The sequence below is a fragment of the Sylvia atricapilla genome, chromosome 4, assembly GCF_009819655.1.
Source record: "Sylvia atricapilla isolate bSylAtr1 chromosome 4, bSylAtr1.pri, whole genome shotgun sequence".
In the NCBI taxonomy this organism is placed as follows: Eukaryota; Metazoa; Chordata; class Aves; order Passeriformes; family Sylviidae; genus Sylvia; species Sylvia atricapilla.
Window position 1 is genome coordinate 5,891,743 of NC_089143.1, and position 69,731 is coordinate 5,961,473.

Consider the following 69,731-nt stretch of genomic DNA (forward strand, 5'->3'; position numbering starts at 1 on the left):
CGGAGGCCTGCGGCTAACACCTTTCCCCAGTCTGAGCCCCTCCCTGTACTCCTTCAGAACTCCTTCAGGAGGCACTTTCTGCATCAGAGGAGCCAGGTACACAGATGCAGCCATGGCTATAAAGTTAGGGATGGAGCGCGTTTGTGTGTCTGCGCGTACATATGCACGTAGGGTGGGTTGGGTGGCTTTTTCTTTTTTTTTTTTTTTTTTTTTTTTCCTCCCTTCTCGCCCTTTTCACCTCAAGTGAATCTTGCCAAATTGGTAATTACTGCAAACGGACAAAGCCTTCAAATATCTGGACACTTCTCAGCCAAACGGTATCAAAACGGAAAACTTCCAAGCGAACTTCCCCGGCCGCTCCAGGACCGCAGCGCGCAGCGCTAATGAAAAGCGAACATGTCAGGGAGGGATTCTTTGATCTCCACCAAGTTTGCTGAAGCAATCATTCAAAGTAAAATTGGATAAACAGCTAAATACGGTCGGTGGCTCCGAAGCATTTCAGAGCGCATTACAAAGCCAAGGTATTCGCAGCATATTACGCGATTTTCCAATGACCTGTTTCATGGGAATTTAAGAAGACACTTATCGTTAATAGAAGGACTATTGCGTTCTTGTTTAGCAGATGTGAAGCGGCGTTTAAAACAGACTGCGGATCCCATCCCACTTGACACGGCAAAGGGAAGTGATAATTGTGCTCTAAAGCAGAAAACACAGACTACGCCTGATTACCGGAGGCTGAAGAGAAACTCGGGAGCGCAGCAATAGCCGAAACGTGTTCAGAAGCGGTTATCATGCGCAAGGGCCGGGCCGCGGACATCCTACCATCCCTTCCGCACACCCAGTCCCCCGCTGTTAAACCCAGCAAAATAAATCCGCCCTCGGATGGAGCTGGCGTTTCCTCACCCCTGCGACCAGCAAGGCTCAGAGACGCAACTTGAGTCTTGCTAAGAGAGTGACCAGGTCTCGACCGGCTGTGCTGTCCCGTCCTCGTCCCTATATCCCTGTCCCCAACCTGCTGCGGGCAGTGTCACCGTGCAGAGTCCCCTGTGCAGGAGCCAGCTGTCCCCTTAGCCCCGCTCCCCTTTTCCCCGCACACCTCCCGGGGCAAGCCCGATGCAACAGTGTTTTTAGGGACACTCGGCGCTCGGTGATCTGAGGATTTATGGATAGCAATTAAAGTTTTATGAATTGCAGCTGAGGCCTGTTATGTGGCTATTTGAATGTGATTAGAATTCAATTAGAAAGTGTTTACCGGCCGGCGGGGGCTCCTGAGTGTAAACAGACAGCTATTCCAGCAATGCGCTAATCCCGCGTCTTGTGACAACAATTAGGGGCTCGCGGGGTTTAGGCGGGTCGGCTCCAACCTCACCTACTTTTTCCCCAAACTGCTGCCCCAGGGGCTCAGCCGAGGCCCTGGGGTCCGCAGCCCTGGGGAGAGCAGGGGGCTCTACCTGCTGGCCTGAGCTGGGGCCCTGAGATTCTGGTCACCGTGCACAAGCATGGCATTTTTTGGTTTGGCCCTTCTCGTTTAAAGCAAAGTACATCTGGAGAAGATTTAAACTAATATCTGTATTTTTTTAAATTTTTTTTAAGTTTTCTTTAAGGAGAGGCTGTCCTGGAAAATGAATATGTAATGATCCCACCCCAAACCTCAGTGGAAAAAGCTGCCTGCAGTGATAGAGTGGATCTGGGGAGGGGGCTGTCGTAAAGAAAGGCAGCCAGAGCAAGAGTCGGATCAAAATTACAATTTGTAATCGTTATAATAAACCAAATGCGGTGATAAAAGAAAGGGAGAGGGGGAGAGAGAGAGAAATCGCTAAGAAAAACCCACCCCTGAAAGCCAGAGCAAGAAAAGAAGTCATTTGAAAGCAAAGACATCCCAAACCAGGCGGAATGATGCAAGGCGTGCGCCCACATCACATCGGCCTCGTTACAATTTTATTTTTCAATAATTCTGTCCGATAAAATTTCATTGTCCATTAAGTAATCCCCGAAATGAGAGCTCTTATGAGCCTATAATGAGCTCTAATTGCTACGACTGGGAGAGCCACGTGGAAGGATTTAGAAGGTATTAAGCAGTTGGGTACAGAGCACAGGCTGTTACCTAGCCATTACTTTCATAATTCAAGGAGAAAATTAGTCCTTTTAAGGGAAAATCCTTTGATTCCCTTCATTCTGCTCGGGGTGACAGAGTATAGCTTTGTCTGCCTTTAGTTCAAGACAGTGTAACAAATGAGAATGTAACGAAATTGCCCCCTTTTGAAAGTGGAGCAGTTCAAAAAGAACATCAGAGCCGCTCCCCTGGTCCGCCGAGCGCAGGACTGGGTGCTGGTCCCTCTTTTCTTCCAGATGTCTCTAACACCTTTATGTAGAAGAGATTCACGGCTTAAATGACAAAAGCAACTCTTTCCCTTCCCTCCCCCAACGCCGGCAGAAGAAAAAGCCGGGAAAGAGCCGGCTTTCAGGCGCGCATCTCCGCGGAGTTCACGGGAGGAGCTGCCTGGCCGAAAGCGCCGCAGCCCGGGACACGTTTCGAGCAGGGGAAAAAAAAAATAAAATAAAAAAAATCCACAAACCAACCAACCAAAAAAACCAAATAAACACCCCAAACCAAACCAACAAACCCGAAACAACACCCGCAGAGCAGCCGTGGTGGCAAACATCACCCCGGGGTGATACGCGGTGGCGCTGGGCAGGCTGCGCCCCGGCTTGGGGCAGTTCCCGCACGGGAAAGTCCCGCTTAAAATAAAGCCGTGCGTGGGTAAGCGAGGGGCCGCGGTAATAATCGCATTTATTCGCTACTCTAACATTGATTTGCTATTAGTTTCCAAAGTGATCGGCAATCCCGACGCTGGCCTTTCTGAAGTGAACGCAATCTAAAGACAGGACTTGCCCCCAGCTCCCATTAAGGAGGTCATTATAAAAGCGTGAACAAGTCTATTAATGTTTTATTGAAAGCGCATCGTTAACTTGTATCCATCCTTTTCTGAAAGTGGCATTGTGATATTGCTGTCTGTGGCACATCTTACCCAATATAGCCCGAGATTTCTCCATTATCTGTAACCAAGCAACACTTTCTGAATACCAAAAATTGAAAAGAACCGCTTAGTCTTCAAGAAAGTCCTCAATAATAGTGGAAAAGAACAAAGATCCAGGAGACAACAAAATGCCACAGGGGTGACTTTTCATGAGCAATTATCTCTCATTAATCAGAAGAACAGCTGCAATATTAATTTTCTCTCTTTCTTCCTCTCTTTTCACAGTCCCCAACATTTGAATAATCATAAATTTTGATTTCATGGAGCAGCAACATTGCCAGCGACTTCCAGACACAAGCTACCTAGGCAGGGCGCACGCTTTGCACATAGTTCTCTTATTTTAAGGCTGCCAAAGAATAAACCGAAGAAAAGAAAAGAGAGGAAAAGTCTGATTGCTTTCCCCCCCTCCCTTTGGCTCGGAGCACGGATTAAACCAGCAGCCCCTTCCCTCCACCCCTGCCGCTTTCACTCATGGAAAGTAACAGGCGAAAGTACGAGTGTCTGCGCCAGCTTCAAGCGTGGGAGTTTCTACAACCTCGCTGTCCATTTAACTTCCAAACATGAAGCCAAGCGTTGTAGATCTGTCCAAAGAGACAATCTTTGGGCGTAACACGCATTGTGAGACATCAAAAGGCCCTGGCGTTATGCGCACTGAGAAGCGTATTCAGCACGAAGGGTGCAATGCCTCTCTTTTCAGGGGCTCAGCCGCGGATTGTTTAACAAGTGACGTCGCCGCGGCAAGAAAACCGCGCTCCTCCGAAGATAAGGATGTAACATTAAATCTCGCTTTTTTTTTTTTTTTCTGGATTTCAAAGAGTCTCATTAAGGGCAGGGGCCGGAGGCGAAGGAACGGGGACCGTGCCCCGGGGATGTGAGCGCTCGGTGCCTCCCGCACAGCTCCTGGGGGAACAGGGCAGAGGCGAGGCCGAGACCCCGGCACTCCCCGAGTTCTGCCCATGTCCGGCTATCCGCCTTTCCCCGCTCGGCCCCGGAGGACAGGGCGGGGAAGCCTCTCTCCGGAGACCGCCTGGCAGCCAGGCAGAGGCCGCTGGGCTCACCCAAGGGTTTGCGGGCTCACCGCGGACTGAGCAGAGCGAAAACAGCTTCTCCCCTTTCCTCGCACATGCCGATCCTCGGTGCCCTTCCCTTCCCGAGAGATTTCCTTTGCCTCCATCCCCGGCCATGAATGACCCCACCTAGACTTGGCACGGCAGCCGCCTGCCCCCTGAGGAAATGGGGCCGTATCCGAGGGGATGAAGGGGCACTCCTGCGCTCAGGAGGGACAGGACAGGACCCCGGCTGCCCTGCCCAGGACTGCCGAGCCTCTCTTGGCCCAGTGCTCTCCTGCACCTCGTGGAGTGGAGGTCGTGGCCGATGGCGGGACACGGAGCTCCAGCTGGAGCAGGAGCGGCCACCTTTCTCTAGGAAGCTATGTCTTCCATCCCCTTCCAGACTTTGGAGAGATGAGGCTACTCCTCGTTGATGCCTTTCCCAAAGTTCACATGGTTAGCAGCAAATTTCTATGAGTCCTTTCAGGGTGACTATGACACCCTGTGTTTGAATCAGTGTTTCCAAAGAGCTCCAGCAGCAGCCTTCATCCACTCTCTCCCTGTCACAACCCAATTCAGTGGCTTTTGCTTTCACTTGCAGGCTTACAGTGACAACTGGCTTTCATGTAAAGAGAAGCCACAGGGCTTATTCTGTTATATATTTTATTTGGAGTGGGAAATCTGTGAGGTCCTTCCTAAGTCAACCAGGTCTGCTCATATATATGCTGATGTAGGCCTTAATTCTCTCCCTCTTCAACCCTCTTCCTAAGAGTGTTAGCACTTTGATGGGTTCCCTTCAGTGTCTGGAAGTGAAAATCTTTTGTCTGCATCTCCTCACCATAGCGCCCTTCTACCAGAAATCATGTGAAGGAGACAAACAAGAAAATACCCACTGAGATCAGAGTCTAGTCTGATATTTCTCTGACTCTGCCATGTTTCTAGTACTCTTCAGGTATGGGGCAGCATCAGGTCAGACACTACAGGCTGTCTGGGTCCTGGTTTCATTACTGGCCATTGTTTACAGCTCTAAGAGCTCTACAGCTAAAATTGCAAACTGTTACACATGATATGTGTGAGACAAAGCTGTGATGGTCCCTCTTTAAAGGGGATAAAGTTAAACCCCTGCAGCAGCCTCAGTGAAGTTTTATGTTGGGAGCTGGAGATGAAACCCCAAGGTCATGTGGATCAGAACAAGGATTCAAAATGCTGCTGTGGATTCCAGAACACACCAATCATGATCTGTTTTAGTTTTACTGTGATGTGCTACAAATCAACACAAGAGTGATATCTGTATTGATACAGGCCCCAACCCAACAAAGAGCATGACTAAACTTCCCACTCCATTTCTCTCCTTGAAATTCAGACCTCATGAATTTTGATCCTTAGGTGTCATGGTTAGGTTGAAGCATTCTGCCTAACGGTGACCAAGTAGCAGTCTTTTGAATTATCTGCCAGAGGAAGTGCCACATTTTCAAAAGCCAGGTTAACAGGAATGGACATTCAGTGCTGCTTGTGATAAAACTGAAGAGGTCATCAAACATATCATCATATTGTAGGAGCTAACTATTTCACAGTCAGAAAACTAAATTTTGAGTTCAATTCACACAACCTAAACAAATAAAATGGTTATAATTTATTTCTTTTTTCCAGTAATCAAAGTATGGATGTGGGATAGTTCAAGAACTGTAGACTATTGAAAGAATTACCTAATGAGAGATGATACCACTCCTCCAAATTCAGAAAGCAGAGAGGAATAAAGCTATGATGGAGTTCCTCAAGAATAAGTCTCAGAAGCTGTTGAATTACCTTATTTAATTTGTTTCCTTGTGACAGCCAATAGGACTTTCACAGGGAAGAGGTGAAGTCAGTGCCTGTGGAGGCTGGAGTGCCATACTGGAAGAAGTGCAATGACAAAGCCAACATAAGCTAGGAGCTTCACGGCTGAACACGACGTTGTGACTGGGGCACCTGGACACATTAATCCACGTTTACACAGCATTGCTGCAGTACAGTCAGGGGACAGGCATGACAGAGCAGAACAGGCAAGGCCATTGCACTGAGGAGACAGAAATACTGTGCACGTGGAGTCTGGAGCATGCCAGCCATACACAGAAAAACCCACACAGACAGTCAAAGCCCATGGCACTGTGCGGGGAGAAACCTCACCAGTGATGGCAGACAGTTCTCCATGTCCATCTCAGAAAAAAAACCAACAAAACAAGCTAGATCAGAGCACATCCAGTGAAGAGCTTTAGAAGTATAGTATCAGAGGAACATGGAACCCCATGAGAAGAGACGACTCATAAAGGAGACATGATTTTTGTTTATACCAGTGAGGTAAATATCCACAAGACAGAAGAGCTATTCCATACAAAGAAGAGTATCACCATAAAAACAGGTGGATATACTCTGGCCATGTAGAAATTTAGCATGGGAAAAAAGCATAAAACCCTTTCTAACTATGAGAGAAATAAGGTTCTGGAACTCCTTGAGGGATTTACCAATGGGAGTATGAAATAGAAGTAGTTTTAAGAGAAAACATGACACATTTCTGACTGTTATGTAACAGCCCCTGATATTGTGGGATTTTATCTGAAGATACATAGAAACTCTGCTTAACATTCATTTTTAAAGAGTACTGACTTAATTTTTAGTTGATGATTATTTCAGGGAATGAAATAATCCATTTTGAAAGAGTACTCAATTTTTAGTTGATGATTTTTTCAGGGAATGTGTTGTCTAAAAAATATGCTGGATTTTTACTCCTAAAAACTAAGGCCCACAGAGCACCCAGAGCAAGTGTGGAAGAGCAGTCTGCTGCATCCTTCCTGTCCTCTACACTATCCATCCCTGCTCATTGCCTGTTAGTGTTCTGCCTCTGCTCCAACAAGAACTGTTGCTTTTCTTTGGGTTTTCTCCATTTTTACATTTGTTGTTACAACGTGTAATAAAAGCCATATGTACCAAAATGGTCAGTCTTTTGATTGTGATACAATCTGTAAACCTCTACAAGAAATAAACCAATCCCCTAATTTCTTCAGTTCCATTTTTACAATATAATCTTAGCTTTGCCTGAGCAGCTGTTATATGAAAAAAAAAATCTAATGCCTGTAGCTGGAAGTAGCCCTTTATCACATTCATCTTTTTACATGTATTTGTATCATCAATTAAAAATACAGGAACAAAACAAAAGGTTTCAGGAAGCAGAATCTGAGTGAAATACAGGTTAGAGCTACCTTACTCTTGCTTTCCTATGAAGAAAGTAACATATTCAAGAAGGACATAATATGAGCATAAAATGAGCATAATTTTGTTCAAAATGAAAGCAAAATGAATATTTTTATTAAAAAAATATAAAAGAAAGTTTTGCATAGTCCGCCTCTTCTTGTTTCTCAGGAATACATTGTCCAAGCTTGTATTTGAAGCTTTGAGTTTGAAAAATCATGGAAACAAAATAATTTCACATGTTTTATGACCTTGTGTAAGTATATTAGTTCAAAGCTTATTTAATGTGCTATAATGTTGGGGCTACATCAAAATATAATGGGAAGAGATTGATAGTCTTGGAAATCATCTTACAAAGTTCAGAGCACTCTTCTAGGAAAAAAAATACATTAAAATTAAAGAAACCTCCCCAAACCAACCAAATAATCTAAAACAGTATGAAGCCACTGAAGAAGGAAGAAGTATTGGAACCTAAACTATGTAACCAGGAGATGTAGGAGATGTAACCATGAAGGTATGAGTAAAAAATTTACTGTGCAAAAAAAAAAAAAAAAAAACTATGATACATTAACCAGATGAAAAAACCATTAGCCAAAAAGGAGTCCAAAGTTTTAAAAGTAGTTCTGAAACAACTGTGTCCACACTAGCAGTCTGTGTTCTCTCTCTTACACTTCAGCTGAGCCAAGGAACAAATATTCCTATTAAAACATGCATGTGTCTAGAATACAAGTAACACTACAGTGCACAAGAGGAGTGGCTGTCTGCACTCTCAGACGTACTAAGACAGACTAGTTACAAGTCACAAGATGGAAAGCTTTGGGTAAAATACTACTCTCAGTTCAGAGCTGTAAGACAGAATAACACTGCAGCTATTCTGAATGGTGCAGTGGGAGTAGAATTTGGCCTGGTGTTTTCAAAGGTTAGTTAAACAAAATATGACCTTTTTCAGGCTGGGGGAACAAAAGAGGTCAGCTCATTCTCCAGAGCTACAAAAGGTCTTTCAAGGATACCAAAGAAATAAAAATAAAAGCCATGATCACACTTCCTAGATGCACACATAGAAACAACACTTGTATGCTAAGATAGTACCCAGTGGAAAAACCCCTGAGAGTGTCCCAGTTAATAAAGAGTCCTGCCAGTAATTCACCCACTGTGGAAAGGTGTACATATTCAAACAATACATTTTGTCCAAGGTGCCAGAGCAAGACAGTTGCAGAACCGAGATTTGACCCAAAATCTCATATTTTCCAGCATCTTGCAGCATTTAGCAGTGCTTCATAAGGCACCTTGAAGGATTGCAAAGAGTCTGCTGAAACTGATTGTACTTTAATCACTCAGTGGGCAGAGGAAGCCTAATGCAGCTTTCCCATTTCTTTGTGGGTAAGAACTTGACACAGGTTATTCTCCTGCCTGCAAGGACATTCTGCTACAGGTTGGCCATTGTGTACAAACAGATCAGTTACCCAAACTTCACTGATTCGATTCTCTGCTCCAGGCTGGAATTGATACTCTAGTGTCTTTGAGGGGAGCAAAACTGTGGTCCAATGTCTTAAAGGAGTGAATCTGATCACAAAGTGCCTTTGAATCAGATGTGCAACTTTTTCCTCTGCTGCTTCTTCACATGCACATCAAGAAACTGTAGCATTTACATAGTGATGGGATAAAGCACAGATTTTCACTGAGCTGCATCAGGTGATGCTTAGGGTGAGACTGCTAGCAGCCAAAGATGAACCTGAAGGAACTGGATCCTGCAAAAAGGCAATTATTTTCCAATGTGTCTCTTGCTATGAAAGGAAAGTAAGTTTATTTTGAGGTTGGAGATTATCCCCTCTCTCATGTTTTACCACAGAAGTTGGAATTGTTATTTGTTCTCTACCTTCCTTGAGGAAATCATGCTCTAGGAATGTAATATGTTCCACTATTCCACAATTTTTCACACTTCAAACAACTCATAACAAGAATATGTATTTTTTCATCATTTAAGGATCATGCCCAGTATTATCAGAGAGTAAAAATGTCTACCTGGAAGCAGAAAGGTTGCTATTTTAAAGATATTCAAAAGGAAATTCAGATTGACATTTTTGAAAGAGACTGGCACTAGAAATCTCTCTTTGCTTCCATGCAATATGAATGAACATGTTAGCATTCCCAAATATTAATGAACTTGAAAGTATTCAGAGGAAATCTCGATTGTTCATGTTTTGATGATTTTAAATGAAAGACATCCTTCCCTGCTCTCTTTAGATCAACATTTGTCACAGTAACTAATGAGGAAGTAATTATAATGTAATTTGTCAGAATAATCCGACAGGCAAAGAATTATTTTCTCAATCCTAAAGGACTACATAGTTCTAGTTTTCCAACAGATTGGGTACATGTGGGTGGCATAGCAGAGGGTATTTGTTGTTAAGCAGGATAAAAACTTTTGCACTTTCTATTCTCAAGCAAAAATGGACAAAGGCATTGTCTAATTCTCGAAATATGATGACATTTCACCTTAATACAGATTAATAAATCTTATTTAAACAATTTCATCATATAAAAGCTACTTCTTTTTACAGTGACTTTGAGATTTATAGTTCGGTTGCAGTAGTTAAGTAGTCACCCACTGTTTCTTTAAGAAAGTGAGTAAACAATTTGGTCATTCAGTCATATTTATCAAGAAGAAAAAAGCTGTCCTCAGAATAAATATAAACTACAAGGAGGTATTGAAGGATGGAAAAACAAAAAAACAAGAAAAAATAAAGACATTAATTTAAAATCTGTGCTGGTATTCAGGGAGGTGTGATTGTTCACTCCAAGAGCAGCTGGGGGAGGCCTGCATTTATCACTGACCATTTTGTTGTGGGGTATGTTTTGGTTCATACATTTCTGAATACAAGTTGACCACAGCTTTACCCAAGCTACAGTATCTGTATCTTTAATATATATAGCAGAGGACTCAGCCTGCATTACTCCTTTATACTTGTTTTCAGCACTTCCAGCAGATACTGTTCTTAAAGGTGACCTTCTGAAGAAAGGATTCATATTGTACATCTACTACTTTAAGAATATCTTTAAAATGTAGAAATTGCTGTTCCATTTGTATGTTTATATGATTTCGTTTACATTTTGCTTTAGTGGACTTTATGCTTTTGGTCTCCCAGCATTGAATAAAACCCCATTAGTATCAATGCTAGATTAATCTTAAATAAAATAAAAAATTTTTTTGTATGTTTCTGTTAATTGATGTGATTATAGGAAAAAAAAAAAACAACACTAAAAGCCAAGCAGCATATTGAATTGGATTCTAATATTGATAGGAAGAGAAGAAACAAGTTGCTGTTTATATTTCATGTCAGTGAGTCCTACAAGAAGAAAACAAAACCCAGTGTAACGCCTTAAAACAGCCAAGAGTTTATTCTGCTTGTAGGTTATGTGAAACACAAGCAGGTCCTTAAGTCAAGCATATCACAAATTCCTTATGGATTAAGAGATTCTGCCTTCAGTAATGTGTAATCATTTGGTCCTTGAAAGACCAGGAGTATCCAACTCCATCCATCCACAGTTTTAACAGACTTGAAACTACATGGACTCTATTCTTCATTTTGTTGTATGTTAAGGGAATTCCGAAAAGGAAGCATCTGCTTTTCCCTTTATATGCAATCTGTGCTTTCTTTTTTATTTATATCTTATAAAGAGCCTCCTTCAAAAATACTATATTTTATATAGAGGCATCTTTTGAACTCCTCTCGTTAACCTCGTGCAATATAGGAAGCTGGACTAAAAGGAAAATAAAATAAATTGCTTGGCAGAAGGAAAAAAGACTAAAAAAAGAAGGACATGATCTGGAGCTATTCAACATACCTTTTTACTCTAAGAGCTCACTTAATCCTGCATCATAAAGTCAGAAACAGAAATATGACTTACCATAATGATTTACTGTAAAGACTTCCCTTTGATTTTTGCACAGAAAGTCTTGTTTAGTTTTTTGGGGGGTTACGGGGATTTTGCAAAATAATCACTTAATCAGCAAGAAATGACATAATGAAATTGGTCAGACAAACAAATACAATGCCATGACTAATAGTAAGTTAATAGTAAGTGTTATTTTTAGCTATGTACTTGTTCCTGACTTTGCATTTCCGTGTTTCTGCAATATTGCAAATATTTTTTAAATTTTTATTTGGTTTTGTTAAAACTCAGGGCATGGTGGTCACTGATGCCCCTAGCAGAAACATGTACATTATCAGATACACTTTATACAGATTTTTCACGAGCAATAGGACATTTAAGCAGGACAGAGGAGCCAACCCAGAGGTAAAGGGCTGCATGCCAAGGGCAGGGACTGATGACCAGATTTCAGAGCAAACCAAGAAAAGCACAGCCTGATGTGAGTGCCCTTGGAGGTTTGCTACAGTTCTGTAGCTTTGTTAAACTCCTTCTGCAGTCTGTATTATTCCTACTCTTCTCTGGCTTCTGTACCATCCCTGCTTACCCCATTCCCTTGCTATCAACACCCACTCTTGTTTTCCTTCTGGCTACCTCTCTTCTCTTAATTAATCAGGGAAAGAGAAACTGTTCCTGCCAGCTTTGCTTTGCTATTGAGTAGTGGTAGGAGTTCAAAGAACAAGGTTACACCCGCACCTGCTGCTTGTTCTTTGATGCCCTGTTGCGTGAAACAATTTCCTTCAGAAGTTCCAACAATCCACTAATTAACAAAGGGAAAGACAGGGAAAAACAAGACAAAGACTGTGGGAGGAATGAGGTGAGTACCAACTGAGAAGATATCAGAGGAAAGCAGGGGAAAGAAGCAATTACAAAGGGGGAACTGGGATAGAAACACACAAAAAAATGAGAGGGACAAACAATAAGGAAAGTTAAAAAAAAAAAAATTAAAAGACGGGTGAACTAGTATAAAGATTTGCCTAAAAAGACATTATTTAAAGTCTCCTTTAGATTACAGTATGCAATTTTTATAGAGCAGCTCTGAGGACAGTGTGTCCCTCTGTCAGAGAGATCTGTACGTGGTATCAGTTCTCCCCTAGTGCAGGAATTCACCGGGGAGGGAGGGCATTCCTACCTGGAACAACAGCACGATGCTCCTCAATTTGAACTTTAAGCCTACCATCTTTATTTAGATATAATGAGAGTTAAGTTGCTCAAAAATGTAATCAATAGGAGCCTGTCATTACTCTCATTGTTCCCAGAGAAAGGACGATGAACTGTGAATGGGAGTCCCACAATGTTGGGTTCAAGTAGACACCAAAACAGGCACAAGCAAACTCTGTGATGTGAAGGCATGGGCTTGGGAGTACATGGCTGGTGGCAGGGCTGGCACATAGCAGGGACACATCTGTTGGGGAAGATGAATCAGGGAAACCTTATAAATATGATTGCTTAGCAAAAGATTCTGAAAATATGAAACCTATAATCGAAATAGAAATGAAAGCTTACTTTGAGTTGTAGGATACTGAGTCTTAGTTACTATATAACCTGAAAACAATGGTCTAGCCAGCTGAAGGAGAATCCCTTTTGATTGAACAATACCTTTCTGCTGGCTCAGGGATCCAAAGGTCAATGTAGCAAAACAGAAGTCTAAAGAGTAGTTTTTAGAGTTTAAAATATCACACAGTATGGTAATATAGTAGTTCTTATAGGCTCTGTGTAGATTCTATAGGATTTTGTGTCCTGTATTGGTTGGTCACTGTAAATTAGAATATTAATCACAAAAGGAGATATAATGTATTGTAACAAAGACCTCGCTCTCTCTCACCCTTCCTCTTCCCCCTACTCTTGCTCTCTCCTGCTCTCTTCCCCCTGCCCTTTGCTCTCTCGCTCCCTTCTCTCTCAGCTCTCACCCTGCTGTTCTCTCTCCCTCTCTCTTTGGGACTCCCCTCCAGCCCAGGCTGGTGGCTGAAGGCAAGGCCCTTTTACCCACGACCCTTGCAATAAAACCAGGTGTTCTAGAATATACAGGTTGGCAGAATTCCTTGTCCCAGCCATCCGTGGATTCGCCTACACACATCAGCAGTGAAGAAGTGACAACTCACTGATACTTCCTGAAACAAAGGAGAGGCCCGCCTTCCTCAGCATGTGGTAGGACAAGCTGCACAAAATGAGGGGTCTCCTTGCAGCCTTTGAGGGTGGTCCAGTACTGCTGAACCCAGCGCTGAAGGCTTTGAGCACACCAGGTGCTGTGGACACATGCTGAAGCATCACGGGCACCTCAGCCTAGAAACTTAGAACTTCCACATCACACCAGCCACAGCTCTTCATCTGTTACAGGCTGCCACATACTGAATGTCTGGAAACTGTGGACTGTGGAACTGGCACTTGTTAGGCAAGTAATGCACACTAAAGTGATGACCTGATTAAGAGGCTTCGGACTTTTTTTCTCTTTCTCTTATCTCAAATCCATCAAGAGAGCGAAAAAAGCCTGTCATGCCACACGGTGCAGGGATCTTGGACCTCAAACCTTTGCTGGTCCCTGCAACACTGCTCCAAGGGCTTAAGTGTGATATAAGGATGTAAGGGATGTAAGCCCATCCCTTCAATGTCATTTCCAAGGCTTCCAGCATGGTGCTGCTGTGCTGAACAGCATTAACCCAAATTATCCATCTGCTACTGAGAAACTGGTATCTGAAAACAAACTGGCTACCAGATTTGTCTGTAGAGTGAAGTAGAACAAGGAGGCACAGTTTCACTGAAACCACTGGGTTTTCTTTAGCTTTTGCCAGTATTAAATTTAGTTCATTTTCTCAATTTCAGGACTGTTAGACAAACCAATGAGCCATCAATCCTGCTTAATCCAATTTCTGTGTGAGACATGTAAGAAGAGTAACTAGGTAAAAACCCCATAAGATAAGCATACTAGCATGAAAGTACACTATTATTCAAGTGAATTCTGAGTTATTCTGTAGAATTCTGTCATTTAGGAAATGAAACCTGTTACAAGTAGCTCATGATAGAAATATTGTCACACTTGTCTAGTGTGAAAGCACAAAATGCTGCTTTTCTCCTTTGCAGCAAAGACAGTGTCATGGATTCTCTCACACAGGGCAGTAGGCATCATCACATCTTTGTATACACTCTACAACTGAGAAATACACCATGAGGATCTTTATGAGTAATGGGAGTAAGTGGCAATGTAGTCTTTGAGAAAATAAACTGATCGGTATAACAAATCCAGGGGAGAGCCACAAAGATGATGGGAGGGATGGAGCACCTCTCCACCAAAAATAGGTTGGGAGAGTTGAGGTTCATCAGCCTGGATAAGGCTGTGGAGACCTCATAGCAGCCTTCCAGTACCTACAGGGAGCCTACAAAAGGCAGGAGAGGAAGTTTTTACAGGGGCCTGTAGTGATAGGAGAAGGGGAAATGGCCTTAAGTTGAAACATGATAGGTTTAGATTAGGTGTTAGGAAGAAATTCTTTCCTGTGAGGGTGGTGAAGCACTGGAATGTGTTGCCCTGAGAAGTTGTGGATACTCTATCTTTTGAAGTGTTCAAGGGCCGTTTGGATGGGCCTTTGGGTCATCTGGTCTAACGGAAGGTTCCCTGCACATGGCAGGAGAACTGGATGATCTTTAAGGTCTTTTTTTACTCAACCATTCTATGTTATACTGAAACAAGCCAGGAAAAAGAACTGTAGGTTTCAAATGAAAAATTATGTAATGTGAAAAGGAGGCTATTGTAAATAAGATACATGAAGTAAAGCGGAATACAGAACTCCCTTCACACTCATGAAAGTGGACAAGGGGAGTGCTATAGATGTCATTTATCTGGACTTCTGTAAAGCCTGTTAAAGCCCACAGCATGCTTTTCTCTTAACTGGAAAGAGATGGATTTAAGGGGTGGGCTGTGAGATGGATAAGAAAGTGACCAACACTGGTTGCATCCAGAGGGCAGAGGTCAACAGCTCCTGGTTGACATCAGTGGTATGTGATATCAAGGGTCCATATTGGGACCAGCACTGTTTAATATCTTCATCAATGACATAGACAAAGGCATCAAGTGCACCTTCAGTGAATTTGCAGACGACACAGCGGAGAGTTGTGGTCGACACACCTGGGGGACAGGGTGTCATCCAGAGGGACCTGGACAAGTATGAGAAGTGGGCATGTGGGAATCTCCTGAGGTTTAACAAGACCAAGTCAAGGCGCTGCATCTGGGTTGGGACAATTGCCCCTATCAACACAGGCTGGGGATGAGCAGACCCAGAGCAGCCTGGCCAAGAGGGACTTGGGGGTGCTGGTGGGTGAGAGGCTGGACACGACCCAGCCATGGGCACTCCCAGCCCAGACAGCCAAACGTGTCCTGGGCTGCATCCAGAGCACCGTGGGCAGCAGGGCCAGGGAGGGGATCTGCCCCTCTGCTCTGCCCTGCTGAGACCCACCTGGAACTCTGAGGTCCAGCTCTGAGGTCCCCAACACAGGAAGAACACGGACCTCCTGGAATCAGTCCAGAAAAGGGCCACCAAGTTGATTAGAGAGGTGGAGAACCTCTGCTAGGAGGAAATGCTGAGAGGATCTGGGTTGTTCAGCCTGGAGAAGAGAAGGCTTCCAGGTGACCTGAATGTGGCCTTGCAGTACCTGACGAGGCTGACAAGAAAGATGAAGAGGGACTTTCTGCAAGGACATGTATTAGAGACTAGCAAAAAATTATTTAGTGCCAGGGTAAAGACACATTTTTTTGTATTTACTGTGAGGGTGAGACGTTGGAACAGGTTGCCTGGAAAAGCTGTGGATGCTTTTTCCTTGGAAGTGCCCAAGCCAGACTGAATAAGGACTTGAGCAACCTGGTCTAGCGGAAGGCATGTCTGCCCACAGCAGGGCAGGGTGGAACTTGATAGTCTTTAATGTCCTGTCTAAACCACGCCATTCTGTGATAAGCAGATTATTATTTTTTTTTTTCTTTTTTTACACTTTCAGCCCGGACCCTTTGCCATTATATATTAGATACTGCTGCAAGTACATAATCCACCAGTCCACTCTGTCAAATAAAAAGGTCTGCTCCCCCTTTTTAAAATGTCATCTAACTATTGGTATACCCCATGTCACACTGCCTTCCACTGTTGTCCCAACAGCTGATGGCCTACCTGTTGCTAAGGCCATTATGCTCATACTGGTATTTTCCAGTTATGACAAATAACAAAACTGCCAAGTAAGAAGAAGAATCCCTGCCATTTTTAGGGTTTTGTGCTCAGCATTCATCAACGTAGTCCTAAAGGGGCTGTTCCTCTGCAAATTCATTGTTCATCTGCTCTTCAAACAGTGGCCTTGGCATGATGCTTTCCATGGAGGATTCAAGGCAGCAAGGGAAATGCCAGATCCAGGGACTGATAGCACCAAGGGACATGCAGACACCTGGTCTCAGCCTTCATGTGAGCAGGTGAGCCTTGGCCAGAGGCAGTTTCCCCAAATCTCCCTGCACGAAGCCAGAGGGACCAGTGGGCAACACCTCAGCTCACAGCAGCTGCCCAAACCCCCCCTTTCCCCCGTGGACTTCATGGATGCCCAAAAAAAGGGTTAAAACTTTGTGGTCAAGAAGGACAAGGGTATCCTAGGCTGCATGGGGAAAGGCATTGCCAGCAGGTGATCCCCTCCTCTGCTCATTCCTGGTGAGGACACCTCAGGAGCGCTGTGTCCAGCTCTGGGCTCCTCAGAACTAAAGCGGGACTAGTGGAGAGCAACAAAGGTGCGTAAAGGATTGGAGCATCTCTCTTATGAGGAAAGGTTGAGGGAGCTGGGCTTGTTCAACACTGAGAAGGGACCTAATCAGTATCAGAATATGCAGGGAGGATGTCAGAGGACATAGGCAGGTTCTTCTCAGGCAATAGGAAAAGGGACAACGGGCAGAAACTGACCCACAGGAAGTTCCGTGTGAGGAAGAACTTTACTGTGCAGGTGACCACACTCCAGAACAGATTGCCCAGAGAGGCCGCGGAGTCTCCCTCACGGGAGAGATTCAGGAACCGCCTGGGCACAATGGAAACACAACCGCTCTGGGAAGACCCAGCCCGAGCAGGGGTCGGACCGATGGCCGCTGTGGCCGCTCCCGGCGCGACCCGTCCCGTGCCTGTGCCAAGGCCGGCCCCGGGCAGCGCCGCGCCCGCCGGGCCCACAGGGCTCACCCCACACGGCTCACCCCACAGCGCCCACCCCACAGGGCTCACCCCACACGGCTCACCCCACACGGCCCACCCCACAGAGCCACCCCACAGGGCCCACCCCACACGGCTCACCCCACAGGGCCGCCCCCACAGGGCCTCCTCACAGGGCTCACCCCACAGAGCCACCCCACACGGCTCACCCCACAGGGCTCACCCCACAGGGCTCACCCCACAGAGCCACCCCACAGGGCTCACCCCACACGGCTCACCCCACAGCGCTCACCCCACACGGCTCACCCCACAGAGCCCACCCCACAGGGCTCACCCCACAGGGCTCACCCCACACGGCTCACCCCACAGGGCGCCCACCCCACAGGGCGCCCACCCCACAGGGCGCCCACCCCACAGGGCTCACCCCACAGAGCCCACCCCACAGGGCTCACCCCACAGGGCTCACCCCACAGCGCCGGCCCCACAGGGCTCACCCCACAGAGCCACCCCACACGGCTCACCCCACACGGCTCACCCCACAGGGCCTCCTCACAGGGCTCACTCCACAGCGCCCACCCCACACGGCTCACCCCACGGAGCCCACCCCACAGCGCCCGCCCCACAGCGGCCGCCCCACAGGGCCGCCCCCATAGGGCCGCCCCACAGGGCTCACCCCACAGCGCCGCCCCCACACGGCTCACCCCACACGGCTCGCCCCACAGGGCCGCCCCCATAGGGCCGCCCCACAGGGCTCACCCCACAGCGCCCACCCCACACGGCTCACCCCACGGAGCCCACCCCACAGCGCCCGCCCCACAGCGGCCGCCCCACAGGGCCGCCCCCATAGGGCCGCCCCACAGGGCTCACCCCACAGCGCCGCCCCCACACGGCTCACCCCACAGGGCTCACCCCACAGGGCTCACCCCACAGAGCCCACCCCACAGCGGCCGCCCCACAGCGGCCGCCCCACAGGGCCTCCCCACAGGGCCGCCCCCATAGGGCCGCCCCACAGGGCCCACCCCACAGCGCCCACTCCACAGGGCTCACCCCACAGCGCCCACTCCACAGGGCTCACCCCACACGGCTCACCCCACACGGCTCACCCCACACGGCTCACCCCACAGCGCTCACCCCACAGCGCCCACCCCACAGCGCCCACCCCACAGGGCTCACCCCACAGCGCTCACCCCACAGGGCTCACCCCACACGGCTCACCCCACACGGCTCACCCCACAGCGCCCACCCCACACGGCTCACCCCACAGAGCCTCCCCACACGGCTCACCCCACAGCGCCCACCCCACACGGCTCACCCCACACGGCTCACCCCACACGGCTCACCCCACAGGGCGCCCACCCCACAGGGCTCACCCCACAGCGCCCACCCCACAGGGCCACCCCACAGGGCCGCCCCCACAGCGCCCACCCCACACGGCTCACCCCACAGCGCCCACCCCACAGAGCCTCCCCATAAGGCCGACCCCACAGGGCAGCCCCCACAGGGCGCCCACCCCACAGGGCCGCCCCCACAGAGCCCACCCCACAGAACCCGCCCCACAGAACCCGCCCCACAGAGCCTCCCCACAGGTCCCGCCCCACAGGTCCCGCCCCACGGGCCCGCCCCCGGCGCGCGGCTCGGGGCGGGGCGGGGCCGGGCCGGATGTTGTTGTTGTTGTTCCTGCCCCGCCCCTCGCCCCCTCCCCCCGCGGAGGGTGACGGGCGCTTCCCCGCCCGGAGCCGCCGTCTCACCCGCTGCCGCCGCCGCGGCCCCGCTGCCGCCCGGCACGGCACGGCACGGCACGGCACGGCACGGCACGGCACGGCACGGCACGGCACGGCACGGCACGGCACGGCACGGCACGGCCGCCTCCCGTCTGCCTCCCTGGCTGCCTCCCGTCGCGTCGCCCCGGCTCCTCCGGCTCATCGGACGCCCCGGTCCGGTTATGGCGGACTTCGATGAGATCTACGAGGAGGAGGAGGACGAGGAACGGGCGCTGGAGGAGCAGCTCCTGAAGTACTCCCCCGACCCGGTGGTGGTGCGCGGCTCCGGCCATGTCACGGTGTAAGGGCCGCGCCGGGGCCTGCGCGGCCGGGGCGGGCGGTGGAGGAGGCCCGGGCGGCGGGACGGGGGCGGCCGGGAGCGCCGAGCCCGGGGGCACGGCTTGGGGATGGTGTGGGGAGCACCGGGCCGGGACTGCTGCCCTTCCCCTGCGCCCCTGAGGCTGCGAGAGGGCTCTTCTCGGCTCCGCCGGCAGCTGCGAGCCGCCGGGAAACTCGCGGGCGGCTGCGAACCTCTTACTGGGCGCTGAGGAAACAGGACTGGGCTGTGACTGGCAGAGGAATGTGAAGTGTTGGTCCAAAATGATGAGCTGTCAGGAAGTAAGGTGCCTGTGTTCCTGTGTATAACAGGTATGTGCCAGCACATGACCGGCTGGACTGTTGAACAAGGTTGTTTGTGTACCTGTTACCCACTCCCACGGCTGCTGATACAGCTCTGAGGACTTTAACAAAGAAAAGGCAGCAGTTAGGTAGCTACGTTATTGTGATCGGTGTGTTGTTTCACTGCATTTGACATGGAAGCAACTTTGTTTTGTGTGTGTTTGGTATCTGAGTCTAGCAGCGAGTGACCACGAGCTTGTGTAGTACTTGTCAATAATGTAAGAGGTGAGGGTATCATTCCTTCCAGCAGTTCTGTCAGGCTCACCCTATCGAAGTGTAGCAGTTGCCATTTACAATGTATAGTGTCAGGAGCTGAAATACAGACCTGGAGACAAGACGCAGTAGTACAAACTTTGGGATTTTTGTATCCAGTGTTCAGTAGAACTAGGTTTGTAGTACAGGCATAAAAGCTGAAGATGCTGTGGTCTGTTGCTCTGAGTCTTATAAACTCAACAGAGTTTCAGATACCGACCTGAGAAGTCTTTTTGCACTTGGGTACTGCTTTATTCTCTGGCTGGCACAAATACTGATGGCTGGGGAGTGTTTAGCTGTGTGGTTAAAAACAGGAAGTAAGGCATGGATAGACTGAGAGGGATTTGGAAAGTTAGAAGGACATAGAGGATGGGGCTGGAGGCCAGAGAGGCCCTGTGGAAGAATTGAAGCATGTAGTCAGTGTGTTCAGCTTAGGACTGACTGTTTATTGTGAGCAGAAATTCACCAGTGATTCACTGAAAATAAGCCAGTAGTAAGTGTGTTTCTGAAAAACAGAGCAAAACCACAATTAGGTAGTTTTCATATTAGCAAATGAAAAGTACAAATAACTGAAAGAGAGGCAAACACTGGTTTCTTCTCCAATACTTGAAGGGAAGTTGTGCCAGACAAGATGAAGGCCCGTTAATGGAATGTTGGGGAAGCTGGTGAAGCATTGTGACGACTCAGGGACTTGTGGTTGAAGGATGGCTGCCTTGTTAATTGTTCATTAATAGTTACTAGCTCATTATTACTTTAAGATCTTCCTTAAAGTACTTGTTCTTTAGGTTTTGAATGAGGAATGAAATACCAATGTGTGCCTCCAAAATTAGGCAGTTGGTCTTCATCTACTTTAGTTACTGTGCCGGGGGTTAACAGTTAACTCCATAACATCAGCCACTTTTACCTTTGCACAGCCTATAACTCTTTCTGTCATTGATCCAGAAGCTTATTAAAAGTTAGATTCCTGTTAGAACATTCATTTGGTGGATATAAGGAATAGGTCAAGTCATGTGTACGTGATGAATTAGTCTTGCCAGTATAAAAGGCTGTGTGCATTTTGAAGATCTGACAAAAATGATCAGCAGTTAGGCAAATGCTGAATTGATCTGTCCCTGGCTCTGCAGTATGAAGAGTTGCTGACTGCTTCTGCTGTGTGGATGTTTAAACAGAAGCTCTCTTTTCATGGTCTGTTGCCATATCCTTTCTGATCTTACATAGGAGTCATGATGTTGGGTTTGAAATATGTCAATTCCATGACTGTGTATTAATATCAGAAAGGCATTTACCATTATGTGATTTCACCCAACAGAGAATGCAAGTGTGTGAGTCTTTTCTAAGCTGAGTAATTAAAATCAATTAAAGGAAAGCAGTAAATATTATCCAGATAAAACATATGAAGTCTTTGCCATTTGAGGATATGGAGCTTTTGGTTAGCACTAAGTTTTCTCGTTAAACTCACTGTTTGAAACATGTTGCAGGGAATGGTAATTTTTTTTAACGTTGTTTTTTAAATACTCAGTTAAACTGTTTTCATACCAGCGAGTTTTGATAGCTTGGTAAACAGGAGTAACACACCTGATTGTTGCAAGTTTGAGGTTCTCTCTTGTAATGGCAAAAAACTTGAATGCACTGTTAAAATAGCAATCCTTACAACTGAACTGAAAGTCCAAGGTGTTTCATACTTGTTTCTAAAGTCATATAATGGTAGGAGTGGAGGTACATGATGTGTTTGAAATCGTGCAGAGGTTATTTATGATAAGTATCTGAAAGCATCACAGTGTTTTCCAGTGATTGTTTACCTGTTCCTCGACCAGTTGAGACATGTAGCATGTATGTAGCAGGCTGTATTAACTAGTAATACTGGATTTATTCTTGCAGTACTGGAATGATGGAGAGCCATTGGGATGTGCTGATGAATGCTTTTCTGTGCTGTTGTTACAGCACCTTATATCTTAATGCAAGATAACTTTTTGTAGGGGGAAAAAAAGAACTTAAAAAGGATGTATTTACCAAACTAAGTTTCTGTATTATTAAACTGAAACCTGCTAATGTATTTTTCAACCTTGCTCTGTATCAAGGACATATGAGTGAAAACAGGGCTGTGTGAGAACCGTGGAGCATGTTAAAATTTGTGAAATATGTATTTATTTTTTAAGGGTTGGGAGCATGTGGACCTGAAGAGTAGAGTTAAGGGCAGTGAAAAAATGGTTTAGTGTCCCCATAAGAGAGGACAAAGAGGAAGAGGATAGCATGTGTCAGTTTTTTGTGCTAGGATGATCTGAGCTGCATGCTGGAAAAGGTTCTAGATTGTCTGTGTCCTATACTGTAAAGTTTTGTACTTTAAAATTTCCAGCTCTCAGCATTTCTTTCTCCACTGTACACAAGGGCAGGAATTTATCTGTACCTTTCAAGTGGAGTCAGGTTCCAGAAATGCTTGTCCAGGTCCAGGAAGGGTAAAGAAACGTCTCATGCATGAGGCGAGCATGGATCTGTTGAAGACATGATGTGAAGTGGGAAAGGCATAGAGCAAGCAGAGAGGGGTGCATGTCACTGGAGATGCAGTGTTGCACTAAAGAAATCTACTGCTATAGTAGGACAGCTGTCTGAGGAAATGCATCTCCAAAATATTGATTTCCAGTGTTTTATTTTGGGGCTTTTTTTTTTTTGGTCAGAACAGTTACATATTTACATTGAACATGTAGTAGCCTTCTATGGAATTTCTAATACTTTAATTTCCAAATTTCAGCTTGCAGTCAAGAGGGACAATTCTGAGATCACATAACTACTTAAAATGTGTAGTATGCTTTTAATGTATGGAGTCACCCTTTTTTACTGCTTGCACGTGGTGACAACGCTGATGTCTCAAGCTCAAAATTATGCTGGTAGCTGTTTGAATTAGCTTCAGCTTTGGTACCCCACCATGCATTAAACATTACCACAAGCCTTGAGTACAGATTCTCAGTCTCTTTGCTTATACACTTCAGCCAAGTGTAACTGCATTGGTTGGAAGTTTCTGTGCCTCACTCTGCCTCAGTGTTTCTAATTTCAGATAGCTGTAGAGCTTTTCCAGTGGGGGTTGCTTTTGTCAGGCATGACTTTTGTGAGCTTTATGAATATTTCTTTGTGTTTGATGGAGCTGTCAACATTTGAATACTTCACAAATACTGATTTAATAAACTAATTACGTAGTAAAGTGGTGTTACTTTTTAGTTTTGAGACTTGTGATGGCAGCTGTGCATCTCGAGCTTGGAGTCATTCTCCAGGTTTGTCTGCTTCTAAAATGTATGCGAATCCAAGGGTTTTCTTCAGACTTTGGTTTCCACTTCAACTTACTGGCAGTTTTAAGTAGGACATGACACTTAACTGATAGGGCATAACTCTGACTTTTCCATAATTTTTGCCTCAGCACTTAGTTTCATTCAGCAGTTTGAAGAAAAGATGGATGGTCCTCCTGTCATAGAGTATTCAGCAGGATTTTCAGTGGTAGCAATGATAACTTAAGTAAGTTAAGTTTCCTTTGTTCTGTGTGGAAGTAGTAAACTTGCCATATGTGTTTCTCTGTAACAACTCTCATTTTTTTATTTATTTCAGTTTTGAGAGAATTACAGACTTGCAGAACTACTATTCTAGTTATGAATAGTGAAAAATGGTAGATAACTTGGGTGTAAATAAAGTCTCCTCTGAGATCTTATTGCAGCCTTTCAATATACAAAGGAGGCTTATAAGAAAGGTGGAGAAAGGCTTTTTGCCTGGGCCTGTAGTGACAGGACTGTGGGGAATAGTTTAAACAGAAAGAGCATGGGGTTAGTTTGGCTGTAAGGATGAAGGTGATGAGACACTGGAACAGGTTGCCCAGAGAAGGTGTGGATGCACCATCACTGGAAGTGTTCAATGGAACACTTGATTCATTGGAAGTGTTGGTTGGATGCAGCTTTGAGCAACCTGATCTAGTGACAAGGAGATCAGACTAGATGAGTTTTGGTTCCTTCCAACACGAATCATTTTATGTTTCCATGATTCTACTGCCTGTAATCAATGATAGGAAAATTTCCTGCTTACTTTGCCTTAAGAGCCTACAAAAAAGTCACCTAGAGCCTCAAACTGTAGAGCAGTGTGCTGCTGCAAACTTTGGCAAGAGGCATTGCTGTGTATGGATTGCATTGTAAGTCTGGCTCTTCCTGGTGTCCAGTCTTCTACTCTCTGGCATCTGCAGCTATGTGAGTGAAGTATACTTCATTATTGTCTTTGCTTTAGTGTGTTTGTCAGGGAACTTGTGTAATCTTGCTTCATATCTCTTGGCACTGTTTGCCTCAGTAATGTCAGGTGGAAACCAGCCCAAAGTTAGCTACTTGCACCTTATTTTTAGCTGCACTGTCTTTTAACTGTTTTAATCCAATTTGTGACTCATTTCAGTCAGTGCTCTCTGTTGTGGGATTTGGTGATGAACACTCCCCTTACCCATTGCCTTCCTGAAGCTTTGCAGTTTGATCCTATGTCCCCCTCAGCCTTCTCTTTTCCAGCTTCATGCCAGCCTTAGTCTATTGAGGCAGCTGCTTTAATCCCTTTATATTACTATGGCCTTCCTTCTCTCTGCCTTTTTCTACCTCCAAGTCCTTCATGAAATGTGGATGCCAGAGCTGCACCCAGTACTGAAAATGTGGGTATATGAAGGTTTTATAGAGAGGCAAAAATGATGTTAATCACTGTCCCAGTGATGCCCAGTATTTTATTGCTGTTTTGGTTGGCTGCTGCTTGCATATTGAGCTGATGTTTAAGAGAATCTTGAGTGATAAAAGATCTATCCTGTGAGCTGTACCTGTCAAACTTTAGTTAGAGTGTCTCATCAGCATAGTTTAGGATTCCCAAAATTCATTACCTTTCATTTATCTACAAAAGAACTCATCTGCCACTTTTTGTCTGCTGGGTTTTATGAGGTTTCCACTGGAGCTCTACCATGTAACTGCCTATTTGATTACTTGGCATGCAGATCATTCAGTTCAGTAAGGGAAAAAAAAAAACCATCAAACCCCCCCCAAAAAAAACCTCTGGGAAGTACCTAATTTTTCAATAGTGTATTGTGAAAGGAAATGATGTGTTTAAAATTTTCAGCTGTCAAGGCTCGGGTAAGCTTTTCTGTGTACAACTCAGCCATGTGTGATAGGTATTGCTGCTGGTATTTCATGTCTTGAGCAGTTTAGTTTCTGATTTTTGTTTGTAGTATCTGGTAGATTGCTCTGTTATATTCAGATTTTTTTTAATTACAACTTATATTTTACACTGACTGCTGTATAGCAAATTAGTAGCCAGTCACATAGTGTTATTAATGATTTTTTTAATCTGTATGGTCTCTACTAGAAGTTATTGCCCAGCGCAGATGGCAGAAAATATTCAGATTTTCTTTGAGGTTCATCTATTCGTGAACCCAACCAAACAACTGTAACGTAGAAAATATTTTTTAATAAATAAGCTGACACTCTTCTGGTCTTTAGATCTTGTGAGACCAAGTAGATTCAATAACTCTAGCTCATTTCAAAGTGCTTCACAACTTCACATTCATAATTAGCTATTGGTTAAGCCATGTTTTGTAACTTAGCATTTTTCGTTTTGAAACTTACTATGTATTTCTTTTCTGAAAATCAAGCAGGTGTTTATTCCATTTTTATGCCTAGAACAGTTATTTAGCACTGGATGAGCTTTTCCTCAAGATACATCTGTACTGGTGCAGGAGAGAGGTAGTTCAAACTGTGGCCTTAAGTTGCTTCCTCTTTCCCCTTAAGTACTTCACTTACCTCCCTTGACACTATTGCTTGTAGCTTTTGCTGACTTTAGGGAAGAGCCAATAGGATCAAGAGAATTGTAGGAAGAGACTATGGGCAAGATGGTTTTCAATCTGTGTGCTATGGTGTTTTCTGGGGTTTTTTTATTAGCATAATTTTAAAATTACTCTTAATAACAAGTAGCGTTTTGTGGAAATTAATGCTGTTACTGATACAGACCCTGAGAGTATTATGAGATGCTTGTAATTTGTAGCATGCATTAGGGTTATCGTAATTTTGGTACAATCTAAATTTTGTTTTTGCAGGTTTGGACTAAGCAACAAATTTGAAGCAGAATTTCCTTCATCTTTAACTGGAAAGGTGAGTACCTTTGAATAGAAGTTTGGCATTGGAGTTCAGGTTTTATTACAAAAACGAGTATTCCAAGTATAGAGTGCTGTAAAAAATAATAAATTACACTGCTGGAGTACTAGTTTGTTTCTTCTTTTTTCATTTCCCTTGTAGGTTGCACCTGAAGAATTCAAAGCCAGCATCAGTAGAGTTAACAGTTGTCTTAAGAAGAATCTTCCAGTTAATGTTCGATGGCTGCTCTGTGGATGCCTTTGCTGCTGCTGCACTTTAGGTTGTAGTATGTGGCCAGTTATCTGCCTCAGTAAAAGAGTAAGTTGAATTATTAATATAGTTTTTGATAGTTAGAATTGTACTGGTTTTGTTCTCATTTTGGTGTTCTTTTTCTCCTTCACCATTAAAAGCTGTTGCTAGAACTTACTTAAATCACTTTTATTTTGTACATTTTGGTGTCAGTTGTCTGTTGTACTGGTTAAAGTTACAGAAGACACCAATCAGGACTTTGAACTTAAAACTCAATGAGAAGTAGTATAGCTGAATGCCTCCTAGAGCCATCTATTGTAAAGCAATTATTGTTATTGAACCAACTTTCAACATCCTCTTTAATAGTTGCATCTTCTCTGTGATGCACTGTTAGAGATTATCAGAATTTGGCAGTGAATGAGTGGCAGCTTGTTTTTGAGGAGCTTCTGATTATACTGTGGCCCCAAGGAGCCACGTGTTTTTTGTTAGAAAGGCAGTTTTTAAAAAGAATAATTCATTTTTCTTTTTAAATTTTTCTTCCAAGCTGTAGATGAGTAAGATGCTTTTTTAACATGAAGAACTTGAAAGTTCTCAATTTCACTACTTTGCAAGAAGTGTCTGTGCCTCCCCATCATCTCCTCACTGTTTGGTACTGTTCATCTCTCCATTTCATGTCATGCCTTGTATACATTTTCTCTTGTGTTATATCTCTAAATGCTACAACTTTTGTACAATTCAGTACACTGAATGTTGTCTTGATTTTCTTTTATCAAAGTCATAATTTTTTAGAGTTAATAAGTAAAGGCATTCTAAAAAAATATTTATGGGATGAACATTGATTCTAACAAAACTTGTATGCATTTTTGTCTCATCTAAATATCTGTGTTAAAATCTTAGTACTTAGTCTCTTTAAGAGGTTACTAAAGGCTAGCTTTAATTGTATACAAAATAAAGACTAGAAAAACCTCCTGGTAATGTTGGAGTCTGTGGAGAAACTAACCAAAACAAAAATATTGGTGTCATTGTGAATTATATCAAACACTAAGTTTTTTGTCTTCAAGCTGTTGCAAACTAGTAAGTATCCTGTAGCATGATTATATATCCATAGCCCAAAAATCTGCTGGAAGAAATGAGAATCAGGTGATTGCTTCAGATAAGCAGGTGACTGAACTAGTTTGCAGAGAAGGCCTTTACCATTCGAGGCCTGGCACTGCAGGTAACAAACACAAGGGAAGCTTCCATTGCTACTGCCCATGCTGAGCTTCTAAATGAGAATGCTTCTCATTGAGGGTGTTATGAAGCGTGAACCATTTTTCTCACACAGTGTGTGAGGAAACAATAACAGGATGTAACTTGGTCGGGGCTGATGTCACAAGCTCTCATCTTCCGGGTCCTCTGATCAATTTTTTATGCATTGTTAAACAGTGTCAGAAAAAATACAAGGGCTTCTAGCATCTGGGGTTAGAAAACAGTTTGAAGCTGAGGAGAGAGGTTCTGTGTGGGAACCTGGTGAAGCAACAGGTAGAGAAGTTGTGTGGGATAAGGTTAAAAGGTCAAAAGCTCCTTCCAAAAGGATAAATCTGGGAAAAAGAACCCCAGCCACGGATACTTTGTTCAGAGGAGGCTGGAAAGAGGATAGTGGTGTCATTGTTGCATAGAATGCATAAGGAGAGAAGAGTCCTGCAAAGGGTATGGACAGCAGGAGCATGGACACAGACTTGTGACTGAACTTGTGTAACTCATCCTGGTGTGTGGCCCAGACTATCAGTAAGTGTTGCATTTTTCCTGTTAAAGTTGGTACCAGATGACATTTATGGACCTTTGCATCTTTTTCTGCACTTGTATGTCCAGCATTAGTGCAGCTTATGACTCAGCTGCCTAAACAAATTATCTGGTACCACTGTAGATGGCACAATGGCACTAGACACTGATGACAGTTTGATTGTTCTTCCAGAGTAAAAGTAATTTAAATCAATGTGGAGATTTCAGATCAGCGTCACTTGTGACTTGCTGAGTCAGCAGCTGGCCAAATGAACATGTGCTTACGGGGTTGTTTCTCAGACAGAAAACTCAGAACTTAGTGTCTGTTGGGCATCTGGAGAGTATATAAAGAGAATTAATTAACTTGTGTTCTTAAAGATAAAATCAAAGGGAAGAGACTGCTTTCCCAAACTACTAACTCTTAATCTTGGAAATGGCTAGGAAAGAATATTTTTCTTTGGTAGAGGAGTTAAGTGGCAAAGCTGTGGAATATTTTTCAAGGACATGTTGGGAAATTCTGATGTAGGCAAGCAGAAGAATTTTTAGTTATTTTAGTCAGGACTCCTACTTTTACTTACAGAAAAATGGTGAAAATTTATTGCCACTTCAGTTGCTTGTATAGGTATGAGTGGATTTAACTTTGTCTTGGTAGACTCAGAGCAGGAAAATGTAAAATTATATAAATCCCTTAAATCCCTGTTACCTGAAATTACAGGGTTTGAACCCCTGTGACATCTCAGTACTGAATTGCATCCACAAGCTTCTGCATAAAAGAAAAATCTTAGGACTTTCCATCAGTTTATGTCAAAGTGCTGTGACAAGTGCAGGGAACTAACAATATGTACTTTCCTAGAAGTGTAGAAAGTAAGAAAGTGCATTGTCAATTACCTGGAGCTGCTCAGCAAAACCAGCAGTTAAAATGATACCTGGTTCATCTAGGTTCCTGTCTGTTATTTGCTCAGTACATTCCAGTAGAACTGTGACAAGAAACAGCTTCATATTCTCCCCCCTCAAAAAAAATTCACTGATTTGCTGATACATAAGTCTAATGTATTTGATGTGAACTGCTCACATTTGAATTCTTAAACTGCTTGTGTCTGATTTTTATCTGTGTCTTGGAAGAGGGTTGTGCTGACCAAATTATCTTCCATGCTTTGACCTCTTCAGCTGTTCTTTCCCTGGCTGGACTCAGCCTAAGTGTAGTCACAACAGCCAGGATTCTTGAGGAAACAGAGGTCCGTGATCATGTATGCTTGTTTCTTCCCTTGAATTTTTAGATACAAAGAATTATTTCCCACTAGTCCTAATACAAATGATCAATAAATAATAGGTTGCTTCTTTTACATCACCTGCACTTGTCTGAGAAGTGTTACCTAAAGAGCTTTGCTGGCTCAGCCCTGTTCTGAGTGATTCCCAGTGAAAGGACAGTTACTTGGAACTGACTTGTGTTATATCCTTTGCTGCAGTGACACAAAAGACTCCCAAGAATTTACAATTAGAGAGTTTGATTTCTCAAAACACGATGGGGATGTTCCTATTTGTGCAGATCACGTTTTAATTGCACGACAGAAATATACAAGTCTTCATATTTGCCCTTTTCTACTGAAATAGAAAATAAATTTGTTTTGTTGAATTCCAGATACAGTGTGCTAAAAAGTGGGAGGGTTTCTCAAGGATTTTATTGAATGAAACAACAGTTAAAACTATAGAATTGCTTACTTTTAATATGGAAGAAGAATTTTTCTCAGAATAACCAATTAAGAAATGTCTGTTTTAATGAGTCTGAATCAATCTATCCTGGTCTTGAATTGCTGCTGTAATTTGTGGCTTTTCTTCAGAGAAAGATTTTTTTTTTTTTGATGGCTCATGTAAACAAAATGTCAATTGCAGCTTCAGAGTTAGAATAATTTTCTCAATGGTTCTCTGAATTCTGTATTTTTGCATTCATTTCTGCCTTTCATTGACTTTCTAAATTCTAATGTGGGAAAGATATCACAAATGTTAGTACAGTTCTGAAATTACAATTTTTAAAGTTTGTGTATAACGGGAATACATGGTTCTTTTTGTGCAGTGAAAAATAAGGTAATGGCTTGTCTCCTTCCATCAGCAGGTGCTTCAGCTAGGAATTTATTAAGCCACAGATGTCTGTAACTTCAGTTGTTAGTTACAATTTTAATGTATTTCCATGCAGTGAAAGCTTTCCCTTCACTGATTTTTTTTCTTTTCAGGGCTGATTTTAGAGTCTTTGTATAGTGTTGTTTCCTTTCTTCATTTGCACTGAGATATTTGAAAAAAGCCTGCTTCTCTTCAGCAGTTAAAGAAGTGTTTTATTTGATTCAGTATCTTATTGCTTCTCTCCTTTTATGTGGTCTTGATTTGATTTTAATGAATAAAAGCTGCAAGAAAGTTCCAGGAAGTACAGTCCCTCATTTGCAGATCTAGATCATAAATGATCTTAAGCAGTTTTACTCATAGAATGCACCATCTTTTCTGGGACAAATTCCAGGTTGTACAAATGAACATTAAGTCTTTAAATTGTTGTTCTTTAAATAAAAATAATGGCATAGTGAATTATAATTCAAAAAGCACTGCAGGCTGAGGTGCCCATTTGAAGCCACTTTTTCAAATGAATTGGCACTCATTTTCAGTATTAACTAAATGCTGTAGTTCCTGATGGGTAAATAGAATATATAATTTCAACAGAAACAGTAACAATGAAAGCTATGATAGAATTGCAGTACTGCTAGATTTCTTAAAAGCTGGTATTGTACTAGTAAATTGCATGTTTCAAATGCTTCATGGGCAATCACTTAAAATGAATAGAATTAGGTATTTAACAGTGTGATCTGTACTAATACTTTCAAGAGCGATTTGTTTGTTTGTGAATTTACACAAAGCTGATGAATGCTGCTTAAGCTTCATCATTAGTTGTCACTCTCATAGCAGTTCACGTCTTCAGAGTGCTGTATAAACATAGCTAATTACAACATCCAAAGTATAAATTAAATATATGGTGGAGGAGCTGGAAAGAATTTTCTTAGATTCAATAGTCTTGTTTGTCAGTGGATGATACTGATATTAAAATGCATTAGATCAGTTTATGAACCGATTTTATGAATACATTGCATTTATTTTCATAACAGAAGAAAATGTATATTTTTCTCCTATGCCCATCTGCCAGGGACTTTGCACTGGAAATACTCTTAATGGCATAATACTTTTCTGAGGAGTTCCACAAGACAATTACTTAAGATAAAAGGTGCCTTATTTTTGCAGTATTTTTGCCTTATTATTTGACAGTTTAAGTTCAGTTTGGAAAAATCTTTACAATTGTAAAGTATTTATTATGGTTATCCTAACCAGAGCACATATCATGTCTGTGTTGGATCTAGTCAACTTAGTACAACTTTTTTTGAAGTAGAATTTGTATGTATCAAATATGTATTCTTGACCATTGTTTTCAAATTCAAATATATTCAGAAGTCTTTTTTTTTTTTTTTTTTTTTTTTTTTTTTTTTTTTTTTTTTTTTTTTTGGTGTTTTTTTTTTTCCCCCAAGTATTAACTATGAAATGAAACTTTGGAAAAATCAGAAGATTCAGGCCTGGTATATTTTGATTTCGGTATTGTTGACTCTAATTTTGGTCAGAAGAGTCACTATGCTGTCCATATACTCAAGTAGCTAAGCCTGTAGAACAAATAAATGTGAAATCATGATATGTATACCTATGTGGTTATTTTTTTCCTGTGTCTGAAATCGGATTTAATTTCCTTCACAGCAACCTACAAAAGCTTACCAGGTTTTCATGTGCTTTCCTAAAGGGTGTAGCAGTGAGTTGGTGCACAATGGGGTGTGGGGCAGCTTGTTTTACCATGTCTTTTATTTGCTGATTTGCTTGGTTCAGAACAGGGCAATAAGATCATCATGAAGAATACTTAGAGATAAAAGTAGATCACAGAATACTAGTTTGTTTCTTTATTGATAAAATGCAAGCCCTTTAGTACTTCAAAAATATGTATTCTGAAGTTAAATTTGTGATTTTGTTTTTTCTTGTTTTTATATAAATCCTAAAGAAAGTGTATCTCTGGGATGTATAGTGAATATTCTAAATGCTATTTAAAATTTAATTACATTTCCAATTAGAATTATGTCTCTGAACATTTTAATATTAATCAAAACAATCGAGGTAAAATTAGCATTTTGGTGTTATAGCCTCTTTTACGTTGTGATGGCTAAGGTATATAAAGGGATCATACAGTGGTTTGGTGTTGCTTTTTATATTGCTCTTCTTGTCCAGGTTGACATGTTCCTGAAACTACAAGCCTGAGTTGGGTGAAATTTGCATAGAGCTATTTTGAAAGAGCACGCTAAAAATGGTTGTCAGATTTGGAAATCAGTTTAGAAAGGAACATTTTTAGGATTCTGTCTTTAGCAACTTAAAGATAATCCCAAATAAGGAGCATATGCAAACACTGTTGAGGAAAGAATTAGGAGGCAAAATTACCTGAAATTTGTATGATAAAACTAAACTAAGTAGAAAGCACTTGACAGAACAATGGCTTCTTAGGCTGTTACTGTAAAACAGAAAACCAGAATGAAGTTCGGGCAAGCGTGAAGTAGTGACACACTTCTGTGCCTCTCCTTTTGATTTTTCTCAAAGTACCCTAGGTCTGGAAAGTATTCACTTTTCTACTTTATGAAAACAACTCACAGTAAAATGTTATTTTCTGCTGAAGTGTAGCATTCTCAGTAACTCTAGCACTATATATAAAGGAAAGTTATTTAATGAAGAAAACAGTAGTTCAAGAACCATTACTGCTGACAAAACAGTTGTGAGGATGAGGGGGGCAGTTCTACAGGAGAGAAGAGTGAAGGAGTTAATAAATCTTGTACCATACCAGACACACAAAGTTGAAGTCACCAGGTACTTCTAATTTTGTAGCTCATAAAAATATTTTTTGCTGAATTTTGGAATGAATTACCAAGTCTAGAACAATAATAAGTTGCCAGATTTATTTTTTCTAAGTTGGTAAAATAGCTACAGGATCGACCAGTATTTTTCTGATTCAGCCCTCAGCTGTACAAGGGACTGTCTGTTTGAGAGGGATCATTCTTCTCAGCATGCAGACTAGTGAAGTGATGGATTTTACAGTCTTCTGTGGAGTTTGGTCAAGTTGTGCTGCCTTTCAGTCTTTCTGGCCATGGAGCTTCTCTCCCATCTTGGCCACTGCCCTTAGACACTCCTAACAGCAGGAGTCAAAGGATTCCTATGTACTAATAAACTAAACCTGGGAGAGTTCCTAGGAATTGGTGCTTTATAATTTGTACTTTTGGAAAGGCCCCTGGCAGCCTCTGGCTCTGTATTGTGTAACAAATCATAGGCATTATCAGAATGCTTCAAGGCACTATGAGGTTATGAAAACTTACTGATAGAGATGTAAGCTGTTCCCTGCCAGCTGGCTTGAAGTGAATGGGAATGTTTCTGGGCACAGTTTCATTTCTTAGTAGAGATGTAACCAGAGATCCTTTAGCTTCTCAATCTACATTGGCCTTGAACTATTTTCTGTAGCATACTCCTGGTTATTTTGGAAATAAATGACAGGGACCAAAATGAACATATCTCTAACCTTAAAAGAGGAGATGGAGGTGGAATTTTCATTTATGTTCATGTAAAATTTCCCACAAAGAGCAACACCAGATGAGTTATTTGGTGGAGATTTGATCCTGTTTTCATCCCTGTTACGGTCAATTCCATTTTACATGTTGATTTTCTATGGCCTTTTCTGTGAGAATGTCCTTCAGCAGGAGGTTGATGCTTTAGACTGTCTGGATTTGAATAATTTGCTTGGATGGATCAGAGCTTCATGGGTTTTGTTTCCATATAATGACAGAATTAAAGCTAGAATTTAATCCTAGAATGAATGACTTACAAATCTTTATTCAAAAGTTCAAGTAGCAACATTAAGTGTAGTTGTGATGTTTCATGGATCAGTTCAACACCTGTCTGCCTGTGAAATGTGTTTTTCACCACATTTCAAGGTCTTCTTAAGGGAAGTGTGTCATTTTTGCCAAGGTCAAGACTATTTCTGCTCCATCTCCATAGTATGAAATCTTCACAAAATGTTGCCCCTAGTCAGTGTTACCTCTTTATAGAAAGTAGTTAGCAATACTTAGTTGGGGCCTTAGCTCTTGTAGGACAGCTAAAATACCCAGTGGCTAAATCATCAGTTAGCATCTTGAATCTTTTAGATTTTGTATATTGGAGAGGAAACTTACAGAAGACTTTAATCAACTTCTAGGAACTTTCTTTGATAGTTTCTCTTTGCTAAGAGTTTCTACTGCACACCAAAATGCCTTTGGAAAGTACTCATTCAGGATCTGTCAGTTAGCACATTGGTAATAATACAACATCCTCTCCATTTTACTCCTGGATAGTATACATGGAGTGTAGGTTTAATGGCTTTACTGTTCTCTTAAACACTCCAGGAATTTGACAATCAAGGCAACCAGAGTAACTGAGGAAATAATTTTGAGTTTAGATACTAAAAAGTGTTAGTGCAGTAGTGTCAAGTAACACTGAGCATCTCCTTATATCAGCAAATAGTTTGGTGGAAGAGACCTTTCCAGAAAGTAATTGGTGTGATTTGATTCACTAAGCTTTAAATTCATCTCTTTGTGATGTACCAGCCCAGGATTGAGACCTGTACAGATGAGGTTAATTCATGGATCATGTGAGATGATGTCCTCAGGGCTATCTTCAAGAATGCAAAGTTTCCTGAAGTAAACTTGATGTTGTCAGTTCTTCTGCTCCAGATTTCTTTCTATTGTATTTCTCTCTGTGTGATCTGGAGCTTTGATCTGTGCTTTAGGCTGGACTCACTTTCTGCACAAAGTAATCGATATAGTAAGGCAAATGTAGCAATAGCAATCTTGTTGGGCAAGGCAGTTATTTCAAGATCGTATAAAAAAGCACCAGACCTCTGCATTTATTTCCAAATATTCTTCATTCTGTTTAGTATAGATTTCACTTGCTTTCTTGCATGGATGCTGAAGTGACTTCTGGGATAAGCACCCTTACAATGGTCTAAAATAAAATATATCCTAGCTACCAATAAGAGAAATTATACAAAATCTCTGTGTTCACCTATGTAGTAGAACAGAAGACACCTTTTCAAACTACTGTGCACTAAAGCAGATAGTCCAGGATGTCAGGATCTGAAATCAACTCAGTTTTCACCTTTGTGATCTTTTTCCCTTCACAAATGGAGAATTCCTTAGCAAGGTGGGAATCTTACCAATTTGCAGTTTATATTGGTTTACTGGAGGTGTAGTGGTAAAGATGAGGATGTTCTCAGCACAGATGTACGTCATTCAGTTATTGTGCTCTGAGTACAGCTTTGGCACTTTTGTGGTATGGGCCTCAAAATTGCCTTGGGGTATTCTGGCCTGTTGAAAGTGAGCATATGTGACTCAGTGATGTTCTAACTTTCTATTTCATCATTTGTGCTGATAGCCAAATTACTTTGGTATAAATTTTGTAGTCAGAATGAAGAGAAATTCCTGCTTCTGTTATATCTCGGAGTGAGCGGAGATTATACTTCTGACCTCTGGCAGGATCCTTTGACTTTTTTCTGTGGTGTATAATACAAATTCTGGCCGTGTGAGAAGCTAACAAAAGTCTGCCTAGTGTTGTCTCTTTGTATTTTGAAATTTAAGCATAAAGTATATTTGCTCAGGGTGATATTCAAAACCAGTAATACTTGATTGTGGTAAAGTTTTTACAAAGGAATTGGAAAATCTCATGCTATTTATTGGACTAATAGTGCACTACATATACATATGTTTCAGATGAGAAGTCGAAGATCAAATGCAAGTATTGGGAGATTCTTTGGTTTTTCCCAAACAACTGTGGATACAATTGTTAGTGAAGGGTAGTGTTGTTACTCTCCATGTTGTTTCCCCACATAATAAAGACAAAGGGAGGTACTCAAATTAGCACCATTTTGGGAGTCATGTAAGCTCCTTTTGTTTAATATTGTACCAGTCATTCACTGATTTACAGCAGAACTTGAGGGGGCCTTGGCCCATTTTCTGGTGTGGTTTAGTGCAGTGTGCATGTTCCTGGTCATGCACTGCAGAGGGGCCCTCTTGCTGCACAGCTTCCTGTCCAGATCATAATTCCATCTGGAGCTAACTGGATAGACACTGCAAAGATGTAGCAGAAATATCTTGCAGCTAGTAGTACATTCAGTACTATGCTTGTTTCTGCATGAAAGTTCTTATTCAGGCCTTTTTTTAAAAATTTTTTTTTTCTTACATGTTAGAGGGAAAAACTTTATTTTACTGAGTCAGGAGTGATAAGCATTAGTGAAAGTGTATTCTGTGCTGGGTTTTTTGAGAGTTTGATTTTTCAAATGACACTGTTAGACAATATCTTTAAAGAATCAGTTATTTTACAGAAATATTTCATTAAACATTGCATCTAGGCAGTTCAAGAGTTCTATTTCACAAAATTCTGTAGGTAGCATTGAAGACTATCTGCTTTTTTCATGAAATATGTTACAAAGCATACTTTCTTATCATTGGTATGCTGAAAAGTGTACTTAAATTGAAAGTTTTTTTTCTTTGCTCAAATATTAGACTGGGTTTTTTAAGAAAAAAAAAATAAAAGCTGGATAGTATTAAATCTTCCTAATAAGCAAGTCTCTCTTCCACTTAATTTGTGCTTTTGTTGTGGCTAACAAATAATTTGCTGTATGGGTTTTTCTGTACACCATTGATAGAATATACAAGCTTGTCATCCTAGTGTGCTGGAAATGCTACACTCAAATCAAGTGTTCCTTTCTGGTTTTGTATATCCTCACCTGCTCCTCACTGTAAATCATTGAGATGTCAAGAGCAGTGATTAATTAAGCTGCACGTGCAAGTGCTTTTTTTCACCTGTCAAGTAGGAAGAAAACTTACTATAGTGAATTGTGTGATGCTGTTTAATTAATTTCTTTTTATTCCATGCTCTGAGGTTTGCAGAAATATTTTTACAGTCTAGTTTTCATTAGAGTTTCTATATTAATAACATGGTGCGTTTGGGAGCTATGACTATCCCAGATGATACTGTAGGAATGGTGGGTAGTATTTAAGGCTCTTGGAAGATAAAGAATCATGGTCTCGAGTCTGCATGTGTTTTTATCTCATGCTAGTCAAATTGCTTTAAACTGTCCTCTCGTTTGAATAAACCAATTAATAGTACCTATCAATTTCTTATTTATATTTATGTATTGTAATACAGATGTAATTTTATTGGAATTTGAAAAGCTTGGATGTTTTTCACAGTCCTTGGGGCAAACAATGAAATTAAATTGTATAGTGATCTTAATCTATTATTAAAAGGCCCTGGAAAGGAAGATTACAAGGTAGATTCAGGTTTTGAATCGGTTTTGCCATTGGTTTAGCAGCGGGTGGGCAGGCAGATGCCTGCTCAGAGTAGAACCTATTGCCATTTTTCACCATTGATAGAGTAGCCTTTCAGAGTCAATGAGCTCTGTCAATGTGAGCTTGTCAAGGCTACAACTTCATAGACCTGAGAGGCGGTTTGAGAGGTCAGCCCTTTTCAGGTTTGCTGTGATGCAAATGAACTTTAATGCTTAAACAACTATTGGAATTTTTATGTCTGCTCCTTGTTCTTTTTTCTTCACAAAGTCATTGACGAGACATTCAGTGCTTTTTAAATTGGAAGTTGCATTGTGCTAAAGACCTAGTACAGATTTACGGAGGGCTGAAAGCAGTTAGATCATGTTCTTTTCATGGTGCGATTAGAATCAAATCGATTTCCCTACAGCCTTCAGCATTCAGATGGCAATTTTAACAAAGCTTGGGGGCTAGACAAGGGACAAAACGACTGAACTGAATGTTAATTACACTCTGCAGCCTTATTTTCTTTTGATTTGGAGCTGACTGGCAACTAAATTAACAAAAGTGTGACCATAACTGCTGCCCTATTTTCATTTAAAAGGAGAGCAGACTCTAAAAGGCTATCTTTACAAAGAAACAAGTGAGGTCTACTGATTATTGTTAAAGGGCACTGTCTTTAAAAACATAATAATAAGAATAACCCCAAAAATACTCAGTTTCCAATTGATGTGATAAATTAGTCACTGGTATGTCCACCCTTTGATAATTCCTTGGCTTGTGATTTTAAAATAAAACATAATAAAAAATTTGCTGTAATGAATACTGATAGATAGCAATGATCTAATTTTTAATCATGTGACCACAGTACATGCTTAGCTGTGTTTCCCCACAACTGCTTCAGGATTAAACCAGAGGACGTTTGAAAACCAAGATGTTCATATTTGGGGAGAAATGAATAATTTGTTGTCTAATTTTTATTTTACTCAGAAGTTTTTGTTTCTCGTGACCGCCTTTAGTTTGGTTTGTTAGGATTCACTTACAGTATTAGTATTTTGTAGTAATAACAGCAAGATGCTTTCTCATCCTTTCCCCTCACCCCTCTCTGCCTTGTAAGGAAGCTGCAGCTGCACTAAGTTGTATTTGATCCTTGTCATTGCTCTGTCCTTTTGCACCTGCAGCTCTGTTGGTCTCATCTTAACACCTGGCACCATGAATTATCCTCTTTTTATTCACTGCCTGTAGCAAATCCCATTTAAAGCTAAGCAATATATATTCTGGCAGTCAAATGACCATAAATGTCAGTATGTATTTCTCAAATGTAAATATAACTGAATAATTATATTCAAAATGCTGTGAAACTTTGCAGCACAGAATGTCCTTTAATTCTAGCATGCATAATCTTAAAAAGCTGTGCAGAGCAGCTTTCAGGATTCTGTCTAAAATGTCAAGTGTGGATGACACAGGCAGTAAACTTTTCCTTTAGAATCCTAAATACTGGGTTCACTCTCTGTACAGATCACAAACTTAGAAATGCTTATTTGTGGAATTTACTGTAACTTTCTCCATTTGCTTTTTCACTATCTAAAATCTGGATGTAAATGTAGCAAAAATTCCTCATTTGTTTAGAGTATTGTGTATTTGCACTTGACCTACCGCATCGCAAAATAGTTTGCAACATTTGTGAGTTTATATGCTGCCCTTAGAAGCTGTATATTTAGACCACTGATCCTGGGGGAATCCTGCTTTTTGTACTTAGATCACTTTGAAATTTCTGTGATTTTGAAGTTAAAACTGCCATAAGAACTGGAGAGCATACATACCAACAGTTTTCGTTCCAAAGTGGTTGAAGATACTTACTTGGCTATCATAAAGAGTTGTTTCTGTAATAGATACTATTAAATATCAGACAAGTTTTGGTAGTACTACAGACCACCTTGTACTCTGTCTCTGTCCTGCACCTCTCTCCTTTTCACACAAAAGCAGCTGCAAAACAAAGTTTTTCTAAAACCAGTCAAGAGTAAAATTCTTTCTCATTTGTCTTCCAGACACGAAGATCGATTGAGAAGTTATTAGAATGGGAAAACAATAGGTTATACCACAAGGTGAGTGCCGCAGGGAGCAGCTTCGTACTGTTGGAGTTTGAATTGCACAGTATGGAAACAGATGCTTTTGTTGAACGAAAAATATGAAAGGTGAACAAATGGGCTAGTCTGTGTGCTGCAATAAAATACAGCTCATTTTTCTTCTTTTTCTTTCCTCCTTGTCTAGCTGTGCTTGCATTGGAGACTAAGCAAAAGGAAATGTGAAACGAATAACATGATGGAATATGTAAGTTAAAGGGCTGTTTTGTGAGTTTCTCTATTAAATGATCATTTATTTTGCTTCTGATCTTATTCTTTTCATGATTATTAATCAGTAAAGGTGTCAGGAGCTTAATCGCCTGAGTGCAAGGATTTTCTACGGTTCACAGATGCATGGTTTCATGTGCAGGACTGATTTATAAAGTTATGAATGACTTGAAAACAAGGCTTCACTGTGTTCTAAAAAATAATAAATTAATTGCCAAGATAAAATAGCTTGAACATGTGCTGATGGAGTGTGAAATTTTAGATGCTGTATAAAGAATAACCACAACTTTGGTTACGCAGCAAGTCAGATATAGCTATTTTATATAATGCTAATCAAGTCCAAAAGTATGGAAGAAGTCCTTTCAACTAAGCTGTTGGAGCTTAAGAAACCTTTAGCCTTTTTAGATTTTAACTGCCTCTTACCTCAACTATCTTTAAAGTATCTTTATTTCCAGTTGGTGCCACTAAAATATTTTTAAGTCAGTCTTTGGAGTTTTAATCTACTTCAGTCTTTGGCTGAGACTCCATTAACCCTTCATGGAAATATACAGTGAGAAGTTATGTGTAGTTTAAAATGAATGTCCTGTGTGGGATTTCAGTTTGTTTAGCTTGCAGCTTGTTCTTTTTGGTGCTGTTCTTATTTCCATTTTCAATGTATTTTGGAAATACATAGGATAGGATGAAATTAAGCTGCTGAAATGTCAGAAAAATTAGAATTTCCATAATTCTTTTAATGCTTTAGTAAGTAGGCGTAAGAAGGTTAGCTTTTCGAAAATAAAGATAAGCTTTGGAGAAGTATCTACTGCGTTAGTTCTACCTTCTCTGTGATCTTCCATTATGCACCACTTTGTCTGTTCTTTAAAATAACAAAGCTATAATGCATATAAAAAATTTAAATGCGATTCAGCAGTTCAAAATTATATTAAAATGGTCTTTATCTTTTAGTCTTCTCCTTTTCCCTGTCCTTCCACTAGATCTTATCTCTTGGCTGAAATACAAGGTCTTCAAAAAACATTTTTTACAGAATAGCTCTGTTCAGTTTACTGGATAAATACTTTTTTGTAAAACTTATTCTACTGAATTTTTTAGGTTAGATATATGGGTTTGACCAAAAATGAAATAAATCAAATTTCAGAAAGTAGACTTAAGGTTTGCCTAAATGAAGCATTTGTATTTTGCTGAAAATTTTATTTTTCTGAAGGAAACATTGTCAAATCCAATGTTCTGTGGATTCAATTGGAAAAAACATAATGTGAGTTTGTAAATACTATAGCAACATTTATAGGAGAATATTCATTCTATTAAATATAATTTCAAATCAGCTGACCTGCTTACTATAATAATAATAATAATAATAATAATAATAATAATATGCATGGGCATATAGTTTTACCAGGATAAAGGTCTAAGATTTTATTTTCGATTTGTGAAATGTCTGGTATTATCATTTGCTACAGTTGATGAGAAAATTTTTACAAAGCCTCACTATGACATTTTCTCGCTTTCAGCTGAACTGATCTGCTAGTGTCTTTAAAAACTGCCCCTAATATGATTGTGATTTAACTTTAAATAATAAATGGCTGTCCTCAACTTTTCACAAAACAGATGGTTTAAATTAGACTCTTATACCCAAAACTTGGTGCTTCACCAAACTGAGGTTTGACATCCACTGTACTAGATGTTAAATTAAACAAATAGTTAATTTAATTAAGAAGAACAAGATAATCTTACATCTTTGGCATAAACACAGTGCTCCAGCTTTACTTCTTGTCCCCATTTTGAAAAGTTGCTGAATATCAGAAGCCCTGGTATCTCTACAGAATCCAATGGTTGACTCAGTTCAGTGACTGAGTGACCAGTGAATTTTGAGCAGTTTGCATCACTTCTGAAAATAAGTCACTTCTGAATATCTCAAAAAATAAACTTGTATACCTGGTTTCAGTATTTGTTACTCCAAACTTGTTACTTGTCTTAGAAATAAAATTGGAGACTTTTATTTTCTGAGGCTTGGTATGCTTGCAGAGATAGAGGTCTTTATTCTCTAAGCAGCTAAGTTGTATTCTCCTTTACAATCAAAAACATAATTTTTAACATCTTAAAAAGGTGAACTTCCCTTATAAGTAAATAAAATCCTTATTTATATTACCAGATGCATTTATTTGTATATGAATCAGATCATGCTACTTTATGACTGTCTCTGAAGAAAGAATGTACACAAATCAACTTTCTTTTTTTAGTTTCTTATTTAAAGAGGATAAATGCTTGGACTGTGGTCTGCAGTGGACCCTACACTGTCCTTAGCTCAGAAAAATGTAGTTGAAATTTGAATTGAGCCCATAAAAAGAATCACACAAAACCATTAGTCAAGTTCTTGTTAACTACTTGAACATTTGTAAATACAGGAGCTTTGCAAAAGTTGATACACTTTTTTATACAGGTATTGAACTATAAACATGATTTAGAATCCTGTATTAAGTGGCAACAATTCTGAAGTAAGTGAAATTGCAATTGAAAATTAACTTCTCATGCACTGTGCATTCAGGAGGTTTGTTTATTTTTTTTTTAATTAATACATTTATCTCTTTCATGATTTTCCCCAATAAATAAATTACTGTGTAATAATTCTTTAACATACTTAGCTTACTTCAGTTTGTTTGTGTTTCATAGCAGTAGTCAAACTTTTCCAGTTGAATTTGGTAATTTAAGTATTGGTTTTCAACCCCAAAACAATTATAGATGACTTTTCTAATGGTTTCCTACCTGAGACAAATGCCATGATTTTGCTTTTCATCACAACTTGATATACTAAAAAAAACAACCCACAAAACCATGTGAATTGTCATTGTGATAGATAATAAGAGTGCTGCCATTTATAATACGTATTTTATTTTCTTTTTATACAGGTCATCCTTATAGAATTTTTACCAAAGACACCGATTTTTCGACCAGATTAGCGGTTGATTTATTTATAGAGACTTATTCAAGTATGTTGTCTTTCCAATGGTGCCTTGCTTGGTGCTCTCCTAGTAGTGATATAACATTGGTTCTACAAAATCTTGTGGTTGTTTCATTTTGGTTTTGTTTGTTTTGGTTTTTTGTGTTTGTTTGTTTTGGTCTATTTTTGGTTGGTTAGTTGTTTTTTTGTGTTGTTTTTTTTTTTTTAAATAAGAGTATGTTCTAAGTGCATTTGGTCAAACTCTGCAAAGTAATTTCACAGAAATGTTAATTACTACTTAAGTTATTTTTACTTTTGCTACTTCTGTTTATTAATGTATCTTGGTTTTCAAAAGAGTCTTTTGTATGTGTGCGAGCGCGTATGTACATATATATATTACTATAAATACACAGCTGAAAATGAGATACAAGTGAACAGGTATTTTTTTATCCCAATATGATATAATTGATCGACTGTACATTGTGTAAATCCCTTTAGTCATTCATTTACATGCTGAAGTTCCTTCTAAGATATTTGGAGACTTCTGTCAGTGACTAGTCAATTGTAAATACTTTTATTTTTTTTTTTTTGGGATACTGACTAGTCCCTTCCAGCTAAAGAAGGAGACAAAGTTCTTTTTGGAACTGTGTTTTGGAACCCAGATGTGGTTAGTAGAAATCTCTGTGCTTTTCATGAGAAGTTCTGTCAACTGGTTCTGAAAAAAAATTGGCTTTAAAAAATTTAAAAAAGAAAAGGCAGCCAAGTGGAATTATTTTACTCAGACTGGAAGAATCCTGAGAGCATTGCATGCATCTGGTTAGTAGAACTCCAGATCACAAAAGTATATTATTGCATTTTATAATGTAGCTGTTTTAATTAAGTCAATTGCCATGTGCCAGCTTTATTCCTACTGTTTACCAGATCCTGTACACAGGGGTGCAGAAGGACTTGTTTTGCTAAAACTTAATTGCCCAAGAAGACCTTTCATGGTTTTGGGATGGGGGTTTTTTTGTTTATTTTAAAGCCACATAAGCAGAAAAAAGTTATTGAAGAATTCTTGAACGGTGCAGTTCCAGATGCAAATGTCATGCATTAAAAGTAATCAAGGCAGGGTGCACTGGGCAACAGTGTGAGTTTAAATGTGTTACACAGTTATTTATTGCACCCTTTCTTTTGCTTCTTTTGGTTTACAAAGGTTATTTTCTGCACAAGTGTAAGGCTTTTTTAAACTGGATATATGATGTATGCTTGGGTCAGGCCAGTTGTATTTCATTTCTTCTGATTATACTTCAGTTGTACCTATCTTCACACACACCTTTTGAGTTCTTTTTAATTGCAGCTCTCATATTGTAAAATTTGCTTTAGGTATCTAAAATTACTGTACACAAAATTGATGTAAGTTAAGAACATGTTCCTTGTACAGTTGTGTTAGCAAGCAATAATGTGAATATATGAAAAAAACCAGATATACTCTGCTTAATATTTGTATGAATGAAAAATTGATACCACTACAAGAATAGTCTTCTCTTTTTAATCTTTTAAATACAAGTTTTATTTCAAGGTTATGTATTACAGGTACCTTGATGCTGTGAGCTATTTTTCTATGTCTTCAAAATATTTATTCTCTGTAAAATATTCTCTAGTGAGTATTATATTCCTAAATTGTTCATAGTGGGAGTGGTCTAGAAAGTTTTAAATTTTCTTAAATCTAAGCCTTCTGTATCTGTTCCCAGAATTCATCCTTAGCTCAGCTTTCATCTATGGATTCCTACTGGTCACTTTGAAAATAGCTCAGCTATGCTTTTCATACAAACCTATAAGGATGTTTCTTTGACTTGACAGAATATGATTTTTAATTAACAAATCCCAGTTTTGTGCTGGCCTCAGTCATCTGAGTGCCGTCCATGGATTCTCTACAAAGTAACTTTATAATTTTCTAGAAATGAATTTCAACCTCTTCTTCAGTACAAATCTGGGGCTGCTGCACTCCTCTCACCCAGAAGTATTAATTGTAACCTCAGACTAGTTTCAGCCCATGGGAAGACAGAAATCTAGTGTTGATGGCAGCGGAGACTGGGGAGGTTGAAGGTGCAGAGAAGAGGTTGGAATTGTAACGGAAGTGCTAACTGGTGATAAATACTTATGACCAGAAATATATATTGATTTCTTTAAGTCTCTATTTTCAATAAAATAAATATTGGATCATATGAGGCCTAGATTTTATAAAAATTTTCATTTGATTATAGAGATAATTTGTGTCACGGATGCAGTTTTCCACTGATGTGGAAACCTATCTTTCCACTCTAGTGGAGGATATCCTTGTGATAAGTTCATAGCAGCTATTTGCCTTAGTTTACTGCTCAAACTTCCCACAGTGTGTTCTGTCCACATCCACAGCTACCCTGCCAGCAGCACCCAAACCCAGTGACAGTAAAGCTGCTCTGGGTGTGATGTGTGCTGAGACCAGAGCAGTGAATAGAGTGTGGCTTACAGTAAAGCCATTAGTAAAGCTGCTTCATCAAAGGTAGTGATGCTTAAGATCTTGTCTGCTTCTAGGTTCATCAGCAGTCATAGGCTTGGTTAGCAGGTGTTTCTGTGTTTTAGCTGTGACTTTCTCTTTAAGAAATAATACAAAGGTCCAAAGTAGAGCTCTGAGCAATTAAAAAGTTAAATCCCTTTGTAAGGAGGCCAGACTTACTCTCTCAAAAAATATTTTGGATATTTTATTAAAACAATGTCTCTGACTTAAAATATAATCAGAAAACTTGAGATGAGTTTTATCTCAGAAGTGGTACTCTCCTGAAGAAGTAGTATGCTCACCTAGTAAGAACGTTACAAAATATTTTCATACAATCCCTTTCAATTCATTGATTACAATGATGGAAATTGAAGATGGCAGGAGCTTTAATGAACTGTTCAATGCCTGCGGCAGTTGTCAGGTTTTTCTTTTGATGTTGCTTTTGAAATACTAAATCTATTTATTTTGATTGCTAGTGAGAAGACATATATTATTACCTTTTTTGTCACTTGGCAAAGAACAACATTGCACAGTTGGAGCAGACCAGAAGATATAGTAGGACTTCCAGGACACAGCCTACTCTTTGCTAAAATAACTATTACATTGTACTGACTTGTTTAGCTTCCTGCAACTCAGCAATTCCTACAGATAATCTTATCCATTTCAAATTTCCTTGAACAGTCAAGTTAAGTATCAAGTTGATATTAATCATTTAGCAAATGGTGCTAATTATGCCTGTTTCATCTTTAGCCTGCTAAACTAATGGTGAAGGCATCGATGAATCCCTGTGAGAGCTAATTATTATTTTTAGATATAGTCACCTTTAACTGGTGAATAAAGATTTCTTTCTTACTGTAATTTAATAGAAACAAATTCTTTTAAATTTTTAGTCGTACATAGAAGTAAGTTCTGAGAGAGAAGGACTTTCTCTCTGACCCTACGTGAAGAATACTGAAGAGCTCATTTGTTGTTAAGTAGCTGTGACTTGAAGTTTATATTGGGATTGACAAACTTCACCAGAAATAAAAATGTTTATGGAGATAGGAAGTTACAAGAGGTCAGTAAATTTTTTCATAATAAGTCAGTAAGAGTAATTTTAATCAACTATTTATGCAAATCCAAAATTTCTCATGATACTTAAACCCAAGTAGAATAGTTTGTATAAACTTCAGTATGTTGTCTCTCAGATATAGGCTTACTTAAAAGTCAGTTTTAATTTATTTCTTTTTCTAAAAGTCATTATTTAGCCCCAAAGATTGTAGGAAGAGCTTTAAAATGCAATCTGTAACTGCTTAGAAGCCAGGAGCCAAGGAAAAAGAACTTGTCTTTATTCCCTTCCCTCCACCCCCCACCCCAAAGTCTTAATTTTAAATTGGTCCCCTTGTTTTGGAGCCCTAGTTTATTGGTTTTGAGCAGCTGGCAATAATGCAAATTGTCCACCAAAACCCCCATTTGAATTCTGAACAGTTTAAAGAGATCACTTTAATTGAAGAGGTGAAAGACTTGTTAAGCAAAGAAAATCCATGGTTCTTTTAGGTTCTCCCAGCACTGCTGTTGAGTAATTAAAAGAAGGATCATGATGACCCTACATTAGGTCAAAATCCAGATGATTTTGTGTAAAGGAAACACTCAATTAGAGAGGTCTCAGAGCCTCAAATGTCTTGGATTTATAGTAGTGACTTATTAAGAGTAAGTGGCACTGGCTACTTTTGTATCTGTGACTAAAATCATTTATGTTGCTCTTCAGCAACCTTGCTTATGCAAAGAAAGCATTTCAGAAATCTGTATTCATCACTGCTAATTTGCTGTAATTTTATGCTTCTCCCTATAGCCACATTGCATTTCCATGACAAACAGCTAATTGTATGATCATTATAATGCCTTTAATAGCCATATTGTAGGTAGAAATATTAACTTCTCAGGGACTAATAGGAAATATGAACATGGAATTAATGAGCTGAATGCCTGTCTGCATGAAGGCTTACTTTGCAAATGTCACTCTAGAAACTTGATTGTAATATGCATGACCATTATGAATGTTATCAATATAAAGTTATGAGAGCTTCTTTTACCCTGTATTACTGGGCTGCTGAATGTCAAAGTATGCTGGATAAGGATAAACAAAGGGGTTTTCTTCTCATTTGGATGGAGTGATTATTTCTAATGGTGCTACCTTCTTAATTCCTGTGTTTGTTCTTTGTAAAGTTCTCTCTGTAGCTTGATGAATCTGGGGATAATGGTGTGCTAAGAAAACAGTATCATTCTTCTTAAGGAAGCATAATAATTTTAAGGGGAGAAGTACTCTAGAAGTGAAAAGATTTCACTACTGAAAACATGCATTTATTCTTCGTTAAATATCCATTTTAATGTTTTTTTGCAGTTCAATAATTTTTTAACTTTCATCTTTCTGCACATTGATATTTCAGTCACTGTAGGCTGAATCATTGAATAATTGAAAAATTAAAACCCCCTGATTCCTTGCATGAAACTTCATATGTGGACACTTGTGCTGGTGTATGTATGTATCCCTATCACATAACACATGGGTAATATACATCTTTTATAAAACTACATTTTACTGGTTTCATGGAAATTGTCCTTTAAAAAAAAAAGTATTCTGGTTCGTTTAGCTCATTAAATACTTTTCATTAAGATTCTTTTTCTTGGAAAGGGATCATAAATGCTTGGCTCCTGAAAGCAAAATAGACCAGTAGGAAGAATTTAGTGAGGCAAAAGATGAAACATAGGAATTAGGAGAGGCAACACTCAAAAGATTGGATTTGGGGATTAGGTTTAGAGTGTTCTGTGAGTATGACAGAAAATAGTTTTGAACTGAATGAAATGGTATTGAATGATGCAAGTTAAGCAAAAGCTAGCAGTCCATTTCAGTAATTATGTCGGCTGTGTGTTAACTTCTGTTCACTTGTATTTTGGTAAGTGTGTTATTAATTTATTTTGGTTGTGCTCTAGTTGAGAGACAATTCTGCTGCCATGCAGAATAATAATGCAGAAGGTAAGCTTCCTTCTAAACTCGGCGTCTCTTCGTTTAAAATAGCCAGACCAAAATGGAATTGCTGACAGGAGCTGTGCTGAGTGCAGAACAGTCTTTTTCTAAGCTGGAGCCTGTAATGCATGGCTAATTGTCTCCAAAGAAAATTCTTGACCTGTCCAGACAGCTCCTGTCATGTGACAGTATATCTAAGGCCCACAAGTAGGATCCAGTTAGTACAATTTAGGTTCAGGTAAGTAAGACATGTAGCTAATTGTAGTTTTTACGGAGAAGGGAACCATTGACAAATGCTCACTTTTAGAGAACAAGTAGCTTTTTATAATGTTTATTGAAACATGCTTTTTTGTTGTTGTTTGCTCCCCATTTATAGTTTAATAATTGAAAGTTACTTTGCCTCGTGTTGAAAACTAGACTTAGTAGTCAGCTGAAGACTTTTTTTTTGTTACTGTATTTTAGGTTTATGAATACATTTTTAAAGTCATGTTTAGAAATGTTTCAAAAAGTCATATCCTGATGCAATGTAACTGATATTTTTAGTGGCGATATGTTTAAACTGGTTTCATTATGCTGATATAAATATCTAACTCATCCACTCCAAGTGTTTTTCTCTGATCCTTTTATGCTAGCAATAGGCTTCCTAACTTGTTTGGGTATGCAGTGTACCTACTGGTTAATATTGTCAATGAACAGTTTGATTCAGTGAGATAGCAGGGAATGCAAACTAGTTCCTGGTTTGAAAAGTGTGACCCAGATTCTTGTTTTCATAAAGGATGAACTATGGCAATCCAGAATATGAACTCATTCCAAACATAAATTTGAAAGAGAATAGTAAACTACAAAACAGTGCCTAAATGTTGTGTGCTAAATTAGACCTGTCTAACTCATGTTGCTTTAAGAGAATTTGCAGAGAATTGCATCGGACTGTGTGTACTTAGGAAAGACCTGTTAAATGTATGAAGCAGTAAATGGTAAATAAGTCACTGAAAAGATGTTGCCATCAAGAGGGAAAAGTTAAAACCCAGTATTTTGGAGTATGTTAAAAATCTATTTCAAGCAGAAAACGTGTAAGCAATAATTTAACTTAAAACTGGAAATTAAAGAAGCTGCTACTTAATGAGAGACTTGATGTTAATTTTGCCTGTTGGGCATCTCTCCTCTCACAAAGAGTTTAGAAAGTTAGGGTTGCTGTGATTTCCACTATTGTAACATTCCTCTTCAAGTATCCTCAGTCCGGGTGAGAGACTCAAAGCTTAGAAGCCAGTACTCTGTTTACAGGGTGCACAGCTTTGGGAGGAGATAGGAATAAAAGGACTTTTTAAAGGCTGCACAATTGTATATATGCATATTTAAGAATATTTAACCATGTCTGCTAAGTTACTGAGGCTAATCTATTGTTGAATTATAGAATATTATTTAATACATGGACATTGGTTTTTCCTGACCTGACCCAGAATTGGAATGGACTCCAATATAACTTTTTTAAAAGCATTTCTTAAGTTGTATGTATTATAAACTAATAAAATAATTGTTAACCTATCTTCTAAGCCTTAGCGTTTTTCATCTGGGTTTGGGGGAGGGGGTGGTAGGGAGAGGAAGAAAAGGAAAATCTTGAGAAACTGCTGTATTGTGCAATGGTCTCGACTTACTTCCAATTGATACTTTTAGTCTAAGAGGGGGCTGGGGGGGGGGTGTTGAGAGAGAAGAGAAAATGATTTTGGGAAATTTAGGTGACTCTAGGACTGGAGTTACCAAATTACAGACATTGCCTGCCTTAAGTGTTTCAAACTGGTTTTTCCTTAAGTCTACATTTGGAGTTCTTTAAGCTTTTCAAGCCCTAATGATAGTAGGATTTATGAAATGTACTGTCGTTATGGTTGAATGGTGATTTTCAAGCTGTGTCTACAGCTTTTATGTTTTATTCACGTGTGCTCTCAAACAAGGTAGCGTTTCCATCTAGTTGAGGCAGACGCCACCTCTTCAGAAAGGAATCATTCCCATCCATGCAAGTCACATGTTTTCCAGACCATCCAATATGAAATGCTGCTTAACCTGAAGCTCACGAGCAAAACCTAAGCGCGCTCTCCGCTCTCCTGAGGATGGCCTTCGTCAGCCAGCAGCTTTTCCTTGCGTGAAGCATTTTAAGCTTTTTGGTTCTTTTAGTACGGAAGTCTTGACAAGCTCTTTATAATGTGCGGGTGTGCAATGTGTCTAACATGTATGAGAGGGTGTGTTGGACATGCTCATGTCCCAGCGTGCGGATGGGGAGGGGTGCTCCTGCCCGGCGCTCTGAAGCATTCCGGGTGTTGTAACGTGGCCTTGCAAAGGGGTAGATACAATGTTGCTGAGCAGAAAAGCGCACGGTAGATTTATTGTAGCCAATTGTGTACTTTTGAAAAAAAGAGTAACTGTTCAGTGTGAGTTAATTTTGGATTTTTTCAGCATCTCTCTTTTAGGCTTTGTGCCGCATTCTTCTAGACAAATGCGTATTCCATGTGGGCCACTGTTCTGCTAAATGCTCTCAGTTCTCCTTTTGCAATCAAGATTATGTTGCTAAGGAGATTTTGCTTTTATTGGTGCCATTGATTTGTGTTAATACGTTTTGAATACCTCTCGGTATTCTTCCGTAGACAAGGCCAAAAGAAAAACTTCCCCGAGTTTCCCGATTTACATCACAAACGGAGCGGTGGTGTAATGAAGCCGATATAAAGTGGGCAGTTGAAAGGGAACTAAAGAAGGGCACTCAAGTGAGAAATGAAGAAATGTGCCGAGAGCGGGCTGCGGGCCGCCTCCGGCCCAGCTGCGGGAGCGGGCCGGGCCCGGCGCCGGGGCAGGGGGACGGCCGGCCCGAGCCTCCGGCCGCCCGGACCACCCAGTCGCCGCGGCCCGGCCCCGCGGATTGCCCGCCGCTGCCGATCCCGCCTCCGCGGGGCTCCGCCGGGACAGCGAGCTCTGCGGAGCTGCAGGAGCGCGGCCTCGGCCCCCGCAGTGCTGTCCTCACCGCCCGCCTTCCCCCGTGCCTGCGGGCTGGGCGCGGGTCCCCCGTTCCCCGCGGATCTCGGGTGCGGCGCAGAGAAGCAGCGGGATCCCCTTTATCGATGGCGGGCTGAGCTGAGGGTCTGCACTCGGGCGCTCTGGCCTTGTGGTGTCCTTGGTGAGGGGCTGTCCTTTAAAAGGGAACAAACAGGAAAACACCGCCGCCACCCTGAAAAAGCAGCTCCATCAGAAAAACAAAACCCCTGAACTCAGCCCAAGAGTTTAAATTAGTAAGATTAATTTTCAACCACACAAAGCCTTTTAACCTTGTGTTCATAGATGTCTCCGCTGAAGACAAGCCTCAGGAGGACATTAGGTCTCCTGCCCTCACGTACAAGGACAAGGACCTCTATTGCCTGCTCCGGCTCTTCTACATTACACAGATATACTCCTGAATGACAAAGTCCACGTAGTTCATTTAGATGAGAAGATTGTTCAGAGAACATTTACACCCAAAATCGAAAGAGCATTCCCCTATTCCAGGGTTCACCATCAGAGAAATCTGCCTGTAGTGGTCTAAACCCCCCGTCCCCTGTTTGATGCCAGGACAGTAGAGAAGCTCTTCACAAACAAGGTAAAGGAGCAGTGATTTGTACGTGCAAAGCACGGTGGTGATTGCATATATTCAGAGATGAGGATTTCTCTTACACAGTCTCCTGGTGTGATGTGAAGCAGTGTGAACACAGTCTCCTGGTGTGATGTGAAGCAGTGTGAACACTGAGCTATGTGCTGGTGAATGAGCTGGGATGGTAACTGGTTTCAGGCACCTCATTTAAGATTTTGGTCTTCTGCAAGATGGAGGTGACCCAAAGTTGCAGATTCACGACTTCTGATCCTGAGGAGAAAAGTGATATAGAAAGGGTTTCTGTATACAGAAACCCTTGCTCTATCTTTTGTGTCGGGACTAGCAGTATCCTTTATGATATATATTGTTTACTGTGAAGATGTCCCATTGCATTTATGTAGGCTCAGCTTGCTTCTTCTCATTGGTCAAACTAGAAGTCTTTATTGTTAGGGTTAGATCATGTTATATGTAGAATAAACTTTGTCTTGCATTTTTGCTCTCTGCAGTATTAATAAAACTCTGCAGTATTATTTCATCCCCTGCCAGGAGGATGAAAACAGGCTTGCTGAATGGATGGGAGTAGAAAAACTCAGCCTCTTTACTCATTTTTGAGGGGGCCTTTTGAGGACTCCAGGTCTTAAGTGACTTCTTCCTGTTTGTGTGCCTTTGAAGATCTGGATCTTGAGTAATTGTTTAATAAAATGAGACAAATTAATAAGGAGAACTATTCTGTCTGAATAATGCAAAAATCATTTTAGCAGTGAGCCTTACTCAGGGTTTTATGCCATTCTGGTTTAATTTCACAGTTCTAAGTGAAATACTTCATCATGTTTCCAGAGTGTGTGCCTAAATACATCTCTGGTTTGTTTTTTTCATTGCTTTTGCAACACACTCTATGGAAAGGGCCTGTTTTTATATGAGATAATGAGTTTTGAGGTTAATGAGGATAAGGCCCAGAATTCGTACTGTATTGTGTGCCCTTGAGTATACAGTAGAAATAAATTGAGAAGCAGACACTGTTTTAAAATCCTCTTTCACTTAGGCATTTTGTTTAGCATTCAGAACACAGCCACATTACATGATTAGCTGATTTTAATGACTGTCCTCTAATCAGTTAAATGGAAGTATGTGAAAAACTTTAAAAGATTATATTTATGGAGACAGCCTGTTTACGTTGTTACACTTCGGCTAAAAGGATACTTGGCATGTATGATACAGCTAAGAGAAAAATGTGGAAGGCTGAAGAAACCTTGAAGACAATTGGATCCAGCCCATTCTTTCTGTCTCCACAATGCAAGCTCTGATGACTTAGTATTTTAATTAATGTCAACCCTTACCATCAGTGCTCATGGGAACAATCATTAAACCAACACAAAAACATTTTAAATGGCTGGCAACCTACCAGATACTGAGTTAAGCATTCCCATGGTAGAGTGGATGGTTTCTTAGCCAATTCTGCACTGGATTAAATAAGTACTCTAACAGTACTGGCTCAAAAGGCTGTTATTTTCCTACTAAACAGTGCAGTATGGTTTCTAAATTCTGTTATAAAATGGTTTATATTTACTTCCCAACACTAATATCGATGTTATTTATGTGAATGTGGTTGAACTTTACTCTTTGTTGTTACTGCAAAACCTTTTTTGGTTCCCTTGCTGCTAAACCAAAATTATATATGTTTTATTTTCTTTTCTCTCTTATAATGCGCATGATCAGATACAGCCTAAACCAATATCTGGTTTCCAACGTAGCTTAAAAAACTTTCGGCCAAATGAATTTTAAAATTGGACAAATGATGTATTTTTGAAATTGTATTATGTTACTTTTGCGTGGTAGGAACTGGATCATGTCTCTAACGACCTAATAGATACCCCCTTGTCCTCACCGCTGCAATATTTGCTTGTCAAGTATACTAAGTAGCCTGATCTTTCTTATTCCTCGAAGGTCTTTTTCCCTCCTGCCATCCTCTGTGTTTGCTGTTTGCTCAAATTGTTTAAACGTGGAGCTCAATGACAGGCTATTAGCGCTGACTGGAGCCACACATAATGTGGCCACATGTTGTGTAAGCTTCACAACTTGTCTGCTAATTCGCCTCAGGCCTGACCTGAAATACCCTTGCTATTCTAGCTCTTAGCCCTTCCCCAGCACAGACAGACAGACACTCATGCTGACTCGTATGACACATTGGTGAGCTCTTTGATTTGGGGCCAAATCCCGCCTCGCTCTGTGCCAAAGGTTGTGGCGAGGCAGTCGGTGATCCTGCCTGAGGAAGAGCAGAGGACAGAGCCAGCTGTGCTCTAAGGATGGAGATGAGGATAACCCTTCCTCTTCTGCTGCAGCCCATCACGGTGAGAGCCCGCAGTTGAAGCGCCTTGGGCAGACTGCAAGAGGCTCTGCCCTCCTCTGCCCGTGCCTCTGCGAATCCCACTCATGCGTTGCTCGGGAAAATACAAGTTCCATAGAAAGTTCAGAAGCTCTGAGGAAGTTACACGGCAGGGGAAGCCCAGGCTGGCAAGCAGAGAGTGCACTTTCTTCCATTCTTGACATTAGGTTCTCTGATGCCACTGTGATGGGTACAAAAGGGGGGGATATTTTGGTTGAGAGGGGGAAAAAGAGCAGTCCATATTAGAAGATAATGAAATACTGAGGAGCTCAGAGAATGTACTCATTAATAGAGGAGCTTATTGGGCAGTAAGTGAGTGAACCTAGAAGGATCCAAGCCACTGAAAGTGAAAATATTAATGCAGATGTGTAGCGCTGGTATCCAAAAGGGAAATTAGTTGGAGAAATGGATTTTAGAGTATGATACTGATTAGGAAGAGGAGGAGTGCATGGTAGATTAGGCAATAGGATTGATGGGTTGATATGGCTGATTGGAGAATGTAAATATATAGAGGAAGCCTTAAAAAGGCCATGGAAGCCCCAGGAACAGTATATAAATAGTGTTTAAAAAGATTGGAAAGCCAAGAACAGACAAGAAAAGGGGAATATGAAAGTTTTGGGAGTGTGGAATTTAGGAGAACATGGAAAAGAAAAATTTAGTAAAAATTATGAGCAAGGAGCACAGAAAGAAAAAGAAAGTATTTTTTTAAAGAAAAAGAAGACCAGGAGAGAAAAAATTTAGAAGTTAAAAGGGGAAAGTTATGTGAATTAAAGAAATCGAGGGGGAAAAGTGATGTGGTCACAGAGAAGAGTGGGGTGAAAGGAGCAGAAGTGTACACACAATGCGCAGTTTGTGTTCATCTCTTTAGAAATACCTTTAAACCTTCCAAAATATGGACAGCTTTGAAAACTGCAAACCCCAAGATCACCAGTTCTGTTTTGGTGTATCCATCTTCATCCTATAGGATGAAAAAATTGGGAAGATCTTTGCTATTCCCATTTTGTTAATCCACTTTCCCACTCATGATTTTAAGTTCTAGGAGGAACTCTCACCCCGTTTATTCTTCTTTGTGCATTCTGCCACCCTGAAACACTTCCAGTATTCAGTCCCACATGTATTTCAGAGACTGAGACCCACAACATGCTGTTTCCAGATCTTTGTTGAGCTTTTTCTCATTCACAACTTGAATTCCCTGACTCCAGGAGATACGAGTAGCAGGGGAGGCTACATTTTACTCCTAATAAGCTGCTGCAAACATCTTTCCCCATTAAACTGTGATTTTTTTTTTCTTGAAGATGAAGGGTTGTTTTCAGAAGCACTGTAATGATCTAAGGGTTTTTTTTCTTTCCACTTCAATTCAGTTTATGACCCATATTACAAATGTAGGCTGTAAAACCTTCAGTTGTTACCATGTCCAGAAAGTTTCTGGCAAAGTCATCTGTTTCATAAAGGTGAAATTCGCTGTGGACAGATGAATAGTTTTTCTAGCTGAGGCATATAATTAGACCAACAGGATTTTCATGTAAATTCCTCCCCTGGGAATAATGAACAAATATACAGAATTTAGCATGCCATGCCAGACCACGGGCTAAGGACAGATGTTCAAAAGATCTCAAAAAAATTGAAGCCAGGCATATAAAAACAATTTAAAGTTGATGTAAGCAAGTCTGTGACAAAGATTGTCTTTCCTTGAAATGTGTGTACAGAGTGTGCAGTGCTTTAATTTACATAGCAAATAGATGTTCTCATTTATATTATAAAGCTTGAAAGTTTGAATTAGAAAAGTAAGCTTGTTTCCCTTTGTGCTGTACAAATATGTGTGCTAGAGATGGACCTTATTTCAAAGAATGTGCAAGTAGTTAAACAAGAGAGGCAAACAGAGAAGCTGGATACAAGCAAAATACCTTGTTAGTTCCCTTAGAAATAATGGTGCTTCTTCATCATTTCCCCCTACTCATTTCAGCCGTGCCAAAACCAGCCCTGCCTGTCACAACTGCATACCAAGCATCCTCTGTCACCCCCACAGCAAGGATTTAGTTGAGGGGGAGGTGTGTGTTAATCAACAGGATTCTTCTTTGGTGTGGTTTTTATTTTTTTTTTCTTTTTTCCTTTCTGAGGAGCAATTGTCTTTCTCAGGTCTGGTATGAATAAAAAGAAAGAGTCAAATCAGCATAGCTGACACAAAAAAAAAGCCCCTAGAGACAGTTTGGGTTTCTCTCCAAAATACAAGGCATCACCCCTGGAAAGTTTTGCTTCTGTCTAGTAGCATATAGATGTCTTGCTTTTCTCCATTCAGGTTAGTTGCATGTTCAAACTGATTTTCAAAGATTCTCTTTCTTTCGCCCTAGTCAGCAGAGAACTGACTCAGCATCCCAACAACAATGCATTTAGAGCAGGCATTGGTTTTGAAAATGTTGTTTCAACTCTGTGAGAGACCCTGGCAACAAAGATAGGATGAAGAGCTTTGAACAAACCTTTGAATACTGTTTAGAAGGAGGAGAATGGATAGGAAAAGAGAGGGAAAGAGAGTAGGATTCATTTGCTTCTTAGTGATGCTACCATTTTAAGGGGCAGTACTAATTCCTATAATAGATTTCACTCCTGGGCAAAGAATGCTATGGAATAGTCCCCAATGAGTGCCACTTCCCATTGAGATAAAGTCCAGGGTTGTACTGAGGGTTTTTTTACCCCGTGTTTGTTTTGACAAGTAGATTCTTTTGCTTTATCTCTCTTAAACAAGAGAAGTTTTAAGGCTGAAAGATTTGAGCCCTCTGAGAAATCAAAACTTCAGTCTTTGAGATTGTGCTAAGTATATTTACTCAAGATTTATGACAAATCCCACAGAAGTAAGGAGAATGCTTAATACAATTCAAATAAGCTGGAACTTACCATCTAAATAAGGACTAATCTACTGCCTGCCTGTGCTTCTCTAGGAAGGGACACCACCACTCCCAGTGTAAAACAAAAGAGGACTTTAGGGAAATAGAAAGTCTGAAAATCCTCATAGTCTATTCATGGCTTGTCTCCTTTTAAGTGACATTTCAAAAGTTATGCCCGCTCATGGCAAATACACTTTGCGGGTTTTGCATTCTTTTTATGATTTTCAGTCGGTGCTAAGAAAATCCTGTAATACTTTCTCTTGCTCCAGCTATAAACATGGAAGAGTTTTGATCAAAGGAGGCTGTTTTAACAGCTGTGTTTCAAGGCAACATGTGCAACTCCCTCGGCAGCTTCAGCTTGTAAGGTTCGAAGAACACAGAAGTACTTGCAAAGTCTTTGCCTGTTTGAATCGTCAGAAATATCGAATATATTGTCTTTGCTTGATGCTTTCTGGGATCTCAAAGCCATAGTCAGGCAATAAAAAAAGCCCTGCAGCAAGAAGCCTTAATTAGTTCAAAGAAATCACAATGATTGTTTTTGTGATTTTTGTAGTTTTCTGTTGTTTTGGTTTGGTTTTGGTTTTTTAAAGTGATCATAATCTGCCTTATCCAGCTATTGGTCATCAGAAATAAAATTTTATTTTCTTGGATAACTGTGGCCTGGGATTAGTTACAGAAGAAAAGGAGGGACTGTTGCTCTTTTTTCCTAACCAGGGAAGAGGGACTCCCCTCCTGTTACTTTTTCACAGCCAGGGAAATGAACACTTCCATTATGCTGGACAATGTGGATCAGAAGTAGCAGGTGGTGATTGCTACTAATCAGGAAGTTAAGTAATAGCCATACTTGAGCACTTTCTAAAGGATTACTGTTTATGGGGGAAGATTTGTCCCCCTCTCTGGGCACCACTGGAAAGAAAACAAAGTGAGAAAGATGAAAAGGTGCCTATTAGTTACCAATTTTCCATCCTCTCCCCAGCTCCCCACACGCTACACACGCTGCCTGCTGCCCTCCCTTGACTGCCCCAACCTGTTCAAATGATTCCAGCAGACAACCAATAACCCCATAAGAATAGATCCTTCAATTAATCCTGTCCCTGCTCTTCCATTCCTGCTGAAGAAAAGCCAGCCTTTGGCTCAGCATACTGGCTGGTGCCCCTGTGAGCTGTCACTTAGCTGATCAAAAGGGACATTGATTCACCTGGACTAAGCTTATAAATTGAAGTGGTCTTTTTTTAACGGGATATATTGTCAGGGAAGGGAAAGGAAGCCAATATTGCCATTTTTACTCTAGGAATTACTCTTTTATTGTCTGACAATGCCAGTAAGTTTTTTGCCAATAAGTGGCCTGGATTTGCCAGAGGTATAACCCTATGTCACAAACCCTTCACCATAAGTTATCACAGAGTTCATCCTCCCACACAGAAAAATCACAGAATGGTTTGGGTTGTAAGGGATCTTCAAAAATCCATCCCTTCTGCAGGATGGATAGGGACATGTTTCAGGAGATCAGGTTGCTCAAATCCCTGTGAAATGACATTGAACAGTTTCAGTGATGGGGCATCCACAGCTTCCTTTGGCAACATGTTCCAAGGCCTCACCACTCTCATAAAACAAATTCTTCCTTATATTGACCTTCTTTCACACTGGTCCCACTGATCACCAAATCTTGTTGGCCTTGTTATTGAAGACAAATCTTCTGAATCCTCAGATAGCTGAGAGTTTGAGTGGCGTGCCTCTGACATTTTGCTCTAATATCAACAGCTACCTGGCATCCAGATTCAAAAGTAGATCAAATTTGATATACAAATTCAAGCCCCGGTACTGCAGAAGCCATGAGCTTCTTCCATCTCCTTTATTTAGGAGATTTAGCATCTATTTAGCATCTCACAGGTTGCCCTTGGGATCCAGGGGAGGTTAGGAAGCCAAGCATTTTGCTGAGCCAGAACCCAGCAGCCATCCCATTAAGGTCACTGCTTTTCATTCAGGGAGGACAGCCACAGACACAGAGTGATTCAGCACAGCCCCACACCTTGCCAAGGGGAGGCTAATTTACATGTATTTTATATACTTCTTGAATTTGTCCACAAGTCAAAGCCACCTCAACTGTGGTTTGGTGGGTTTTGGTGTTTTCGTGTTGGGCTTTTTTCCCTTGGTTTGAGGCTTGTGGTCTAAAAAACTGTGCTAATTAAGTCTGACATTTTATAAGTTTTAGATCAATACAGGGCATATCATTCTTCTACGCTATTAGCTGTAGATTTTCAGGTCTTCCCTCTGAACTAACGCAATTTATACAAATTAGGTATGACCCCTGGACTTAGTTATACTGCCAGCACGTCCTGGAAGCATAAAAGGATATCCTAAAGATCACTAAGTACAGAGCCCTCTGAATTTGCTATAATTCCTCCAGGACAAAACCTTCTTTTAAATACTGTTTGTTCCAGTCATTTCAGTACCACTGTTTGCTTTCTTATCTGTTGACATGGAGGCTTAGCTTCCTCAGAACATTTTTGTCTGAAAGATCATTATTTTCTTTTCCAAGCATCCCATGAACAGACCAATTGTACTTCATCAATTTTAAATTTTGACTGTCTGCCAACTGCTTTCAAATCTAAAGCCAATCAAAATTTAAGGAGATTCAGAAAACACAGAAAGAGGAGTATATCCACTTCAAAAAGGTTACCCAACTGTTTGTTGTTGTTGTTACATTTTGTCTCGGGCTTTATAATGATGGCTTTCAGCATTTTTGGCTCTGTTTATGTGTCCTTGTTTAAAAGTCAGGGCTGTGCCTGCCCTTCCCGAGGCTGCAGACACACAGTGGGCTGCTGTGCTGTTCATCATTCTCATTCAAGCCTCTGCTGACTCCAGAGTCCAGCCTGACAAATTGCCAAGAAAGATGCCTTCTGCATTCACTTGGAGGGACTTCACTTTCACAGCTGCTGTTTATCATAAATAATGTATCTTGGAAACATCATATAATGCCGGTGGGTTTTTTTTATGGGCATCAAATTTTGCTTGTTTTAACAGACTACAAATAAGCCTCATATAATTACATCTGTTGGCTACAGATAAAATAATTATGAGTAAGACTCTAGTCTAGTGTATGTCAGGGGAAATAATAAATACTGTCAGTACCTCGAATAACTAAGATCCAATGCTACTTAGCTTCTCAGATATGAAATGATCCGTGCTGTAGCACCTCTGGCATCAGTGTGACCACAGAAGGATGAGTTTGCTGAAAGTTTCCACCTAAAAATTGGAAAATTCTACCGATATCATATGAAACTATGTAAAAAAGTTACTGCTGAATCTCAGGTTTTTTACTGACCACGAGGTCTATATCTTCTGAGCCCATCACCTTCAGGAGCAGGCTGGCCACCTTTTGTGGTCATTGGAAAACTTTCTATGAGTAGGAGGCAGGGGCAAATGGCTTCCTGCTTTATGGTCACACCTTGATTTCTGTGTTTTACCATATTGGCATCCTACAGAGAATTTGAAAAACCAGTGCTTCCCTGCAATGACTTGTGGTCATTTTTCATTATCCAAACTAGGACAAAAATGTATCATATGGACAGTTTTTATGTTTTCAAAACTGCTGGTCTTTGTGGTTTTGATTGCTTTGATATATACCAAGCATTTCAGTGTTATTTACCTGAAATTGAAAACTTTAGACAAATACCTTGTTTCGAATGTTTTAAGAGTTACTTTCCTCCTGTCAATGTTAGGAATGGCTGGGAAGATATTTTGTCTGTGACAGATAGACAAAGAGTAAAAAGTTATTTTAACTCATGTAAATCTGACAGACAGGCTTTTGCCACAATCTTCATGTTTAATAAAAGAGTGTGAGAACAGAAGGCTAACATTACTGGAGGTTTACTTCTGAACAGTACAGAAAACGAATGCTGCCATTGCTCCAGTGGTCAAAGGTGACAACACATGCTTATGGAGTTTCTTTTTGGGGGCCTAGGAAATAAAAAGTAACGAAGGCAAACGTGTTTATTCTGTGCCCCATGTATTTGGGTAGTGGCAAGGCCAGAGGAGGGCTAGGAGACAGTCTCAGATGTGGTAAATCAGGTTTTGTATGCAGGAGGCAGGTGTGTATGTTGAAAGAGTGGAATCAAAGTAGAAAATTACTTCTCAGAAATTGGCTTAAGCCATAAGACTGCATCTGTATCCTTGGGGAGGAAAGAAGAACCACAACCCACTGCTCTTCTTCTGCCAAACTTGAAATGAGAAATGTTGCCCAGGGGCCAGTGTCTTGGGGAGAATTTCTATGCTGTGAAACTCAGCCTCAGAGAGAGGAGATTAGCCCAAGCTGTAAGGAAGAGTCTGTGTCTCAGAGATGGCTGAATTACAACCATACTTCTCTTTTTGGTGTTCCCAGGGTGTTGTGTTCAGCTTCTCTCCAGTCAGTCTGCTCAAAGTTGCAAGTCTCATTCAGGTACTCCTAATTCTCCCTTTAAAATGTATTACATTGCTTTCTGCTGGGGCTATAGTGTCTAACCCAGGAATTCAACTCTGGAAAACATAAGCTGAAAGTTACGAGTGACAATGAAGAATATTAGTTTTGTGGTTCAGGCTAAAAGCTGATGTAGATCTGCTGTGACTGTAGACAGTTCATGTTCTTGAGAAATCAGTCTAACTCTTTTCATGTTTTCTTAGTGTTGAAAAGAAAAATTGTGGAAAGGTATAAAATATCTAGGAAAGTGAAGAGCATATGATTTTAGTTATAGGTTATTTTTAAGTATAAAAAATGAAATTTGAATGACTGTAAAGTACCTCCTAAGTAAGTATTCCTGTACTTAAGCTGATAGTTTGTAGGATGCCATTTTGAAGTCCTAAGTTGTAAAGTGCTTAAAAACAGTGATTTATAGAAATCTAAACAACACCCAGAAGGAGAGGGTTTCTTTTCCCCTAGAATTAATGGACTTTGTTTGGTGGTAAAGAAAGCTTTCTTTCTCTTCCAGAAGCTTTGTGTAATGTGAACAGATTCTGTATAGATGAGGCAGAGTGCTGGAGGAACAGAAAGGTTTGGTTTTCTTTGGAAGTCAGTTTTAGCCTTCTTCCAACAGAAAATCACCAGATTGTTTGGGCTCTTGTTTGCTTACTTCAGTGCTAGGTTTCTATATTCTTGTCCTCCTGGGAGATTTCTTGTTCCCTTCCCTATTGCTGTCTCTCAGAACTTTGGTAGCATCCTTAAGTGCCATAACATGGTTTAGACAGAAGAGCAGTGAACCACCAATTGCAGAAAAAAATCATGTATGATTTTGTAGTGGGCAGTGCAGGGTTCTTGTCTAACTGCATTGCCAAGCTAACCAGTAAGACATAAAATATAGCTTTTAATTCTTTAATTCCGGGGCTGTTTTAATCAATATTCAATATATCCATGTTAAATTTGGTATATCCTTGTTTTGCATATTTACCCTCTGAAGGGTGTATTATAAACACGTTAACTGTATGAGAAGCCTTAGCACCATTTTACATTTGTGGGAAGTACAAAATGTAAATTTCCATTTTTAGATTTCGTAATTACACTCGAGAGTACGGCATATCCGATTTGGTGATTTCCTACAAGGCAAACTGTACTCACACATCACCAAAAAGAAAAAAAAAGTGTGAAACCTACACCTACAGCCTTAACTGAAGCAAACCTTAGTTTGCCAGCCTGCATGGACCACCAGTATCATCTAAAGAAGCAAAAAGAAACAAATGTTTAAGTCATTGAGCATCCCACCCACGCTCCTGCCCATTAGTTCCACTCAGCCTGTACTAACACTGCAGTTGTGCACCAGCAGCATGCTCCCACCATCTGGCTAACCCCAGAGACACATGTGGGCAGCTTATCTTCAAAGATGAATGCCAGCTTTTAGCCACAGCACTAACAGCTGGATCAAGCCAGAGGATGGAAAATAGAGCCTTAAGTTCCTCTTCTTCTGTAAAAGACCAAATGACCTGGAGTTGACAGTGTTATTTTAAACGAAGGCTCTTGGTGAGATTTGCCTACACGTTCCCTGTTTCTTTGTAAAATGTGCTATACAGCTGATTAGAGTGAAAGAGTGTCAACTATGCTGTGAATCTGCAGTATATATTAGCAGATTTACATTTTTAACTTGCCTGGTGGAAATGAGGAATACTCTACAGAAATAAAAAATGGGAAAATTATCCATAACAATTCACATAATCTTTAGCATTCTCTTCTTAGGAAGTACTACTGTGAGCTGTTTGAAACTCATTATGGAGTTGGCTCCTTAATCTCTTGCAAATGTACAAGAGTAAAAATATATGAAGAGTAAAAATTTATAAAATTTACAACATTTTATAAAAAAATTAGGACGTAGGGATAGAATATTTTTATTTCCATGTTGCCCATCCAGCAATAAGAAGTGTTCTATTGCTTCCTGCTTACCTGTGGTGAAACTAATGTATACCAGAAAGGATAGAGCTACCTGAGCACCTGAATTCCTACGAGGAATTGGTAAATGTTCTTCCTGGTGTACCCCAGCACGCCACAATTCTCCTCATGAAAGTGTAGGATATATAGATGCTGAATGCATAACCACCAGTTGCAGAGAATAAGGATCATGCAGAATAGTTAGATTTGAAATGAAGGTAAAAATGCTTAAAGGGGAATCCCATTTACCTGCATGTGTATGACTGCAGTATCACATGGTCCTGAATAGCTCACAGTGGTTTTACAACTGCCTGGTCAGCCACCTTACAGAACCCTCCACATGTAAATATATGTGTTCTCTGTGCAAAAATGGTATTTCCAGTGACAAACTTGCAAATGTATCATTATACAGGCAAGCTCAGTCCCTGCAAATAACCAAGAAAAACAAGATGAACGTAGATAACGCTTTGCTAAGTGATTCTTTTCATCTTAATCCCTTCCCTTTTTTCAAAGCTCCATTTTTAGCCATACACATGGCAACTACAGATATATGACCATGTGCTAAGGAGATAAAGGGCAGGTAGAAAAAATTCCTCTGATCTTTTTTTTTCCCCCTCCATCTGCAGGGTGCCCTGGAAGAAGCAGATGAAGTAAACAAAATACACAGATCCAGACTGTCTTTCCTCAGTCACAACCACCACCAGGCTCTTAGTGGCATTTCCCAAAGAAACCATGATTAACCCACCCATCCACTTTCACTATCTCCACTCAGATAACACACTTTTTTAAAGAAATTGAGGCTGTACTCTCCCCAACAACATCAGTAACTAACCACAAGACCCTCCAGACAGCTTGTCCGACTCTACATTAACAGACTGCTAACCCTACACTTTCCCCAAATATCACTTATTCTCCCACCGCCTCCCAACCCACTTCATTATAAAAGACCCTCCCTCTCCTTGTTTGCTTTGTGAAGATCAGGAACTGAACCCAGCTGCTTCTTGTTTCTGAGGTCATTGCCAGCATTTCCACAGCTGCTTCAGGAATGGGTTGAGGTTTTAAGTGGCTGGGATGGTTTTTCTTTTTCCCCTTGTGCTTGGTTTCTGACCTTGTACACTGGTATCTCCTGGCAAAGCAACGAGCACCTCACTAATGATGTGAAAGTGTCTCGGTCCTAAGCAAGATTTTTCACAAAGCAAGAAAGGATTCATGACGTCTGCAGCAGAAAAGGTACAGGTTAAGGTTTTATTGTGAGGTGTGTATGCTAACTTGTAATCAGACACACATGGCGTTTCCTCAGCAGGTTAGTTTCTGAGTGTTTTTGCAGGCTTTTGGTCACCATCTGGAAACAGAAGAAGCAATCAACCTTTACCTGAATAACACTGGGGAAGTTGCTTCCTGATTATCAATGTATACTGTGTGGTTTAAGTTGCATAGAATACACTGAAAGAATTACATCAAAACTGCAAAGCCAAGCAATCCAAAGATTGACTTAAAATTGCATAACTGACCTTCTAAGTGCATACTTGTTCTGGTGCTCTCTAGTGATTTATTGTTACATACTGTTTATTTTTTTTCTTCATCCTTGCTCAGAGCACTCTATTTTTTTAAATACTTTGGTCTGTTTAGCATAAAATCTTGTTTCATGTCACAGCTTTAGAGACAAAATCTGGTATTCCCAGAAATATTCAGTAACTTTAACTGTCTGACTGTATTTGCTCTTGCACTTATCTCTCTTCTAAGAGCTGCTTTACCATGGGACTCCGTGGCACTGCTAGAAAGTACATCCCAAGCATTAGAGGAAGGGCAGGCTCCTGTGGATTAAAAATTAAAACTGCAAGTATAGATTGACTGCAACAGGAAGATTAAAGCTTTTAAATGATTCTGTATTAGAAATAGCTTGTGCTCTGCTGATTTGGAATATGGGTAGATCTGTTGTATGCCTCTGTATCCTTGCTCAGCAGAAATCTTGGCTGGGACAAGGGATACTGCAGGCCAGGCAATGTGAAGAAGCTTTGCTTACTCAGAACTCATGTACATCTGCAGCTGCTGGTTTTGTCTGTTTAGCTTTGTAAAAATAAAGATAAATTAACCTTCATCTGCAGAGACATGAAAGACCTTCCCTGAGTCTCTCACTCTTGAAGTCTAGATGCCAGGGATGTCACAGTGTCAGAGCCACAGTCAGAGCTTTTAGGGAGGGGTCACAGTGTGCAGTCACAGTACTATTACAGCTGGATGCCAGTGGAACTGACAAAACTACAGGTGTGCTCAGTCACAGGTACAGGCTGGGGTCTGCCTGCCTTGGGGCAGGGAAGTGGCAGAACCACGAAGAGCAATGCTCCCGTGGTTCACTTGTCTGACAGAGGGAGAATTAACTGTGTACCTTTGTTGTTCCAGTTCTGACTTTCTTCTGTCCTTGCTATTAGAAAAAAAAAAAAAAAAAAAAAAAAAGAAAAAAGGCAGAAGGTTATGTTTGATTGTTGACTCTAAGGGAAGCATACCCTGAGAAATGGTTTGAGGTTGAATATTAAAATAAAGAGTTACCATGGGTGGCTTTGGGGAAAGCTCAGTCACAAACCCATCCTCAGTCACAAATGCAAAGGCTCAGAGAAGCATTGAAGCATTGAAGACCTGCTTGTCCCCTTTTGTGTGTTAACTGAAAGGTGTTTGGTATGCTCAGTTTTTATGGCACTGGCAGGATGAAGGAGGACATGAATTTAAATATCACAACAGGATCATGATGCTGATTCTACCAGCTTGAGAAATAAACCCTGATAGAGAAGTGCAGTGAGTTTAGTGAGAAATTCTGATAGGAGAAGGTGGAGTTTTTTTCCTCCTTTAAAATACCTAAGTCTTTTGCCTTGTCATCTCTTTTCCCCCTCTTAATAGGTCAGAGTATTGGTTTGTCTGCTTTGGAAAATGGAAGGGTAAAATGCATGTTTGTACATGTAATTTATCTTAAATACTTCTATTGAGTTTAAAAGATTATTACCAATTTTCTATGCATGGACTTCTATGGCCTTAGAAAGGAATATTTTCTCCAAATTCTTTACTTCTCAGTGGCTTGTGACTGTGCAACTTTGTTGCCTTTTCACATTAGAATATGAAATTTATATTGAACTCCTGATGTTTTTAGCACTGATTCATTGGTACCTTTTTGTACAAGGTTTTCCAGGAACCATGCTTGTGTGAGCTTAAGCATTTCTGGAAATTATAGAAACTATCTGTTTTTTTTTGACTCATCCAGAAAAGATCTGAGTAGCATTGTGGGCAGGTGCCTTACCCTCTATTATTTGAGGGAAAAAGGGGTTATGTAATGTCTGCTTATGGGACGGCATCTTTTTAACTTTCACATCCTTCATGGGATTTTTTTTTCCCTGCAGTAGCTGGGAACATAATCTGGCAGTGTCTTAGTCTCTGTCTGTGAGCCAGCTGCTTTGGGATGCTTTAACAGATAAAGGAAAAGGAATTCTACAGTAGGTGAATGGGTGTGTTCTGTGAAGTAAATCTATGAAAAATTACTTTCAATTCTAGGTAATTTAAACGTAACTTGGTAATTCATGTGCATGATCTTGTAAAATAAAAAAAGGAAATTTCATTTTATAGGTATGTAAAATATATAGGTCACAACATAATTTAGTGCTCAAGTTTCCCTTCGATTTGATTATTTTTAAAGACTGCAGCTACTTTAAGGTCTTAAAAGTTACTTTTCAAGCTATGCTTCAATAGTCCAGCTTTACACTGTTTGAAAATTTACCTCATCAGTGTCAATATTACAAAAAAGTAGTGATTATAGTCTAACCTATAAGCAAGGGGTAAAGTAAATTTGTAGGGATATATAGTGCAACTTGTCACCTACTGCCCATGCATCTGTGTGAAGCATTCTGTTTTGAAGTAAAAGGTTTTCTTTCTCCAGATATGCAAATTCTCCACTGGGAAGAAAAGGGACTTAAACTCCAGTACCAAAACATCAGTAGGTGTATTCTCAAGTACAGTGTGCATCTGTCTACCCAGTAATTTTTAGGTAAATGCCTACTTGAGAATAGTGCAGAAAAATACCTTTAAAAAGAAAACCCTATGAACTGTGTAAATTTACTCAGCCTCTCCTATTTTTGAAATAAATTGCTTCCATGTGTGTTCTACCATTTCTAGGTGGAACCTCCTGAAGCTATTCCAGTAGATTTCACTTCCAACTTATATAACAGAGTAAAAATATCTCATCTGCTAGTATATGTCCAAACTGACCCAGAATTGCACATTCAGGACCACTTTATAAGGAAAACTTGGTTGAGCAAAGAGAAACAGATGTTTCCTGCCTAGTAGCATGAAGTGAGTTTGTGTGTTGGATGGACATCCAGGACTGCAGTTGCTATGATATCCTCTCCAAGCAGCTTCAGGACTAAAGATTTTGATTTTCAGAAGCTTTAGGAGGGGGCCAGCATCCAGTGTAGATGAAACTGCAAAAGCAGAATGTGAGAGGGGAGACAAGGATTTCTAGGTCAGGAATGAGCAGTAAGTGACTGAGGTTTTGTTCTCAGTCCCTCGGGGTGCCCACCTCACCACACAGTGGCATAGGCACTCAAGTGGCACCATGGCACAGGTCCTCGTGCTGTTGGGATGCTGAGTTGTGGTGGTTTATCAGCTGCCAGTAGCCAAGTGAAGTTACTGTAGGCTGCCTTGCATGTCTCTCCCTGATTGGAGGCGTGCTGAGAGTCCTTGAAAATCCAGACCGAGGCATTTTATGGCCACAGAAACAATAAAAGAAGATAAGGGTTGTGGTGTTGTGTGTGTGTAAATAATGCAAAGGCCTCCTGTTTCTCCAAAATGCAAAGCAGCTGTGGCCTCTTCTGTGGCTACATGTTTTTCTTGTGGATAATGGTTCCCCTTTTTAGATTACATTTTTTTCCCCCCTGGGGCCACTTTTGCTTCTTCTGGACTGCTGATAATATCTCAGTTTTTCAATTTCATTTTACAAGCAAGTCTAAGTGCCTGGAAACCGAGGCTCAAACCCTGCATGTATAGTGCAGGTTGAAATCAGGGTATCCCACTTGCAGAGAGAATGCTACAGATGCCTGTCTGTATGCCACCCCCTGTGTATTCACTAGACAACATTTCAGAATGTTCAGGGCTCCTCAGGCAATACAGGTAAAGTTCATGAGGCAAAAGGACATGGAGCCATACATTTGTCCTGGAATGTCAAAAGGCTTGTGCTTCGTGCCTACTTTTAGGACTATTTCTCTATGTTGTTACATGAATAATTTGAGAAAGGTGATCTTTTATTTACCATCAGATTTACTGCTTAACAAAGAAGCTTATGTAGCTTTTTTTTTTTCTTTTTTTTTTTTCCTAACAAAGGGAGTTTTTTACTCCAGATAATTTCTATGTCAGAATAGTGCAGAGGAGTGATGGGTTCAGAAGAGGTAAATCTTTGCTTCACCAGCACTCTGTGTGCAAACAGAGTGACTGATGCAGTCTGGAGCTCTTTCCTGAAGGCATCATACAGGAGGCTGGGTGCTGGAAATGGAAAAATGAGTAGAAAGACAGTGGGCAGATCAGCACCCTGTAATAACTGTTTGAGCTGATTCCTGATGAGTTTGTGTCAATCTTCTGTTTCCACAAGGTTCCCAGAGAGAGACTTCAGCAAGTGAAACCAGGGGTGGGGGCAAAGCAGAAATCACCACCAAAGTCCTACATGTGTGAGGGCTTTTATCTACTGATTAATGGTGTGGCTTGTGATTACACTTTGAAAACGGTGACAAGAAAAACTGATACAGTGATTGTGTTCCATGGTCTACATCCAGGATAATCATCTACTTTGGCTTTTTAGTATTATTTTGCTAGGAAAAAAACAACATTGCTTCTATAGAAAATTCAGGCAAGTATTATTTTCACTGATTTGTGGTTATTACTGGTTTTAAAGAGCAGAGCAGTTGGTACCTTGAGAAAGTTGTTTATTGCAACTATGTTACATTGAAACTAAGTTTGATTTAGGAATAAAACTAGGGGTTGTTTTTTTTTTTTGTTTTATCTGTGAGGATTGGAGTGCATTTGC

At 40.6% G+C, this 69,731-nt stretch overlaps 2 protein-coding genes across 3 annotated transcripts in view; one reads left to right on the forward strand and one right to left on the reverse strand.

Annotated features, from left to right (window-relative positions):
• Positions 1 to 1,028, reverse strand: part of GSX2 (GS homeobox 2) — a 2,634-nt gene extending 1,606 nt beyond the window's left edge. The window contains exon 1 of the mRNA XM_066316777.1: positions 1 to 1,028. This exon is cut by the window's left edge and continues 1,086 nt beyond it. The gene's annotated coding sequence lies outside the window, so the exon portion shown is untranslated.
• An 18,083-nt stretch (positions 1,029 to 19,111) lies between these two features.
• Positions 19,112 to 49,967, forward strand: CHIC2 (cysteine rich hydrophobic domain 2). Of its 2 annotated transcripts, XM_066316990.1 has the most exons (7): positions 19,112 to 19,455; positions 26,167 to 26,221; positions 26,366 to 26,521; positions 39,666 to 39,722; positions 39,889 to 39,948; positions 42,406 to 42,460; positions 42,872 to 49,967. In XM_066316990.1, exons 1-6 carry the CDS (start codon positions 19,337 to 19,339, stop codon positions 42,457 to 42,459), a joined length of 501 nt encoding a protein of 166 aa, XP_066173087.1. In that variant the 5' UTR covers positions 19,112 to 19,336; the 3' UTR covers position 42,460; positions 42,872 to 49,967. The 2 variants fall into 2 exon arrangements, with proteins under 2 accessions (XP_066173087.1, XP_066173088.1); XM_066316991.1 differs by lacking the exon at positions 42,406 to 42,460 and having other exon boundaries at positions 19,119 to 19,455.
• Positions 49,968 to 69,731: the final 19,764 nt, after the last annotated feature.

What these genes read in the sequence shown, in the direction of transcription:
- CHIC2 (XM_066316990.1), top strand. Translation starts at nt 19,337, where the DNA reads ATGGCGGACTTCGATGAGATCTACGAGGAGGAGGAGGACGAGGAACGG. An exon ending in ACAATAGGTTATACCACAAG is followed by an intron (nt 39,723 to 39,888) that starts GTGAGTGCCGCA and finishes CTCCTTGTCTAG; the next exon opens with CTGTGCTTGCATTGGAGACT. An exon ending in CGAATAACATGATGGAATAT is followed by an intron (nt 39,949 to 42,405) that starts GTAAGTTAAAGG and finishes TTTTTTATACAG; the next exon opens with GTATTGAACTATAAACATGA.